The sequence below is a fragment of the Polypterus senegalus genome, chromosome 14 (genome assembly GCF_016835505.1).
Source record: "Polypterus senegalus isolate Bchr_013 chromosome 14, ASM1683550v1, whole genome shotgun sequence".
NCBI classification, from domain to species: Eukaryota; Metazoa; Chordata; class Cladistia; order Polypteriformes; family Polypteridae; genus Polypterus; species Polypterus senegalus.
The window spans coordinates 119071102-119143190 of NC_053167.1; the positions used below are offsets into that span (position 1 = coordinate 119071102).

Here is a 72089-nt window from a genome sequence, read left to right on the forward strand (position 1 = left end):
GCGAAGACGATTCTTCATGTCGTCAGTTCGCACACTTCTCGATGGTACAGGATTTTTCGGGTAATTTTATATGTAATAAACTAAATAAGTTATAGCATGATGAAAATTGCATAATTAGATCTGGACCGGCCTATATATTAGTATTCAGACACTTTGCTGTAGCAATCCACACTGTGCTCAGGTGCATCCTGTTTGTTGAATTCTCCTGGAGACGTGTCAAGTAACTTGATTGGAGACCACCTATGCCAAAAATGAACTGCTTGAACTTCGTTTAGAAAGACACACACCTATGTGTATGAGGTCCTGCGATTCACACTTGACGTCAGGGCAAAAACTATGGGATATTAAATGTAAATTGATGGGCAAAAATGGCAAATGTATCCATTAAAATGAAATCTACAACACACTTAAGTGTCCAGAAAGTGAGGGGGCCTGAATACTTTCTGAATCCATTGTATAGAATACATAGAAATCTAAATACAATAAATAGAATATATTGAAATTTTATTAAAGCAACACAAAATGTAAATTACATAAATGAATCTTATAGCAATAAATGTTTAATTCTAATTAAAATCTCAACAAAAACACTATTTTATGAGTTGTACAAATGCAATATAATGACTGCACTTATTTAACTATTACAAATACGGATGACTAAAGTCACAGACACCTGTAGTTTTGCGATCTTCTCATTCTTTAGAACATCTGCACTCATACTGTGTGTAAAAATAAATGCCATTATAAAAATGAAAATCAGTGGGAAACAAACCCATTCAGTAACTAGACCAGGGTGCAAGGGCAGTGAGTTGCCAGTTCTGTCCCCGCAAGCAGGGAGTCTTAATGGAAATCTAAAAAGATCAGCCTGTCTGAATGGCCATTGTGGTGCATTTCACAAAGAGGCTGGAGTTTTCAGGGTAAGTATCAAACACATTTGGCTGTAGTGGAATTTGCAACAACATTAGTAACCTTGACTATGGAAAGATTTTGGTGGGGAGGTACATGGGAGTCTAGTGATCAAACTGGAAGACATTTGGAGTGTTGTGAGGAAATGAATGAAGCATTGGTAGAAAATATAGAAAATAGAACATCATTAGTTAAGGAGACATTTATGAAGTAGTTCATCAAGAACTCATTTGGTGTCTGCTTGTCAACTTAATGTACTGTATTTATTTGATTTAGATACAAAGAGATACAATTGAAGATCATATTAAACTGTTTGTGTTAGCCAATACCAAAACAAGAAACTGGTTATTGACTTCTGACACCCTAAAGGGCTTCTGTGTCCAGTCACAAATCAGGGAGTGGATGTTCGGGTGGTCCTCTCCTACAGGTACTTAGGGATCTTCATTAATGACAGGTTGGAGTGGTCTGGTAACACAGATGAACTATATAAGAAAAGGCAGAGCAGGCTTCGACAACTCTGTGATGGCCAATGAGATTGTCTATGCTGTGGTGTGGTGGGCTGGTATCATCACTTCAAGAGAGGCCCACCAAATCAACAAGATAATTTAGAAGACAGGTTCAATTATGGGAGACTGTCTGGACCCCGTGAAGGTTGAAGTGGTGGACTTGCTATGGACTTGAAACTATATATACCAAGTCATGGAGTTGAGGTGGAAACCTTGATAACAGCGTCTGTGAGAGCAAATGGTCCAGCTTAACAATTAGCAGACAAGCACTGAATGGTGTCTTCTGGTGTGCATTGAAGTTACTGTATTGAAAAAAGGTTAAAAGGAAAGTGGGTCATATGCAAATCAAGACAGTGTAGAACAGAATTCATGAGAGATTATACATAAAATACTATGTATAAAGCGGTTAGGGAAGCTGGGCTTTGGAGTCTCAGGAAACCATGTTTGTCTAATTTTTGCTATTTTTTATATTATTATTATTATTATTATTATTATTATTTGCTTTGGTATGGTCATCACCATTTAGTGTAAATTGTTCACAGCCTCAGCCATTTTATTAGGAATAATGTATGCAGTTTATGGACTCTCAGGAAGCCATTTTCATTAAATTTTATCCATCTCATTACAAATTACAAAGTTTCCCTTTTAAGGAAATGCATTTCAACCATTGGTGGAGGTTCAATTAGCAATTGCTTAGTCAAATATTTCATCTCACCTTCTAGTTTACAAACAGTTGTGCATTTTTATAGCACATCAACTGTTATAGTATTGTCATGCATCTTTAAATAGGAGACACCTTTACGGCTACGGACAGGTGAGCCTTACCACCGCTGAGAGGAGGAGAGGCGCTGTTGTTGTTGCTACAGTACTTTTCTTCACAATTCAAAGGGATGTCGGTTGGACGATTAATGACCTGACTTTTGGTGTTCTGTCATCAAACTCCACCTCTTATAGGAACCAATGTCCTAAAAACATCCGGTACGGGAAGGAGAGAGTCAGTCTTGGACTAAAGAGAGACTGAGTCGGTTACACGCTGAGCGTACCTTTCTTTTTTGTTTTACCACCTGCATGTGCTATTTATTTTCTTTCTTTTGTGAAATACCAACTCCTGGCATTACATTTATTTGACTCATGTCTTTGACTGAATTTCAATCTGATTATTTAGGTGGTTACCTACCAGGCAATGCTTGTGGCTGGTCAGCCAGTCGGCAAACATTCATCACATTCTCTCAGCTGTGAGAAGCAACTCATAGTTATGTCATACTGTATCTGCCAAGCAATGCAAAGAGTATGCGACACGTATTTCACCCTTTGTGTGACCCTTAGTAGAGAAAGACTGCTTAACCAAAAGCATGTAGTTTGATTCCTTATCATTGATTTAGTTATACACAACATAAGCAGGCTTTGTTCTAAAAATGGTGTAAATGCTATAGTGGATGGACTGGCATCACTACTGGGATTGAAGGTGGCTCTTTTCCTGGTTTGGAGGCCATTACTGAAGGACAGCTTGGATGGATATGCATTCTGACCAGGATGGCGTCCATGTTTTTTTTCCCCAGTCAGGGTAAGGAAATAACGGATGGACTGGAAGGCACGTCATATAAAGAACAGTTGGTCCCCCTGGATGGCAGTGTTCTCCTGGGGTACCGCTACTTTGGACTCCCACATGGGTTTCATGGGTTGTGTATTTGAGGAAAACAGCCCTGTCCGAGTCCTGGGGGGAGCAGTGGGAGTCCCCAAACTTCACTGTTCTATGGAGCTTCAACTTGGCCCAGAATTACTTTCCAGTAGTAATTCTATGACACCAGATGATTTCCTGGGTCAATCATAAAAGACGCCACCTTACCTCACTTGAGGAGCTGAACCCGGGAGGAGGTGGACAAGGCTTTACCAAGAAGGGGTGGAAGGAGAGAAAAATGATTAAAGAATTTGTTTGATTTTTGCTTTACTGTGCTGTGCTGAGTTAAAAAGAAGCCACTCTGTTAAATAAAAATACTTTATTTGAACCCAAGACTTGTCTTTGGTAGTTGTGTCTGGTGTTTGGGACTCTGCTACACCCCCTTGTGGCCAAAATAGAAATAAGTAATCAATTGTACTATTTGGTGTACTTTATATTTGTGAATCACTTTGAAGAAAAACTGTAGCTAAATAAGGACAGAAGACAGAAGCACCAGGACTCTAAAGACTTGGACCTTGGTCCTTTTGCAGAGACATCGGGAGCGCCACACACCCCTTTCCAGCGATCTCATGACCCCCCATGCTCTCCCAATCCATCTACTGACTTCATAGGAAGAGTCACCAGAGACATAAATGTCCCAGCCGAGGTAAGTAAACCTCTCGACGAGGTTGACACTCTCTCCTCAAACAGACACACTGCTGATGGCTGTGCCCAAGATGTCATGAAAGGACTCTGCAATGTGCTGATAAAATACCTTTGAGAATATTAAGATTAATGTTAGAGTTCAGTTAATTGCAGAACTGTACACAGATGATCTCGCCTTCATGTCTTTGTGATCCGGAAAAGTGGATTGTCTGGAGGAAACTGGACCAGGACAGTGCCAGCTAGCTGATTCAGCCTCATCACGACAGAACTTTCAAGGTACGGTTGTTTGGCTCTGGAGTGTGAGACCATGATCCATGTTAGTTTTACTGTATTTGTATAACTGACAATAGTGACTCTGTATACCTGTAATGTTATCTATCTCGAGCAGTGTGTGATGTCATCTAGTGTTTTATTATTAATTGTTAATTCTATTGTAGTTTGTTTATTATTATTTTTCATTAATTGATTTACAAAGCAGAACAGAATAGTAGTAACATTGCTTCTTCTAGTAATGTTCACTTCCTTTACACCAACATATAAATGGTTGCAAATGTATTTGAACATTATAGTATGAAAGAAACAATGAAAAATAAAACAAATAAAGACACCAGTTATTGTTTAGTGGATGTTTATTAAAATTACAATGTACAAAAAAATCAAGCAGGAGAAATCAATCTTGGTTACTTTTATATATAGTCCAAAAAGAGAAATAGCAAAGTGTTAACATTCAGTTTTTCACAGTGCCGTTCTTAATAGGCTGCATTAGAACCCCTCACAGACAAGCACAAAAAAGTGTCAGTGAACACAGAAACAGTCATTATCAGTAATCCATCCATTATCCAGCTTATTTAATCTGGTGCAAATTGTGGACGAAGCCCCAGTATAATATTCAGACATACAGACCGATCGTCCTTGGCTGAGGTGCTACTCCAGCGCTCACACACACAGACCCATATTAACTTACACTGGGCTACGGTTACCATATTTATGAAACCAAAAAAGAGAAGACAGATACAAAAAAAATATTTTTGGAGGGTCCCCCTCAGAGATTTCCTCCATGTAATGGGGGGGTTTGAAGTTTTTCTCCCTGTAATGCCTTGGGGGGTCATCAGGATGAAGGTATTTACTTATTTACTTCCCTAATGCGTGCTGCTGCTCACCCTTGCAGGTTCATCTGATGTTTGTTAAGAATTAAACAATGGATAAAAATGGATAAAAAAAAAAAACAGCACATGAATTGAGAAAAAAATAAACTTGGTTGGGAACAAAAAGGCCACAGTGTGAAAAACCGGAACAAACTGATAGTTTTGTAAAAAAAAAAAAAACCCAGACGCTCATATAGGCACCTAAAAAGAGGACATTTCTGGAGAAACCCAATTGTATGGTAACTCAATAGTTGGCCATATTAGAAACAGTTAAGCTACATGTTTTTGAGATATGGAGGGACACCTGAGTGCATGAACCAGGGAATCAAACCTGGTCGCTGCACCATCATGGTACGTGCCTATATAATATCAGTCGCTTTATGGTCTGTCTGGCAACTAGAATTAGAGGAAGATTGTCTCCACATGTAAACAGTTTTGTATCAATTAGAGTAAGCTTAGCTGATGCTTCTGCAGTTTGAACTAAATGCTCGACCAATAGTAAATAGTTATTTTTGGACAGAGACCACTAGTGATAGGATGTGATGTAATTACCCACCATACCAGGCGTAGGCGCTGTGTTCTAATGCCTTCTCTTTGCCTCACTCTGCAGAACAGAAGATTGATAGTAAATTCCACCACGGACATCACTTCTGTTGTCTGCCCTCCTGGACCAGCCTCTTCCTACCTGAAACCCATATGACCAGAAGTTCGGCCATTTTGAAATTAGTTCTGTTTTGAGCTGTCATCTGAAAAGACTCATTTGCAACTTGTTGAGTGTATTTTGTGCTTTCTGCTACTCTCTATAAGGGGTCACCAGGGTGGTGTCCCAACCTTTTAATGTTGTCTCCCCTTTCCATATGAAAATAAAAAAATAGCATCTCCTAAAATATAATTAAATAAAATCCATTAAAATAATTTACAAATACAAATATAATTCATAGAAAAGCTTTTCTGTAACAAATAAAGAAGTAATGTAACTGAAATATGTCTCTAACTTTCTTTTTCTTTTTCCAGTGTCTATGTAACTTTAAGTTTGTTGTTTGTTTTGGAGACACATGCTAACATAACCATTTGCTTTCTCCAAATGAGTACATTCTTTTATACTTTACTCTCTTCAGTGTAATGTGGAACTTTATTGTTTTTTTTCTTTAAGGAGGAACCTCCAAGACCACTGCATAGTAAATGTGCTCTTTTTAACCATTGTGACAGGCGCCTGGCGTCCATGCCCAATCGGGACGCCCCTGCACACTGTATTCAGGGGGAGCAGCCCTGGACAGTGCAATACCTCCCCCTGGACGATAGATGGCCGCCCCCCTGGCCTGGTGAAGTGCCTCAGTTTCCCACAGGGCTCTCTGGGAATTGGAGTTGGGGGCAGCCCTGTTGGGTCCCGCACGTACCGTCAGGGGGTGCTGTGTTTGGGACTCCTGAGCCCATATGGACAGCAGCTTCATCACACCTGGAAGTGCCGTCAGATCTTGGTGATCAAACACCTGGAGCACTTCCAAGTGACCTATAAAAGGAGCCAGTGACCACCACTCATCGGCCAGAGTCGGGTGGAGGAAGACAAGGTTGTGAGGGAGGAGTGGTGGTGCCAAGGAGGAGTGTTTGTGATTGTGCTGCACTGGTGGTTACTGGTGCTTGGGACTGTGTTGTGGCTGGGGGGATTACGGGGAAAGACGTGCCCTCCAGCTGAAGAAGAATAAAAAAGCATTTTATTTTACATGTGCCTCCAGTGTCCAATCTGTGTCGGGTCAGGCGCTATATAGTGCCGTTTACACCATATAAATGGAAAACCTATAAAATGAGTGCTAAAATTATATTAAACACACAGTATCCACCTCACCCTTATATACAGCGCTTATAAAACATATTCACCATCTTGAAGGTTATCTCATTTAATTGTTATATAAGATTGAATTGCAATGGATTTAGTTGTGCATTTTTGACTCTAATCAGCAGAAAAAGACCCTTAAACCCTTCAAGTTGACCTCATCTGGAGTACTGTGTGCAGTTTTGGTCTTCAGGCTACAGAAAGGACATAGCAGCACTAGCAAAAGACCAAAGAAGAGTGACTAGGCTGATTCCAGGGCTACAGGGATGAATTATAAAGAAAGATTAAAAGAGCTGAGCCTTTACAGTTTAAGCAAAAGAAGATTAAGAGGTGACATGATTGAACTGTTTAAAATTACAAAGGGAATTCATCCAGTTAATCAAGACTGTTCATCAAGAACAAGTAGACACAGTTTGAAACTTGTTAAGGGTTAATTTCGCAAAAACATTAGGAATGTTTTCTTCACACTGAGGACTACAGACACATGGAATAAGTGGGACTGGCAAACTTTGTGGGATGAATGGTCTATTCTCATCTAGATTGTTCTAATGTTCTAATGTTTTAATGTCAAAGTGTTGGTCAGTGTCGATCTGTTTTCACTCTGACATTAAAGAGCCTCTTTTCCGTTGATCTGTGTCAACAAAGCCAAATGAAATCCACTGTGATTCAATGTTGTGTAATAATAAAATGTTAAAACATTTGCTTTTATAAACACTGTATATTGATTTATTGACTTTGTGCCTTTTGCAGTTTTATAATCTGATTCTCTTAAAAGTCTCCATTGTAGTTTATGCAGTATGAAAATTTTCCACTCATCATTCCAACTTTTCTAAACTGCAGAATCTTTTTTTTGTAAATTACATCAAAGTACAATCTATTTTATTTACATGTCCTTTGTCTTTCAAAAGATTATGATTCCAGACTTTGTTTCAGATCCACTTTGAACAATAAAGCTAATTGTATTAAAAATGAATTGCTTACATAAACAGCTGGAGTTTTACACACTAACATGCAGTATAAACAGTACATGTATACAAAGTCATAAGAAAGAACGTCCCCAAGCATCTCTTTAAGCCAGATTTCAAAAAACATGGAGCAATAAATAAAAAGACAATACAAAACACAGAAAAAAAACAAAGAGAAAATCTTGCAGTCCCATTGGGCCTACCTTCTTAAGCTTCATGTAACCCATTTGCTGGGTAGGAGGCCATCCTGACCCATCGACTTCCCAAGTCCCGCATACAGTAAGTCATCTCACAGCTTTTTGTTAATTATATGATATTGTGTAGTTGGTTATGATCTTTAACCAGTATGATTTTCAAATTCAATATATATTTAAACTGTCTATTTTTGCACTTGGAGTCCAGGCAGTTGAAGTGACTTGATTGGGGTCACATGGTGAGCTTCTTGTGTCCTATGCCTTAGTCAAAGCACCACTATAACTTTGTTCTAAATCATTTCCTCCTTAGACTGAGATTTGCACTGACTACAATTTGCCATCTGGCATCCATTTCTAGAGCAACCCACAGCGTAACGTCTGGGTAATAGGCTTGCCAGTAATAGATAAAGGGTCCTGGGGTGAGCGAATCCTGGTCTCCTTTAAACCGTGACCCACCCTTATAGATACAGATGTCCAATGCAGTGTCTGCTGTCTGGTCATGGTAGAAGAAAGCCACCAAACTAAACAGAAAGTTCTGGTGGACTGCTATAACCCACCTCACTCTCTCTCTCTCTCTTTTCTTTTCCATTCTAATGGTCTTGATGAATTTTTTGCTGTGGTACTATTCACCAGAATAACACATGGTACCATCTAGCGACTCTATCAAGCGACTCTCCAGGTGGGTTATTCTCTGAGCCTCACAACTAAAATAAGTCTTCTCCCTATCCATTGCTCAATCTAATCTCTTTCCTCATCAACTTTTTCTCCACCAGAAAACACTTTACAACACTTTACTCCTCTAAGTCTCACTTATGAAGATTTACAGTGGACCATTTCTTCATGGGACTGTCAAGGAGGCCCAATGGCACATCTGATTTGCCACAAAGATGCTTGTTTAAATGATGAGGGGTTTAAGAGTAAGAAAAAACAATAACAAGAAATTTAATAAACCGGGAGGCAGTGGGTATTGAGACCCTATGTAGGAGATGAGAGTGGATGGTAGGAAGGAAGATTACTTGATTATAAGGACAAGCCTTCAGAATTGTTTTTCTGTTTTGTACGGTGATACAGAAACAACAGTTAACAAAAATGACACAAACCTCAAGCATCAAAGAAAGATTGCAGAAGAAAAATATAGAATTTCCAAAGTTCTTGTCATCATATTTAAAGAGTTTAGTTTTGGACAACAGGCATTGTGTATAATAAACATTTACACCATAGTCATTGCAGCAGAAAAAATTCATAATGGTGACTTATTTTCGTGATTAGACTATGAGGGATGTTCAAAATGTTTCTGCACTTTTTTTTTTAACTCTGTTTATTAAGAATTTCAACAATAAATGACATCTTTTCTACATCGTCACCTTCCTTGGCAATACAATTTTCCCAGTGTTATACCAACTTTTTAATGCAATCAGCAAAATATGTTTTTGGTTGAGCATATAGCGACTGATGCACTGCTGCTTTCATTCCTTGTTGTTGTGGCTATAGCTGGACATCCAGAGCGTTCTGCATCTGTCACACTAGACCAGCTATTTTCAAACTTTTCAATCCACACATAGACGACTCTACAAGAGAGAACTTTATCCCCATACTGAGCACACATGTAGAGATGAATTTGTGCTCCTGGCACACCTTCTGCCAATAAAAGACATATGACAGAATGCTGCTCCTCTTTGGTGCAATTTATAAGTTTCGCAGTCATCTTCACCACAGGGTGACAACTCTTATACTAAACTGCAAGGGCAGCCTGCTTGCCAGACAGAGCAAGTCACATGCCACATGACCAGTTACTACTCCTCAAACCTTCACTGTTTCAAACATAAATATAAAAGTGCTGAAAGTTTTTGATCGTCCCTCGTACATTGCTTGATACAGACTACTGTGCATATTGATGTTTTTAGATTTAGACTGTGACACTTTATAAGAAAATGTTGGAAGAGAACCAGCTATCCTGCCCAATATATCATTTAATTTTGATGCATTTCCAACAAAATATTGATCCATGTCAATGCCACTGCCCCAAAGAGGACTTTGTAGACTAAACACGGTTGCAGTTTGCAGTGTGGGATTGATGAAAGGACTGGGAACTCTGTGCTGGCCCACCAGATTATTCCTATTTGCCTTTCATGCCCACCACCCTTTAGCCATCTGTCAATATTAAGGATTTTTTCAACTGAACGGCAGCGCCTTTCCAATCAAACTTTAAAGAAGTACTGTTAGGGGAGAACGTATAAATGATTATAAGACTGTAATAAAAAATGGAGAGCCAAGGTCTAAATCATACAAAACATTGACATGAAAACACAGTATCTGCAGCACCACCAAGAGTCCAAAATACAGGGAATTCTGGGAAAATTACAACTCCACAGTCAGCTATTTCTCACTGCATATCGGTTTTACATTTAATTACTTGCACTATACAGCAAATTTGACAAACTTTTAACAAAAAAAAGACAACTCATCTCTCCTTGTTTCTGCTTTGTGACTTTTTGAGAAGTGCCTTGTAGAGGTCTGACCTTAGGAATCGGGGGTAACAGTCCTTTGCCATCAGACTATAGATAATTTTCTGAGCGTTGTCAAAAGAATTAATGTTTGGTGATGAAATGCTTTTGGTTATGCTGTCTCGGGTTCCACAGTCAATATTTATCTGTAAAGCATGAAATATAGTTTGGTTATTGAAAGTTAATATAGCTAATTGTAATTTACTGATAACAATGGGGTAGAGAGAGGAAGTGTTCAGACCCGCTTACATTCTGCCCACTTTATTGTGTTGTAGATTTAATTTTAATGGGATACATTTTCCATTATTGCCCCACAATCTACACTCAAAAATCCATAATAATGAAGTGAAAACATATCTTTGGAAAGGTTTGCAAAATTATTGAGAATCAAACATTGAAATCTCCCATTCATATAAGTATTCAGACCTTTTGCTCTGGCACTCCAAATTACATTCAAGTGCATCCTGTTTGCTTTAATTCTCCTTGAGATGTATTTAGATCTTGATTGGAGTCTATCTGTGGAAAACTGAATTGATTGGACATCATTTAGAAAGGCACATAGAAAGTCCTACAATTCATACTGCGTGTCGGGACAAAAACCAAGCCATGAAGACCAAGAAACTCTGTACAGACCTCCGTGGTCAGGGAAAGGAGATCAAGCCATCTCTAAAGCTTTGGGATTTCTCAGGAGCATAGGGTCCTCAATAAGTGTAAAATGGAGATGTTTGTAGTCACCAGGACTCTTCCTAGATTTGGCCGTCTGGTCTAACTGAGTAACTGAGAGAAGCCTTGGTCTAGGAGGTAACCAAAAACTCATCGGTCACTCTAACAGAGCTTCAGAAGTCCTCCTTTCAGTTGGAAGAACCTGTCAGAAGGATGGCCATCTCAGTAGCAGTCCATCAATCAGGCACATATGACAGACCTCTTGGACATTTATAGGACTCTGAGAGCAGGAGGTAAAAGGATTCCAAGGCCCGATGAAACAAAGATGGAACTCTTTGTGGTAGAACTATGTCTAACAAAGACCAGGCGCTGCTCATCACCTGAATAATACTATCATTATGATCAGTTATGGTGGTGTTACCATCACACTGTGGGATGCTTCTCTGCAGCAGTGACAGGGAGACTGGTTAGAATCAATGGATGGATGAATGCAGAGAAGTCCTAAAAGAAAGCCTTCTTCAGAGATCCCACCACCTCAGGCTTGGGTGATGGTTCACATTTCAGCACAACAATGACACAAAGCATATAGCCAAGACAATGCTGGAGTGGCTTTGACTCAAGTCCCAGACAACACCCACACTTAGACCTCATAGAAGAGCTGTAGAGAGACCTGTAAATGGTAGTTTACAGACATTTCAGATTCAATCTAATGGAGCTTGAGAGGGTCTTCCAGGAAGAATAGGGTAAACTGCCCAAATCTAGGAGCTTGTTGGGTCATATCCAAAAATAGTCAAAGCTATTACTGATGCCAAAGGGGCTCCTACAAAGTAAGGATCTGGATACTTACATGAATGAAAGATTTCAATTTATCATTTTCAATACATTTGCAAGCCCTCCTGAAAACATCTTTTCACTTTATCATTATAAATTAAATGTAAATTGATGGGCAAAAATTGTAGACTTATCCATTCAAATTTAAATCAACAACACAATTAAGTGGGCATAAAGTGAAGGAGTTTGAATACTTTATGAATACACGGCACTGTACTTACAGTATGTCTTGGTGTTCAAAGAATTACTAAAATAGACTAAGTATTTAACCAATGTTTGTTCACTTGCAAGGTCAATGGTCCTCCCTATTCATTGGGGTTGTAACAACATCACCATGCTCTGTGTCAGAGGTCATTGACAGCCTGGAAAACTCTACCTTACATTGATCCTGTGCTCGGTGTCTTTGTCTCACTTTTGCCAGTGCACCTTTTGTATCTTCTAACTACCTTTTATCAGTATAGCTCCTCTTGTTACTTTCAAAATGCACCTGGCGTCTCATGGTATGTAGATTAGATTAGATTATTTTAGATTGGATTACATTAGGTCAGGTAAAATCAGATTAGCTAAAATTACATTAATGGATTAAATTAGATTAACATTTTAGATTATACTAGATTAGATTAGCATTTTAGATTAGCATAGACTAGATTAGAATAGATTAGATCAGGATTTTAGATTATATTACATTTGATTAGATTATATTAGATTTGATTAGTTCAGATTAGATTAATTAAAATTAGACCAGTGAATTAGATTAGATTAGCATTACTGCATTAGATTAGAATTCTAGATTAGAGTGTATTAGATTGCTATATTAGATTAGCATCTTCGATAAAATTAGATTAGTAGATTAGATTATTTTATATTGGACTACATTAGATCAGATTAGATTATATTATCTACAATTAGATTAGTGGATTAGTTTAGGTTAGGCTATCAATTTAGATTAGTAGATTAGATTGACATTTTAGACTAGATTAGATCTGATCAGTATTTCAGATTAAATTAGCTAAATCAGATCAACGGATTAGATAAAATTAAATTAGCATTTTATATTAAAATAGATTAGATTAGACTATTAGATTAGATTATTGACCAGAATGGCATTTTATATTAGATTACATCAGTATTTTTATTCTATTCTATTCTATTAGATTAGATCAGATTACTTTAGTAATCCCCAAATGGGAATTCATTTGTGTGTCTTTTTTGATCACATTATTTGCACCTATAATTTTGACACTGTGAAATACATTGAAATTTCAATCAATTAAAATAAATTACCTCTCTGGGAGCTTGCACTTTGACAAATTCTGAGTAGATCTTGTTTGCCATGGCGTTCATTTTACTGGTGGATTTCACTTTCTTGTACTCTTCACAGGCTAACCAGAACAAAATGTTCTCTTCACTGAATTCACTTTTCAAAAACTCTCTGAATGCAGCTTGGCCAGCTGTATCAAAGAAAATCAAATTAGTACACATTTAAAGGTGATATTCTTAAATTCATAAGAGGTATATAGAAAAGTGTAATGTTACTTTATTAGGTTGTTCTGTGTAAAGGGGAAACAGCGTTTTGTTTTTTCGAGCCATCGTTATATTTACTTGAATAAACACCTGGTTTACCCCCGATTGGGCTAAGTTCTCTTTGGCATTGGCTTGCTTTTCCAGTGATTATAACTCAGATCCAAAGTTTCAAGATGTCTGAAGTGAAAGAGAGTGCGATGTGTTCATCACGGTGCCAGTGTGGTCCTTTCCCACTATTCTGTATAAGTAAAGCAGTATGAAGTAGGCTTCAAAAATGTACAGATACATTTAAACTCCACACTAGCTATTTAATTAACCACAGACACAGTACAACATATACAATATTAAACACTGTTTGTCTTTAATCATCCATTTTTTGTATGCTTTGATTAATGAATCTTGAGTTTGCATACTTTTGTACGACATATTTATTTCACTATTTATTAAAGCATAACGTAGCATGGAGGTGGATCTGAATCCTGGCCTGAAAGGAAGCAACAAAGCGAAAACAACATTCAATAACTCACAGTGTTTCCTCACTCACACGTTCATTTATAATTTTTTTTGCAACTCCTTCAAACAATCTGAAAGGCTCCAGGATGATGTTAATGCTTACAAAGAAGTAGAATATTATTACTCACAGACCACACAAGTGGGTAGTGTAGAATCTGCAAAGTGAGTATCAGACAAAACAACTGGCATTGCGTGGTGGGGTCCGTGGCAATGGGCAGATTTTAAAATAAAAGCTGTGCCCCCAGGCTCATGGCAGACATGAGTGGATGAGTGTTCCTGCGGTGTTGATGGAGGGATTAGCAGGGCACACATTCCCATGAAGATGGGTGCAGTTTGGCCGATTCTGTCATTGGCGCTCTGGGGTGTGTGATTAGGTACCTGCACTCTCTATAAGTATAAAAGGAGCCTGAGTGGGGGATATTGAGAAAAAAAAAACAGACCGATCAAGAAGACCAGAGGTTAATAAATGAAAATGAAAGTAGAGACAGGAAGAGTGTCAGGGTCATGTGAAAGCTGATGCTGTTGTAGAGAGGAGGTAGACGTTTGGAAATGTGGCACCGAGATAAGCGAGCAGACGTCACTCGCTGGGCTGGGCCATTCCTGCTGAGCAGCCTAGTGGGATGAGTGGGCTCTCGAATTGGCCAAGGGAAAGCAGTGGGAGAAAGGAACAGGGCTTGCAGGGCCCCCACAAATAGTGAGGGATGGCAGTAAAGGACACAAATCAGTCTGAGGGGTGACTGCACCTATCAGAGATCGTCTCATCTCGTTGAGAGGACCGACAAGGCTGAGCAAAGGAGACATCAATCTTAAAAGGAAGTGCCATGGCTCGTGTTTTATTTTTTTAAACTGAAGGTCCTGACTGTGTTTTAACGCTTAGATCTTAACTGTCTCAATTACTTTTAACCTCCCCTTTAACGCTAGTTTTTATTATGGATTATTTATTTAATTACGAAAGACTTTGAACTACACATTGTTGTTTTAAACAATGTGAATAAAAACACTTTTGCAAATTTACACTTTACTCTTGCTTGTTTGTGTCCTCATTTCCCGGCACATTTCAGTCATGACTATTGATGGTCCCGGTTCCTTGTTATAGCCAACCATCACACATTATTAGATTAGTTAAGGAGATCAAGGAGACAATGCACCACATACTGAGGATAAACCTAAACTGTAAGATATATTAACATACTTAGCGATAGTCACTCGGGCTGTAAAAAGATTGCTATAAGCGTTAGTCATGAGAGTCACTTGAGCAACGGTATAGACGCGTCTCTCGTAAGTGATAGGTCCAAGCGTTACCTGGGCAACGGTATAGACGCATCTTGTGTAAGACCCAAGGCTTACTCGGGTTGTAAAAGTGCCAACAGTGTTAGTGGTGGGCATTACTCAGGCAATGGTATAAGTGGGTCTTGCTTAAGGGATACCTGAGTGTTACCTCATCAACAGTGTAGACGCGTCTTCTCCCAGCCTCATAATGGCATCTCGTAAGAGGCGCGTCTCATCAGCAGTGGTGACAAAGTGAATCTGTGTTCAGGCAGTGAAACTGAAACGGCCAGTGAAACCGAATGTGTTTCTGATGAATTTGAAGTGAAGCAAACATCTCTCGCACATGTGCAGTGTGCTGTTCATATTATTATCATTATTGTTATTTGTATCATTAAAATTATACTTTCTACACTTCTGACTTTGTACGCTTAGTGTTTTGCATGTTTTACTGTAGAAATATGAGATTTTATAAAAATGTCGTTTTCAAGCCAAAAACTGCAACAATTTTTGCATGCTTTTTTCAGAAAAATGTAATGCTAAGGAGGTTAAAACAAATGTTTATTAAGCTTTAAGAAGAATATGACACACAAACTCCTTCATAAACACAAGGGAATATGTGGCATATAAACTTTAAAGAAAAGTGTTATTATACACAGATGGCAAGTACCATCAGGGCAGAAATAAATAATTTCTCAGGTACGGCTAATGGTCCGAAGAGACCCTAGGCAATTTTTTTACACAGCATTTCACGAAACATAAGATTCAAGATTCTTTATTTGTCACATGCATAGTTATACAGGACGACACACAGTGAAATTCATCCTGATCCATTTATCAAAACTGTGCAAAGTTAGAAGAATATCAGTGAGATTAACAAAAAGTCCTAGATTGAAAGATAACAGTATAATAGAACATAATAAATAAGTAAAATTAAGTGAATAAAGTAGAATTAAGTGTTAAGGTGCAATAGTGCAGTGATTATTGTGCATAATTAAATGACAGACCAAAACAAGGTAAGGGTAGATGGCATAGTACAACTTACAGTCCAGTCTAAGTATGTGGAGAGTCATGGATGAGATGGCATGTTCTGATTTAACAGTCTTATGGCTTGAGGATAGAAACTCCTTCTGAGTCTCTCTGTCCTGGCCAGGATGCTGCAAAACCTTTTGCTTGATTTTAACAGATGAAACAGGCTATTGCTGGGATGAGAGGAGTCCTTGATAATCCTGAGAGCTCTGGTCCTGCGTCTTCTGGTGTAAATGTCCTGCATAGATGGTAGAGCTGACCTGCAGCAGCTCTGTAGGGTTTTATGGTCCTGAACACAGCAGTTTCCCAACCAGGATGTAATGTTCTGTGTCACAGCGCCAGAGTAGAAAGTCTTTAGAATCCCTGAAGAGACCCCAAACTTCCTAAGCTGTCTGAGATGGTAGAGTCTCCGCTTTGCCCTTTTGGTCTGAACTTGGATGTGTTCAGACCATGTCAGGTCCTCAGAGATGTGAACCCCCAGGTATTTAAAACTGTTCAACCTTTCCACTGGAGTCCCGTTAATGATGATGGGCTTATAGTCCTGCTGCTGTCTCCTGCTGAAGTCCACTACCAGCTCCTTGGTTTTGCTTACGTTGAGCTGGAGGCAGTTTCCTGACACCATAATGTTAGGTTCGCAACTTCATCCATGTAGGCTGTCTCATCGTTGCTCATGATGAAGCCCAGTACCACCGTGTCATCTGCAAACTTCACGATAGTGATGGAGGAATAGGTAGCCGTGCAGTCATGTGTGTAGAGGGAGTACAGCAGGGGGCTAAGAACACACCCTTGTGGAGCTCCTGTGTTGATGGTGATGATGTTGGAAACACTGTTACCAACCCTCACTGTCTGTGTTCTGCCTGTGAGGAAGTCCAGTACCCACGTAGATAATGTGTTTGTGCTATGGTATGTCATCATTGCCATTCACACTGGTAGTTCTTTTTGTCTGCTTCATCCTTTTCTAGCTTTTCTGTTTAAATCTTATAGGGATTGAGCGCCTCTTTTTAAGTGACAATGTCGGTCTTATTCATGACAGATGCACTAAACAGTTGTTTGGTAAAAAATGGTACACATAACGGTCTATCTAGACTGTGACAGTTCAATTTGTCACTTGTTTTCTTTCTGCTGTCATTACATAGCAGTAGAGTCTTGTACCGTGTTAGCCACAGATTGTTACAGGAGAAAGTAGAGTGAAATGACACCTTTTATTGGCTGACTAAATAGATTACAAATGCAAGCTTTCGATCCAGCTAAGGCCCCTTCATTACACCTTGCCTGATGAAGGGGCTTTAGCTGTCTCGAAAGCTTGCATTTGTAATCTATTTAGTTAGCAGATAAAAGGTGTCATTTCACCCTACTTTCTCCTGCTGTCATTACAGAAAGCCTGTTTTATTAATTTTAAGGTTGTTACGTGCATATGTAATGTATTATGTTATGTCATGTGTTATGTACATATTAGGTCCTGTTATGTACAGTATGTATGTATGTATGTGTGATATAGTGGGTCTACGGCCCATGCAATGAGGCTGCATTTCTGCAAACAGAGTTAGTGATTTGATCAAACTTGATGGAGCCCTCACTGTGGAGAAGTACAGGCAGATTTGTTTCCATCATGCAATATTATCAGCTGCATAGTCCCAAATTCAAACTATCTGATGCTAAATGAGGATCAGGGAATAACACAACAGAGCCCTGACCTCAACATCATCAAGTCGCTCTGGGTTTACAAGTAAGATAACCAATGTCTGCAGTGGAACTGGGGCAAGGAAACAAGAAGCTTGGACCAAACGACCATGTGAGGAGCTGCAGAAACTGCATAACAGTGAACCTAAGAGAAGGTAAAGGGTGGCCAAACCACATATTAATATTTTTTCTGTTTACTGCACTCTCCAGGAAATCCATCCATTATCCAACCTGCTAAATCCTAACCACAGGGTCACACTGGAGCCAATTCCAGCCAACAAACCACAGGGCGGGCACACACACACACTAGGGACAATTTAGAATCGCCAATGCACCTAACCTGCATGCCTTTCGACTGTGGGAGGAAGCTGGAGCACCCGGAGGAAACCCACACAGACATGGGGAGAACATGCAAACTCCACACAGGGAGGACCTGGGAAGCGAACCCTGGTCTCCTTACTACGAGGCAGCAGCGCTACCACTGCGCCACCATGCCACCCTCGCTAGGAAATGTTTTAGTTAATAACAAACAGTTTCTGACAGTATTTCAGCTACATTCCCACTTTACAGTCCCCTTTTTTACTTTCTCGTATACAAAGTGTCGGGAAAGTACTGTAATTGTCCAAAAATTCAACCTTGAGATTTTAACAAATGTCAACGTTTTAGACCTCCCTAAGTCCCAAAATACAATTTTTGGAATTATGTCTGTGTGTGTGTTTGTGTGTGTGTGTGTGTATGTAAACATGATAACTTGAGCCCGCTTTCGGTTTGGTCAAACAGATTTTGAATACAAGTATAGAGATAGTATTATTATTATTTATTTGTCTGTTGAACAAAAAGGTATTGCTAGCTAAGTGGAGGCAAGGTACACTCCAACATGTGGTGAGAGGCAGACTGACTCGAACAGAGGCTGACACATGAGTGTGGAGAGCCCCGCCCCCCTCCCATCAGCCCTCGGCCTCTCTTTCGGATTCACACAAATTAATCAGCACTGCAAGCAATGAGAGAAGTTGCAAAGTCACAAATGTTCGAACAAATTATAGAAAAAGCCTTATCTAAATCAAGATCAAGTAGTTCTCTCGTGAAAAGTGGAAAGACATACATTGGATTTTATATAAATACTAGCAAAATACCCGCGCTTCGCAGCGGAGAAATAGTGTGTTACAGAAGCAATGAAAAAGAAAAGGAAACATTTTGAAAATAACGTAACATGATTGTCAATGTAATTGTTTTGTCACTGTTGTGAGTGATGAGTGTTGTTGTCATATATATATATATATATATATATTTATTTACACACACACACAAACATATATATATACATATCTATACATATACACATATATACACATATATACATACATATATATCTACATATATACACACACAAATACATATATATACATACATACACACACACATATATAAACATATATATACATATACATACATATCTACATATATACACACACAGCTATTTCGTATCAGTGCAATAAGCTGCTTGTTAAAACGGATAACTCCCGCTCTTACGTGCAAGTCTGCGTGGATATTATGAACTATCGTATTTGTTCAAGTTCTACTTAACTTTTAAATAGAAGGAATTTTTATTTAGTCGACAGAAATATGTTTGGTAGGAATGGTAAAAACAGACAGGAATATTATTCGTGAATAAATCAACTCAAACCTTAAACAACTTATAATATTTTGCTCTCCATAAAAATTTATCCTGTCTAAATTATACAAGTTAGAAATAAAGTAAACGTTAAAAGAACAAACATTCACATTTCTTTACTCTTACGTAATTTTATATAAAAAATAAACTTAGATTTTAAATATCCCAAAAGATTTTGCTCTCCATAAAAATATATCCTGTCAAAATGATACAAATTCAAATATGAACATGCTGCATAACAAAACCTAGAAATATAAATAAAATGTGTTCTTTTCAGCAATAACAAATCAAATCATTCAGTTGTCTTTGCTCATATGTCATTTTAGAGCTGGACGCCTGGCATCTTTTTTTGGCCACAGGTTCGTTTATGTTTGGTGTGAGGTTCTGTGTTGTGGAGGTTCTCAGGATGGATTGCAGGTGTTCATCAGTGAAGCGACTCCTGTGTGCTGTTTTGTTAGTCTTTATCACGGAGAAGAGCTTCTCACACAGATATGTGCTACCAAACATGCATAAGGTTCGAGCCGCATGTAGACGGACTTTTTTTGTTCTTCGAAGTCACCAAAGCGCCGTGCAAACTCAGTGCACTCAGTTTATCAGCAAAGTGCGTATTTGGGAACACCGTAGTGACGACTTGGTTTAACATTACTTGGCAACAGGGAAAGTGAGGCAAGGTGCACTGGTGCATTTGTGTCTCCCATAAAAGCAGCTTCACTTGAAATCACTTTGTGATTGTGCACGGGTTAAAACGTCCGCTGAAGTGTCAGATTCTTATTTAATTATGCTGCTTTCTGTATCTTCTGCATTGCATTCAGGTTAACCTGATGTTTTGTCTCATAGTGCCGTCTTAGATTAAATTCTGTAATTACAGCCACATTAGCTCCACAAATGAGACACACGGGTTTAGTAAACATATACTCAGCCTCCCATCGGTTTTTAAAGGCTCTATTTTCAGAATCAACTTTTCTCTTCAGCATCGTGTGAGCTAGCTTCGCAATAACTTGATTAACTCGGTAAGTGTTCGGCAAGGCAGCTGAAGCGCTGCATTATGGGATCTGTAGTTTATTGTGTTACCAGCGCTTCATATACCCGGGCTTTAATAACAATAATACAGTATATAAAATGATCTCGGGCCGGATATAATTACACGCCGGGTCGGATGTGGCCCGGCCCTTGAGTTTGACACATATGGACTAAATAGAACTTGAAAAGATATATTTTTGAAATGTGATCGCGCAATTCAGATAGAGTTGACGCGCACTACAGCCTGCATGCCTCAATAAGTCATCCTTCCCTCGCTCTTACTTTTTTACCGTTCATCTAATGAATACACTGAGTATGGCTTTACCAAAACAATCATTGATGGCGAATAAAGTATCCATTATTTGAGTATGTAGATCGGGTTATATATATACATATATATATATATTGTAACAACCCGGCAGCAAGCGCTGGCGGAGTGACGCCTCATGGGTAATTTATGTAAATAGTTTGCGGGGAAATTATGGGTAATTTATAAAAAGCTTATTGTATGTCGGAATTTACGTATTGTCATTTGTGTTGTAAATAATGGTGTGTTTGTATTTAATTGGTTGGGTGGGTTTGGGTTATCGCCGTCCGGGGGTTATTTATTTTGTAAAAAGTACCAATTTATTGAAATGTGTCTTCGTGCTTGACCTTGGCAATGGGCGCAATAATGTTGAGCTTTTGTTTCTGACTATCTTCTGTAATAAAAGATACAACAGGACAGAGCTGTTTATTTGCTAAGATGTTATCTAAGCAAACTACCGAGACACTCGGAGTCGTGCGGTGTATGGGGCACGAGTGTTCTCTTTCTTAAAGAGCTGGGTGCAGTTGCGTGCATGACGCTGGCAAGCCGCTAGCCGACAGCTTCGGAGAGGTGCACGGCAGAGTTCGGCTCGAAATCTTAAAAGACTCCTCCACGGGTCGCTACATTGGTGTCAGAAGTGGGAGACCAGGCTGTTAAGAAGACGCCGTCATGGAACAGAGTCTTGAAGAAATAGAGCGTGCCATCTCGGAAAATAGCGTTATGTTGGAGCGCCTGATCAGCAGAACTGCACGGAGAATAAGGACAAACTGGCCTGAGGGTGCCAGTATTCCCCGGACAGTGTTGCGATCTTCTAGGCACGGCGGAATGAACCTGTAGCTGCCGCAACGACACCCCAAATCACCAGTCGGCCGGTCCTCCCCACACGGTCACCCGCTAAGCTGCCACGATACAGCGGGTTGCCGCCCCTAGAGCCATACCTTGCACAAGTGGATCTGGCTGCTCTTCACAATGGTTGGAGCTGCGAGGAAGCTGCAACACACTTGGCCCTTGCCTTGGAGGGTCCCGCACTTCAGGTACTCATCGACCTGCCGCCTGAGGAGTGTCGTGATCTTCAGGCCCTCACCGATGCTCTCACCCGTCGTTTTGGACAGAGAACCTCAGCGGAACACAACAGGGAGGAGCTGACAAACCGACATCGGCGTGAAGGTGAGAGTGTGGGAGCATTTGCAGCTGACATCAGGGTCTATGTACGGAAAGGTTACCCTACTTTCGACAGCAGCAAGGGAAGAACTCAGTGTTCATGCTTTCCTGCGGGCCTTACACCAGAGCGTCTCCGTCAGCACGTCTGTCTGCTGTCGCCCAGACATTTGAGTGAGGCACTACGGGAGGCTGAACGGGCTGAAGAGGTACTACAGCTTGGGTCTCCGGCACGTCAATCATCACGCCCAAGCCGCTAACGAGCAGTTGAGCGAGTGGTAGAAAGGGACCAACCTGAGGGTGTGGAGGTCAGTCGCCCAGCCATCATCATCCCTCCGCAATGACTGCCCTAAAGTGGGGCTGTGGGTTTTCAGGTGGACTGTACCTAGACTGCATTATAGACGGACGGCCATGCAGTGCCTTAGTGGACACGGGGTCCACTATTTGTCTATTACAGAGAGGAGTGTTGCCCGAAACAGCTGGTCCTCTTCCAAAAGACTGGACTCCTTCTAACATCGAACTGCGCGTTACGGGTGAACGGACAAAAATGCCGGAAAGAAACTATTGACTGTAGTAGTAGGGACGAGCCAGACCAGCCACGAATTCTGGCTCATGGACATTAAAGACAAATGCATAATTGGGTTAGACTTGCTGGCCCACTGGGGAGCATGTGTTGATGTGTCCAGGGCCATCCTCGCGTAGGTAATGAGACTGTGTCGCTCCAATCGGGCTGGAATCATCCTGGAAGGGCTGTTAGCTTGGATTTGCCTGGACACCACGGCTCACCGGCTCCCGACCGTTGTTCGGAAGATGCAGGGACTGAAGAAGACCCCCAGGAGAGTATTGCAGCTCAGACCAGTGCTCCCCAACGGTTTTCCTCACACGACCACCCATCCACTGAGGCGGTTGCTGCTGTGGAAGAATTGGGCCATCGAAGTGGTGAACAGCTGAGCACGCCACAGCAGGAGCAACTCCAGAAAGTATTGAACGACTTTGTGGACATTTTGCGGCTCGAGAAGAGGACTGCACCAGAACCTCGTTAGTCAAACACCACATTGACACTGGCCACGCCGCCCCATTCGGTGCGCCCCACAGATTGCCTCTTGCAAAACGCCAAGCTGCGAAGAATTGATTCGCGAGATGGTAACCAACGACATCATTGAGCCTTCTGACAGTCCTGGGCCGCACCCATGGTCATGGTGCGGAAGAAAACGGGGTTGGCGCCTTGTGTGGACTTTCGTAAATTAAATGCAGTCACTCGAAAAGACTCTTACCCATTGCCTCGCATCGATGATGCATTGGACTATGTGGCTGGATACCGTTGGGTCAGCACTTTGGACTTCGCAGTGGATATTGGCAGGTAGAACTGGCAGCAGAGGACCGACCCAAAACTGCATTCACCATCGGACAAGGGCTGTGGCAGTTTAAGGTAATGCCGTTTGGACTTTGTAATGCGCCGGCCACGTTTGAAAGACTAATGGAGCGGGTCCTAAAGACATTCCCCGAACCCGTTGTGTGGTCTATTTAGATGACCTGCTGATTCATGCCAGAGACTTTGACCAGGCGGTGCACAATTTAAGGGAGGTCCTGACCGCCATTAGTAGCGCCGGGTTGCGGTTAAACCCTGAGAAATGCAATCTTCTCGCCCGACAGACTCAGTTTCTAGGGCACGTAATCAGCGAGTGGGGTGGCTACAGACCCGCGAAGGTGACTGCCGTGAGCAACTGGCCCCACCAGCCAATATCACTGAACTGCGGAGCTTTTTGGGTTTAGCCTCCTACTACCGAAGATTCGTAAAAAACTTTGCGACCATTGCCAGCCCTTTGCACCGACTAACGAGTAAGGGCCAACAGTTTGGGTGGACGGAGGATTGCACAGCCGCCTTCCAACAGTTAAAGGCTGCCCTCGTCAGCGCGCCGTCCTGGCGTACCCTGACCCCAACCAACCTTTTGTGGTGGACACTGACGCTAGCAATGTGGGGATTGGGGCCGTGCTCTCACAGAAGGGGGAGGCTGGAGAAAGAGTGATAGCTTATTAAAGCTGCAGCCTCAGTCGACGGAGAGGAATTACTGTGTCACTCGGCGGGAACTGTTGGCAGTGATCCTAGCGGTGCGGCACTTTCGGCCCTACCTATTGGGCACTAGGTTCACACTGCGGACTGACCATGCTAGCCTCACCTGGATGTTGAATTTCAGGCAACCAGAGGGCCAGGTGGCAAGGTGGATGGAGATTCTACAAGAATATGACTTTGAGATACAGCACCGACCGGGACGGCAGCATGCCAACGCTGATGCCCTCTCCAGGCGTCCATGCCTCAGCAATGAATGTCGATATTGCCGCCGACAGGAAGAAAGGGGGCTGGGGCCATCGTCCGCATCCGCAAGGATAGATGACACTGTTGGAGTAGGGGAGCCGTACACTATTGACCAATTGAGGCAGTTACAGGCGAACGATCAAGCACTAGAAAAGGTAAAGGGCTGGTTGGAGACACAAGAACGTCCCGACTGGCAAACCGTGTCGTCACAGGGGCCTGAACTCAAAATACTCCACTCTCAGTTGGGCAACTTGGAGTTGCACGATGGCGTAATCTACAGGCGGTGGCACGCACCGGGAGGAATTGACCGGCTACAACTACTGGTTCCCCAGGCTTTGCGCCGAGGTCCTCCGATGGGTCCACGGAGCGGCTGGATCCGGACATTACGGAACGCTAAGACAGTCGTCGACTACGGCAGCGGTTTTATTGGCCGGTGTCGGCAAGACGCAGAGCTACACGTCCACTGCTGTGACGTCTGCACTGCACAAAAGGACCTGGTCAAGCGTTCTCACGCGCCATTGCAACGATACCTGGTCGGGCACCCATGGAGAGAATTGGCGTGGACATACTGGGTCCTTTTCCTGTAACGGAAGCCGGAAATCGCTACGTTTTGGTAGCAATGGACTACTTTACCAAATGGCCAGAGGCGTATGCAGTTCCGGATCAGAGTGCCCCCACAGCTGCCCAAAACTCGTGGATGAAATGTTCACTCGATTTGGAGTTCGGACGAGCTCCACAGCGATCAGGGCGGAACTTTGAGAGCCGTTTGTTCAGAGAGGTGTGTCAGCGACTGGGGGTGAAAAAGACCCGGACCACCCCTTCACCCACAAAGTGATGGATTGGTCGAGCGATTTAATCGCACCCTGGCCACTCAACTGGCAATTCTGACCAGTCAACACCAGCGGGACTGGGACCAACATCTGCCTTTGGTCCTATGGGCATATCGGACAGCAGTGCAGGAGTCGAGCCAATGCACGCCAGCGGGGCTGATGTTTGGAAGGGAACTTCGCACGCCGGTGGATTTAGTGTTTGGCTCACCCCCTGAGCCTGAGATTATTGGTGGGCCCGAAATGGATTATTTTAGACGGCTAAAAGAGCGGCTGGACACCGTTCATCGACTGGCCAGGGAGGCCCTGGAGGGAGCTGGAGCACGCCAAAACGGGCTTATGACTCGCGGGCTCATGGCCCGACGCTGAAGCCAGGGGACAAAGTGTGGGTATTTTGCCCAAGCGGAAACGGGATTGTCCCCAAAACTAGCCCACCATTGGCAAGGACCGGGAGAAATATTGGACAAAATATCGGAGGTAGTTTTCCGAGTCGAATGCCTGGGCGAGGCAGGCGGGTGGTGCTGCACAAGGACCGTTTAGCACCATACCACCCACTGGCCCCAGAGCAACAACAACTCGAAAATATAAGCGGTTCTCCAACCTCCACCCCCGGCACCGAGTCAGACAGTGACAGGACTGAGCCCGACACCAGTGATGGCACCTCCGGCAGGACAAAGCGTGTCCGTGATTTTATCTGTGATGAGTAGGGTTGTGGGGACACTAACCCTCTTAGGAGGGGGCTGTGTAACAACCCGGCAGCAAGCGCTGGCGGAGTGACGCCTCATGGGTAATTTATGTAAATAGTTTGCGGGGGAAATTATGGGTAATTTATAAAAAGCTTATTGTATGTCGAATTTACGTATTGTCATTTGTGTTGTAAATAATGGTGTGTTTGTATTTAATTGGTTGGGTGGGTTTGGGTTATCGCCGTCCGGGGGTTATTTATTTTGTAAAAGTACCAATTTATTGAAATGTGTCTTCGTGCTTGACCTTGGCAATGGCGCAATAATGTTGAGCTTTTGTTTCTGACTATCTTCTGTAATAAAAGATACAACAGGACAGAGCTGTTTATTTGCTAAGATGTTATCTAAGCAAACTACCGAGACACTCGGAGTCGTGCGGTGTATGGGGCACGAGTGTTCTCTTTCTTAAAGAGCTGGGTGCAGTTGCGTGCATGACGCTGGCAAGCCGCTAGCCGACTTCGGAGAGGTGCACGGCAGAGTTCGCTCGAAATCTTAAAAGACTCCTCCACGGTCGCTACATATATATATATATATATATATATATATATATATATATATATATATATATATATATATATATATATATATATATATATATATATATATATATATATATATATATATATATATATACCTGCGTATCGCAGCGGAGAAGTAGTGTGTTAAAAAAGCTATGAAAAAGAAAAGGGAACATTTAAAAATAACGTAACATGACTGTCAATATACAGTATTTGTTTTGTGAGTGTTACTGAGTGTTGCTGTCATCAAGGATTTGATTATCATTATTTCTTTCAAACAGGTTCGTATTTGTAGGATGTGTTGTATTCAAGTTACATTCCGTGTTTGTCAATCGTTGTAAAGATGACAGGTTTCATTCATCGATTTGTTTCTTACTGCATCAATAAACAGCTCGTCTTCTTCTTTATCTGAGACCTGACACACTGCATGCACGTTTTTTTACACTGTCTTCCTTTAGCGGACATTGACTTTTCCAACGTGTGCTTTGTTTTGGATTTATGAATATGCTTGTATGTATCAAACGCTTCATATTTTTTGCTGCCTTTTCAATTGTGTAATTCGGTTTTGTTCAGCTCTTTGGAACTGTTGCTTTTATCTGTGCACTGCGCCAGTTCACGTGAGCAGCTCGGTGTACATGCATCGAAGGTTGCCAGCTGTGCTGGTGCCATCTCGTGCTATGTCCATGGCTGTATTTAATGTTACCTTAGTCCTGGCACTTAAAACTTTCTCTCGCAGTTTCGCTGAGTTTGTGTCAAACACCACCCTGACCATCTCATCTTCCTCTGCATAAGCACAGTCCTTAACCCGTGAATATTTAGTGGGAGTTTGCTATTGGATTGCCGCTGACGGACGGCCTTATATGGGCAGGCACTAAATTACAAACGCCAGCGCAGCCTGTCTATGAACTTAATTTAAAGTGTAGGTTTACATCGTGCTTTGTTTCCGAAGTAGCAGAACTCATGAATATGGTTGTATATGTCACTCGCTCGCTTCTTATTGTTTCACTGCCTTCTCAATTATATAATGCATGTTTTCTTCAGCGCTTTTTTTAGGTCTTCCTGGTTTTCTATGTACTGCGTGATTACGTGGGAGGCGAGATGATGTCACACGAAACTCCCCCCACGGCGTTGAAGCTCATCTCCATTACAGTAAATGGAGAAAAACTGCTTCCAGTTATGACCATTACGCGTAGAATTTCGATATAAAACCTGCCCAACTTTTGTAAGGAAGCTGTAAGGAATAAGCCTGCCAAATTTCAGCCTTCCACCCACACGGGAAGTTGGAGAATTAGTGATGAGTGAGTGAGTGAGTGAGTGAGTGAGGGCTTTGCCTTTTATTAGTATAGATATATAGATTTGATTTGATTTGTTGTTGAAGGTTCTTTAATGTACATAAAATAAAAATATAATCATTGTCTTCTGGTTTACTCCTCAAATATCCATCACCAAATCTGAACATATGAGAAAGTCTAGGGGAGACCACTAATGATTTTTTTTTTACAAATGCCTACATACCCAACAATACGTGGACACCCCTCCGTATTATTGAGTTCAGGCGTTTACTGACAGGTACAATCAAACACAAAGCCATGCAAACTCCACTAAGAAACAATGGTAGTAGAATGGGTCATATTGAAGATGTCAGTGACTTTAAAACAAAGCACTCTGTAAGGATGCCACCTTTGCCACAAGTCAGTATGTGAAATTTCTGCTCTGCTAGATGTGCTATCCTTTTAAGTGGAAGCATCTACAACTAACAACAACAGCTCAGTCATGAAGTGGTTGACCACATAAACTCACAGAGCAGGCCCACCGAGTTCTGAAACTGCAAAGCACATAAAAGTCTCCTCTTAATCACTGTTTTAAGATGGCGCCGACTGGTGGGGCTGGACGTCTGCTCGTCTCGCTAATCTATGAACTTCCTACTGTTAATCATGGCATTGTCTTGGAATCATTTGATCTTGTCTCACTTTCACAGTTACAAAGTACCATTGACACCCTTAAACCAGCTCTCAGTCCTCTTGATATTGTACCGTCACGTCTTGTAGTGGAAGCCTTTGATGTTTTGGGTCCACCTTTACTAGCCATCATCAATGTTTCTATTAGTGAGGGAGTTGTGCCCTCATTTTTAAAACATGCTGCAGTGCGTCCCTGTCTAAAAAAGGCAGAATTAGATCCTGGAGTTTTAGCCAATTTTCACCCGATTTCCCAATTGCCATTTCTTGCTAAAATATTAGAAAGAATTATTTATAATCTATTGTTTGATCACCTTAACTCCAATAATTTATTTGAGATCTACCAATCTGGCTTTAGGCGTCATCATGGTGTTTAGACGGCCCTCCTTAAAATATTCAATGACATCTCTATTATTACTGACTCGGGCGGCGCTGCAGTCCTTGTCCTTGTCCTTCTTCACCTGACTGCTGCCTTTGACACTATTGACCATGAGATATTGCTGATGCGGTTTGTACATCTTGTTGGGCTTAAAGGGGCTGCTCTTAACTGGTTCAGGTCATATCTAACTGGTAGACACTTTTCATTGACTTTAAATTCCTCTTTTTTGTCTTAAATGTGATGTTCCTCAGGGATCCATTTTGCGTCCTATTTTATTCTCTATATACCTTCACCCTATTGGAACTGTTTTTAGGAAATTTAACATTTCTTTTCACTGCTATGCTGATGATACTCAGGTTTATATTCCTGTCTGCAACTCTGCAATTAATCAACTGCACAACTGTCTTTCTGAACTAAGATCCTGGATGGCTAATAATTTTCTTGATCTGAATCAAAATAAAATGGAGGTGCTTATAGTGGGTCCATCAGCTACAAGCCCAAATTGGTCTTGGACTTCTTGGCTCTTTCTCTGTCTTTTGCAAACCTCAAGTCTGCAATCTTGGTGTTATCTTTGACAGTAACCGCTCTTTTGAGAAACAGATTAATTCTGTAGTCAAGAGTTGCTTTTTCCAGCTTCAACTTTTAGGGAAGATCAAGCCTTTTTTATCTTCTAGGGATCTTGAGAAAGCTACTCATGCTTTTATCTTTTCTCACCTTGATTACTGCAACTCGCTATATTCTGGGATTAGCAAATCTCTGATACGCAGGTTACAGTTGGTTCAGAATGCTGCCGCTCGCTTTCTGGTTGGGGCAAGAAAATCTGACTCTGTTTCTCCAATATTAGCTTCTTTACACTGGCTGCCTGTCAGTTTTCGAATTGATTTTACAATCTTGTTGCTAGTTTTTAAATCTTTACATGGGCTTGCTCCTGCCTGTTTGTCTGAATTGTGTGCTTTACACCAGCCATCTAGAGTACTTAGATCTTCTGGTCAGTTGTCTCTTGTTGTCCCTCGTACTAAGTGTAAAACTAAGGGGGACAGGGCCTTTGCAGCTGCTGCTCCTCACCTGTGGAACTCTTTACCTCATCGCATAAAGGAGTCCTCTACAATTGAACTGTTCAAAACAAGATTAAAAACTCACTTCTTTCGCTTGCATTCAGTGACCTTCAGTGATACTGATGGTTTCCTCATTGTGGTTATGTAATCTGACTTCTATTTATTATTTATTTTATTTCTCTTTATGTAATTTATGTTAATTGTATGTGTTTTCTTCTTTTATTGTAAAGCACTTTGGCCACAGCATTCCTATGTTGTTTTAAATGTGCTATATAAATAGAGTACATTGACATTCTTTGGTGCGTTACTCACAACAGACTTCCAAACTGCTTCTGAAGCAACCTCAGCGCAAGAACTGTGTGCAGTGAGCTTCATGAAATGAGTTTCAATGACTGAGCAGCAGCGCACAAGCCTAAGATCGCTATGTGCAGTGCCAAGTGTACAGCCATAGTGCTGTAAAGCCTGCTGCCATTGGACTCTGGAGTAGTGGAAACGTGTTCTCTGGAGTGATGGATCACACGTTACTATCTTGCAGCCTAATGGACGAATCTGGGTTTGGTGGATTCCAAAAGATCACTACCTTCTGGACTGCACAGTGTAAAGTTTGGTGGAGGAGGGATGATGATCTGGGGCTGTTTTCCAGGGTTTAGGCTAGGCCTCTTGCTACATCACACAAAGACATTTCAGGCAAATGTTAGCTTCCAGCTTTGTAGCAACAGTTTGTGGAAGGCCCTTTGGTGATTCCTTGATACCTTGACATTCATGTATGTATGCTCATCCACACTTTGGGCAATGATCTTTGTTATTAATCATATAAACAACACCAGGAAAACCTGCAATTTCTATTATTGCAACTAACTTTAACAATACATCATCCAGAACGGTGGGGAAATGTACAAATCTGTATTTTACCTCACATGTTGTAATGACGTTCAAAATCTGGTGCAAAATTTGAGAAATGGTTGGTTGTGGCATACCCGGATTATTAATATACATTTATATATATTAAATATACATATATATATACATGGGAGGCATGGTAGCGCTGCTGCCTCTCAGTAAGTAGACCTGTGGGTTCGCTTCCCGGGTCCTCCCTGCGTGGAGTTTGCATGTTCTCCCCGTGTCTGTCTGGGTTTCCTCCGAGTGCACTGGTTTCCTCCCACAGTCCAAACACATGCAGGTTACGTGAACTGGCGATTCTAAATTGTCCCTAGTGTGTGCTTGGTGCGTGTGTGTGTGCCCTTGCTCAAGGGCCTAGCAGAGTAGGATTCCCTTTGGCAGTAACAGGGATTCAAATCGGCCAATCTTCCAGATGCCAGCGCAGTTCCTTAGCCTTAGAGCCACCACTCCACCCGTATTCTTCTTCCAGCTCACAAACTCTCTTAAATTTTGTTAACGTTAGGAGTATTTTCCTAAATTAGAAAAACTGATTAGGTGCCTTCACTCCCACCCCTAAGAGTAGGAGTACATTTATGTCAATCTGAGATCTTTGAGCCAGTTAAGGTTGTTTTCCTAGGCTGAGATGTTTGATAAATATGGGCACAGACTTCTTGAAGGTCTCCTTCAGGATATTTCAGGTGCTCTAAAATGGAGAATCTTCTGCCTTAGGCTTACAATAAGTCATGTGAAGGTACTCCCATTCATTTCTCATTTTGATGAAAAACCGTATGCCTGGGGAATTTATAAGGTGACATTGTACCACGGGACTCTAGCGGGGATTCAGTAAGTGATGAGTACTATGAAAGAGTGGCCAGATAAAGTGAGGGATAAGACAAGAACAAGCATTTATCTGCAGTCAGTGATCATTGGCCCACTGGCTACTAATGGCAAACACCACCAACACCATTAAGTGACCTCTGAGCACAGAAGTGAGCTGTCAAGGCGATCCTACTCAAAAACACTAAACAAAGTTCTAGTTCAGGTGACTAGGATTTACACGAACAAGATGGTGGAAAATGAATCCACACATGTTGGGCTTTTATAGAGGTGGCTAGCAGTGTTTTCATTCTTTTTAAATAAAAGCAAAAATGACTGAGAATAAAATGGACACAGAACAGTAAATAGACAAGTTGGAAATGAAGATAGAATTGAATTTTCCTTACTTTTGCACTCCAGGAGTTTGTCCACAGACTCGGACCATAACGCCGCATCATCAAATGCAGGCCTACGGAAACAACAACATCTACCCTTGAAAATAGCATCGCAATCTTTAACAGGCATAGTCCTTACTAAAATGTCTCATTAAAGACTAAGCTTCTGATACATCTGTCCAAAGATGACTGATTAGATACGTACATTTTAACTGAAGTAGACACAAGCTCACTGCAAATGTTTCATTTAGATGTAAAAGTTGATTTTTTATTTCCACCCAGTGGTCTCTGCTTAGAAAAGCATTGAGAAGCTAAATCATCTACACTGCGTTCAATAAAAAATTAATGCTAGACAGCAGATATGATCAATCTATAATGATATCCTTCATAAATCTCTAATAGCTGTTTAATATTAGAAAAGTGTGTCACATCACGGGCTTTAGCCCAGACCAGATTGCCTCTGTGTTCCTATTAAACCGTTGATTAAAGCTTTTAATTAACATCAGGATAGTGCAACCAATGGGGGGAAAAATATACACTTGGAGCAGTAAAAGGATTTTCATTTCAAGTTTCCAGCTGCAATCCAATCATTGGATCTTAAAATATTAATAAACTATGAATTGCTATTTTAAATGGTTGCAGGAAAGGTGCAATCCTAATTGCGAAATACCCCATCTCATTAGAAACAGTGGCTTCTCTTCTAAATAGAGGAACGTACTGAAGAAGTTCAGTAGAAATCTCATGTCCTGCTTCGACCGACACTTTAACACAAGGTAGATGGGCTTACGTATTATATACATACAGTCGTGAAAAAGTAAGTACACCCCACGAAATGTAATGTAATTTTTTAGACATAAGTGAGCATATCAAGATTTATTCTTCATTGAACAGTATCTAGAGACAAAGGTGATATAATATAACAAACATCACGCCATGTTTATATTTTGTTGCTCATTGTATAATTTAAATAAACACAAATGCAAATTTCGCATGTGAAAAAAGTAAGTGCACCCCAGATAATCATCACTACCTTAAATACCTTCAAATACAATTAGGGGCCAATTATTAGATAAATAGAATTTTTTATTGTCATTATGCATACACATAATGAAATTTTTTGTTGGTAGGACTCGGCTTCAAGGCAGAATACCATATTTACTCGTGTACCACGCGCCCTCGTGTAAGACGTGCACACTAATTTTTACAAAGAAAATTGGGAAAATCATTTTGCCCCGTGTACGACGTGCGTTGTGATTGTATAGGAAGCGTTTAGAGTGAGAGAGAGAATACACGAACAAGCGAGTGAGAGAGAGCGCCAGTGTTCGAGCGAAAGAGAGAGAGAGCGAGCGAGCCCAAGCAGAAGAAGTAAACATTACAGAATTACATTTCCTCGTGTATGACGCGCACCTGATTTTCTAAAGCTAATTTTCGGGAAAAAATGTGCGCGTGGTACACACGTAAATACAGTACTTAAAATACACAATACACTATAAATAATAAAATAAACATAATAAGTATAAAAGACATTAGCAATAAAACATCATCGAGTCCAGACTTTTTGAGGTAGTACACCTGCAGAGACCAGTGATCTGTGTGCGTGGGTCTGCAGGAATACAACAACAACATTTATTTATATAGCACATTTTCATACAAACAGTAGCTCAAAGTGCTTTACATAATAAAGAATAGAAAAATAAAAGACACAATAAGAAAACAAAATAAATCAACATTAATTAACATCGAATAAGAGTAAGGCTCAATTGCCAGGGGGGACAGAAAAAACAAAAAAACTCCAAACGGCTGGAGAAAAAATAAGATCTGTAGGGATTCCAGACCATGAGACCGCCCAGTCCCCTCTGGGCATCCTACCTAAGATAAATCAAACAGTCCTCTTTGGATTTAGGGTTCTCACGGAAGGGCAATACGAATACAAGTGTCTGAGTTTGATTACGAGGGAAAGTGCGTGTGCATGTCTACAGTGGGGCAGGTTAGGGGTAGATGTAGATGTATGTGCGTGTATCAGCAGGGGCAGATGGGCTTCACAACTCTGGGGAAAAAGCTGTCTTTCAGTCTGCTTGTGTGTGTTTTTATGTTTCTGTTCCGCTTTCCTGAAGGAAGTGGTACAACAGTTCATTTCCCGGATGGGTGAGATCTGCAGCTATACATTTGGCCCACTTCTGCACCCTTCCAGCATATACAGAGTCCAGGTCTAGAAGAGGAGTTCCCACGATCCCCTGTGCTGTTCTCATCACCCATGCCTTCCTGTCCTGTCCTGTGCAGCTGCCGTACCACACTGTCATACTGTGACAGAGAATGCTTTCTATAGCGGATTTGTAGAAGTTTGTGAGTAGCAGAGAGGAGAATCCAGCACGTTTCATCTTTTGAGGAAGAAGAGTCTTTGTTGGGCCTTCCTTACCAGGTGAGATGTGTTCAAAGAGCAGGTCAGATCCAATATGACGTGGATACCCAAGAACTTGAAATTGTCCACACACATTACAGTCTTCTCTTGTATGAATATAGGAACATGTTCTGTTCTTCTGGACCTCCTATTGTCCATAATTACCTCTTTGGTCTTGCTGGTGTTCAAGATGAGGTTGTTGGCTGAGCACCATAGTGCTAGGTGTTGTATCTCCTCTCTGTAGTAAGTCTCATCATTGTCTGATATGAGACCCACCACGGTCGTATCATCCGCAAACTTCACAACCATATTTGTGGCATGGATGGCAGAGCAATTATGTGTAAATTACATGAAGAGTGCTGGGCTGAGCACACAACCCTGTGGCGTGCCCGAGTTCAGAACCAGTATGGCTGATGTACGATCTCCAATTCTTACCACCTGAGGCCAGTTGGTGAGAAATTCCTTGATCCAAAGACACAACAATGAGGACAGACCCAGATTATGAAGCTTTTGTACCGGCTTGTCTGGGATTACAATGTTAAATGCTGAACTAAAATCGACGAATAGCATCCTAACATAAGTGTTAGGGCACTGCAGATGAGTCAGGGCTCTGTGAAGTAATATTGAGATGGCATCCTCTGTCGATCTGTTCCTCCTTTAGGCGAACTGATGGTTGTCAAATCCAGCAGGGATGGCATCCTTAATGTACTTTAGGAGGATTCTCTCAAAGCACTTCAGTATCACTGGGGTCAGAGCCACAGGGCGGTAATCATTAAGGCAGGTGACCGCTGATTTTTTAGGCACTGGCTCAATAGTGGAGGATTTGAGGCAGACAGGGACCATTGTAAGGTTGAAAATGTCCAGAAAGACCCCTGCCAATTGATTAGCACATATTTTCAGTGTCTTACCCTACACCCAGTCCAGTCCTGCAGCTTTGTTGGTGTTGATCCTCCTCAGGGTGGACCTCACTTGGTGTAGTTCTACAGTCTCCCTGCTGCTAGATGCATCAAAGTGTGCAAAGAAACTGTTCAAGGTGTCAGGGAGACTAGGGTCATAGCTGACCTGCTGATCTATGTGCTTATAATGCCTTATGGTCTTTAAGCCTCTCCACATGTTCTGTGGGTCGTTGTCATCAAAATACTCCTCGATATACTGTTTGTATCTGTATTTTGCCAGGTTTATTCCTTTTTTTTAGTTCTTTTTGGGCTTTGTTATATGCCAGCCTGTCGCCTGACCTAAATGCAGCGTCCCGAGCTTTAAGCAGGGACCTCACTGTACTGTCCAGCCACGGTTTATGATTTGGAAACACCCTAAAGGTCTTTGAGGGCAGGACAGCATCAGTACAGAACTGCACATAGGATAGGACAGATGATGTATATCCCTCTAGATCTGAGCCCTCTGAACACTCCCCAGTCAATATCCTCAAAACAGTCCTGTGATGCTGAAGATGCCTCCTCAGTCCATACCTGTACTATTCTGGTAGTCAGTTTCAACTTGCAGATCATGGGAGTATAGGCTGGGATCAGCTCCACTGCGATGTGGTCCGACGGGCCCAGCTGCTACCGCCTTGTACGCTCCTGGGATGTTGCAATAAACTTGATCCAAAATGCTATTGTCTCTAGTTGGAAAGTTTATAAAAGCTTGAAATTTGTGAAGCACTGTTATAAATTCAACATGATTAAAGTCATCAGCCACAATCACAGCCGCGTCTGGATTGGCATTCATTTGTCTGCTAATCAGGCAGTACAACTCTTCCAATGCTAATTTAGCGTTAGCTCGCGGTGGGCTATAAACAGCCACTATCAGGATAGAGGACAACTCTCTTACCGTCTTGAATGGTCTACATTTCACTTCCAGATATTCCAAGTCGGGGGAGCTGTATGTTCCAATAATGTTTGTAGCTGTATACCAGGATTTATTAATGTATAGCGCCAGTCCTCCACCTTTACATTTAGCAGAAGCTGCAGTCCTGTCTGCCCGGAACAAAGTGCACCCCTCTAGCTTCACCACGGTGTCTGGGATGTTATTATCCACCCAGGTCTTGGTAATAATTGCCATACAACTGTCCACCCTACGTGAGGCGATCCTCAGCCGAATCTTGTCCATCTTATTGGCAAGAGACCTGGCGTTAGCGAGGAAGAGACTGAGAAGAGCTGGTCTGTATGTGTTAGCATGTAGCCTAGTGCTAGTCTGCTCCTTCTGCCCTGCTTTTGTTTACGTTGTCTCCTCCTCCGTCTCGGCCACAGAGGGGGGATGGTAAAAGCCTCAGTAGTCCACCGTACTTCTGGTTGAATAAAGTCCAGCCGTGGGGATGCGTGGAGCTCATACCACTTCCCTATATTAATTAAATCAGCCCTTTTATACTGGATTAACACTTTGAGTGGTTTAACTAACAGTAAAAACTTAATTGAAAATAAAACAAAGCCATAAGCAGAGAGCCACCGCGCCGCTGCTTGTCCGTGCCACCATTGCATCTGATAAAATGATAGAGGATCTTGTCAGAGTCTGTTCTCTTAGACAATCAGACAACCTGAAATATTTAGTCTGGTTTGTTGTTGACGTGTGTGTTATCATCATGTCTCGATTGAATGGGCCGTTTGAGTTATTCACATAGAACGATATGAATGCCTGTTCATCTGGGATGGGTTTTAAAAAATATCTCCAAATAATTACGGTTAGGATTAGGGTTTCAACCATTCCACTGTCTGGGAGATCATCAATTTTTCAAACAACTGCCAACTTGTCCAGGCCAGGCCACCCCAGCAAGTTCAGTCTGAGAGCAGAGTGCAAGATGTCTCTGAGGATCCCAGAATTTTATCATTGAACCTCCAGGTGGCTCTTCTTGCTGTTGATGTCAAAGTGCATGAGTTTACCATTAAAAGAAGCTGCACACATTACATCTTCATTAGCAGTGTATCCGACTGCATCGAGAAGTTTACTTACCTCGGCAGTGACATTCATGTCTCTGGTGACTCTTCCTATGAAGTCAGTAGACAGATTGGGAGAGCATGGGAGGTCATGAGGTCGCTGGAAAGGGGTGTGTGATGCTCCCGATATCTATGCAAAAGGATGAAGACCCAAGTCTTTAGAGTCCTGGTGCTTCCTGTCTTGCTATATGGTTTGTGAGACATGGACGCTATCCAGTGACCTGAGATGAAGACTGGGCTCCATTGGTATTGTGTCTCTTCGGAGAATCCTTGGGAACCGCTGGTTTGACTTTGTGTCAAATGAGTGGTGCTCATGGAGTCCTGAATGAGGCACATTACCTGCATTGTGATGGAGCGTCAGTTATGGCACTATGGCCATGTGGCGCAATTCCCCGAGGGTGATCCAGCTTGTAGGATCTTTATTTTTGAGGACCCAAGTGGCTGGGCCAGGCCAAGGGGTCACCCACGTAACACTTGCCTGCAGCAGATAGAGGGTCATTTTTGGAGGGTGGGCCTGGACCGTGTGTCTGCCTGTTGCCAGCTGCGATCCTAAGCTGTTTTGTTGTGTGGTCTGACAATGTATCAATGCATGCTCCCCAGCCTGACCTGTTATTGAAGTGAGTGATATCATCATGTCTCATGTCTTGAAAGAGCCATCTAAAGTACTCACATAGAAAGTTATTGACATTTTTTTGTCTGGGAAGGGTTTTTAAAAAGATCTCCAGACAATTGGAAATCAACCATTCCACTGTCTGGAAGATTATCTACAAGTGGAGAAGATTTCAAGCACTTGCGAACATGTCCAGGCCAGGCCACTTCAACAAGTTCAGTCTGAGAGCAGAGTGCAAGATGCTGAAAAATGTCTCTGAGAACTCCAGAATTTTATCACTGGACCTCGAGGGAGCTCTTGTCACTGCCGATGTCAAAGTGCATGAGTCTACCATCAGAAAGAGGCTGCACAAATAAGATCTACATGGGAGGTGTGCCGAGAAGAAATCTTTGCTGTTCAGAAAGAATATGAGAACAAGATTAAAGTTTACCCACAAACACCTAGGCAAAGACCAGGAACAATGTGCCATGTGACAGACGAGGCAAAATAATGTGATTTGGCCACAGTCTCAAAAAACATGTTTGTCAAAAACCAAAACTAGAATTTGACCAGAAGAACCTAATACCCACTGCAAAACATAGTGGTGGAAATGTAATGGTTTAGTGTTGAATTGCTCACTGTCATAGAATCCACTTTGAATTCTTCATTATATCAGAGGAGGATAATGTGAGACCATCTGTCAGAAGACTGAAGCTCAACCGCAAACAGACCATGCACCATGACAATGACCCTAAATATGCCAGTAAAGCCACCAAGGATTGGCTGAAAAGAAAGAAATGAAGGGTTCTCGAATGGATAAGTTTTGGCCCAAATCTGAATCCCATCAAGATGCTTTGGTGGGATTTGAAATGGGATGTGCACATAAGATACCCCTCAAACATCACATAGTTGAAAGAATTCTGCATGAAGGAGTTGGAAAAACTTTTTCTCATTGAAAGTCTGAGACTGCTAAACAGTTATAGAAAACAGTGGCAATATACCAGCTATTAGAGCCAAGGTGGGGGCTTACTTTTACCACACACAGAAATGGCATATCTGCTCATTTTTCATTGAATAAATTATTACAAAGTCACATTTTCATCAGCCGTAACTAACAGACACTGCAAATCTTGATATGTTCACTATGTTTAAAAAAGGAGAAGACAAATCATGGGGCGTACTTACTTTTCCACGTTCTCCATTACAAACTGTCCTTACCTGTAGGGCTGTCAGACAGTACAGCAGGGCCAAAGCTGAGCAGGTTTAGAAGAAGCCATGAGGTGTGGGGGCAACCTGATTGTCTGTCCACTCTCCATTAACACCACACAGACAGCATACAATTAATTTATATTCCTTTTATATTCTGCTGGTTTACACATTGCATGATTTTAATCTTAATTTAAATTTATGCTATTTCCTTTTCTATTCGTATTGCCATTGGTAAAACAAATGGTAATATGGATTCTAGTGTACTTTTTACATAGGGCACATAAGGGCTTAACGTCTATTCTAAAGGTATTTTAGTTTAGATAGATAGATAGATAGATACTTTATTAATCCCAAGGGGAAATTCATATAATCTAGCAGCAGTATATTGATACAAAGAAACAATATTAAATTAAATAGTAATAAAATTTCACATAAAAGAAAGTGGTAGAAGTGATCAGTGAAATAGAGAAAAATAGAGATAAAAAGGTAAAAAGGTAAAAAGATAAAGTCGTATACGGAGCTGCTGGGAAATATAACACAAATACAGTAGCAGTACATAATTCTATAAAGACACCAAGTATTTCACAAAATGATTATAGCATAAATATAAAATTACTGAATAATAGCATGAAAACTATTCATTATTACAGGGCACTTACAGTATAACGGAGTTATAGTTTTATAATGACTATGAAGGAACAGGAACACTGCAAATTGGAACTGAATGTGCTGTAAAGTGCAGTGCGGAGAACTTCTAAGTGAGTAATTATAAGTTAAAATGTTTTTATAGTGGCGTTTCAGACTCCAACCCTATTATGGGACTTTCAAATGTAATATAATATACTTTAAAAAAGCACTGCATTGTGTATCCATTCATTTTCCAAACCTGCTTGTTCATGGTAGAGTTTGTTGGGAAGCTGGAGCATATCCTAGAAACCAAAGGGTGCAAGACAGGAGCAAAACCTGGAGAGGGTGCCAGTCCATCACTGGACCAACTGTTTAGCAACACCAGTTAACCTAAGCAACTTGGCTTTACACTGGAGGAGGAAACCGGAGCACCCATTGGAAACCCACATTACCAGCACATCCACACCAAGCAATGTCAGAGTAGGGCAAAGAAAATTATCTGTGACACCAGAAATCCCAACAACGTCCGTTTCTCTCTGCTGCAGTCGGCTACTGAAAGTCCAGTTCAGAGAGACTGCGGAGGAGTTTCTGTTCACTGTCCTTCTGCATCTTGAATAAGGAAAGTGTCTAGAACTACAATTGTTAACTCACTAACATTAAGTTATTAAGTTATTTATTTAGTCATTGTTTAATCACTTATTTACAATTCTATTTTATTATAAGGTCATGCATTATTGCTGTAATGCCTTTTAATTCTTCTTAAAGGCCCAGTCATTGGAGTTGACTACATATTACACTAATTTTATAATTAGTATGTGACAAATAAAATTTGATTGGGACATGGGGAGAACATGCAAACAACACGCAGAGAGCACCTGGGATGTAAATCCTGGTTTCCTTACAGCGAGATAGCAGTGTTAGCACTGCCACACTATGTCATCATATTGTACAGGATGAGCCAAAATGAAGTACCACATTTCACAAGGTCATTGCCCGAGGTAGAGAGAGCGCAGTGGTTTGGGGTGGGGGTCATTTAATAGGCGATCCCTTGTAGTTTTCAGTTGGCAACATACCTTGGTCCGGTGTGCACCGTGCTTTCGCTCTCTAAGCATTCCTCAAAAACAACAAATTAATCATCACTACAGAACGTGCCTTCTGAACGCACTTTAGCATTCCTCCATCCATCCATCCATCCATTCTCTTCCGCTTATCTGAGGTCGGGTCGCGGGGGTAGCAGCTTAAGCAGAGAGGCCCAGACTTCCCTCCCCGGCCACTTCTTCCAGCTCTTCGGGAGAATCCCAAAGGCGTTCCCAGGCCAGCCGGGAGACATAGTCCCTCCAGCGTGTCCTGGGTCTTCCCCGGGGCCTCCTCCCGGTTGGACATGCCCGGAACACCTCACCAGGGAGGCGTCCAGGAGGCATCCTGATCAGATGCCCGAGCCACCTCATCTGACTCCTCTCGATGCGGAGGAGCAGCGGCTCTACTCTGAGCCCCTCCCGGATGACTGAGCTTCTTACCCTATCTTTAAGGGAAAGCCCAGACACCCTGCGGAGGAAACTCATTTCAGCCGCTTGTATTCGCGATCTTGTTCTTTCGGTCACTACCCATAGCTCATGACCATAGGTGAGGGTAGGAGCGTAGATCGACTGGTAAATTGAGAGCTTTGCCTTACGGCTCAGCTCCTTTTCACCACGACAGACCGATGCAGAGCCCGCATCACTGCGGATGCCGCACCGATCCGCCTGTCGATCTCACGCCCATTCTTCCCTCACTCGTGAACAAGACCCGAGATACTTGAACTCCTCCACTTGGGGCAGGATCTCTCCTCCAACCCTGAGAGGGCACTCCACCCTTTTCCGGCTGAGGACCATGCTCTCGGATTTGGAGGTGCTGATTCTCATCCCAGCCGCTTCACACTCAGCTGCGAACCGATCCAGAGAGCTGAAGATCACGGCCTGATGAAGCAAACAGGACAACATCATCTGCAAAAAGCAGTGACCCAATCCTGAGTCCACCAAACCGGACCCCTTCAACACCCTGGCTGCGCTAGAAATTCTGTCCATAAAAGTTATGAACAGAATCGGTGACAAAGGGCAGCCCTGGCGGAGTCCAACTCTCACTGGAAGCGGGCTCGACTTACTGCCGCAATGCGGACCAAGCTCTGACACCGGTTGTACAGAGACCGAACAGCTCTTATCAGGGGTCCGGTACCCCATACTCCCGAGCACCCCCACAGGATTCCCGAGGGACACGGTCGAATGCCTTTTCCAAGTCCACAAAACACATGTAGACCGGTCGGGCAAACTCCCATGCACCCTCCAGGACTCTGCTAAGGGTGAAGAGCTGGTCCACTGTTCCGCGACCAGGACGAAAACCACACTGTTCCTCCTGAATCCGAGGTTGACTATCCGACGGACCCTCCTCTCCAGAACCCCGAATAGACTTTTCCAGGGAGGCTGAGGAGTGTGATCCCTCTATAGTTGGAACACACCCTCCGGTCCCCTTTTAAAGAGGGGACCACCACCCCGGTCTGCCAATCCAGAGGCACTGTCCCGATGTCCATGCGATGTTGCAGAGGCGTGTCAACCAAGACAGTCCTACAACATCCAGAGCCTTAAGGAACTCGGTATCTCATCCACCCCGGGGCCCTGCCACCAAGGAGTTTTTTGACCACCTCGGTGACTTCAGTCCCAGAGATGGGAGAGCCCACCTCAGAGTCCCCAGGCTCTGCTTCCTCATTGGAAGGCATGTTAGTGGGATTGAGGAGGTCTTCAAGTACTCCTCCCACCGACCCATAACGCCCGAAGTCGAGGTCAGCAGCGCACCATCCCCACCATATACGGTGTTGACACTGCACTGCTTCCCCCTCCTGAGACGCCGGACGGTGGACCAGAATCTCCTCGAAGCCGTCCAAAGTCGTTCTCCATGGCCTCCAAACTCCTCCCATGCCCGAGTTTTGCCTCAGCAACAACCGCGTTCCGCTTGGCCCTGCCGGTACCTATCAGCTGCCTCCAGAGACCCACAGGACAAAAAAGTCCTATAGGACTCCTTCTTCAGCTTGACGGCATCCCTCACGCGGTGTCCACCAACGGGTTCGGGATTGCCGCCACGACAGGCACCGACCACCTTGCGGCCACAGCTCCGGTCAGCCGCCTCAACAATAGAGGCACGGAACATGGCCCATTCGACTCAATGTCCCCACCTCCCTCGGGACGTGGTTGAAGTTCTGCGGAGGTGGGAGTTGAAGCTACTTCTGACAGGGGACTCTGCCAGCCGTTCCCAGCAGACCCTCACAACACGTTTGGGCCTACCAGGTCTGACCGGCATCTTCCCCACCATGAAGCCAACTCACCACCAGGTGGTGATCAGTTGACAGCTCCGCCCCTCTCTTCACCCGAGTGTCCAAGACATATGGCGCAAGTCCAACGACACGACCACAAAGTCGATCATCGACCTGAGGCCTAGGGTGTCCTGGTGCCAAGTGCACATATGAACACCCTTATGCTTGAACATGGTGTTCGTTATGGACAATCCATGACGAGCACAGAAGTCCAATAACAAAACACCGCTCGGGTTCAGATCGGGGGGGCCATTCCTCCCAATCACGCCCTTCCAGGTCTCACTGTCATTGCCCACGTGAGCATTGAAGTCTCCCAGCAAAACGAGGGAATCCCAGAAGGTATGCCCTCTAGCAACCCTCCAGAGACTCCAAAAGGGTGGATACTCCAAACTGCTGTTGGCATACGCACAAACAACAGTCAGGACCCTTCCCCACCCGGCGGAGGGAGGCCACCCTCTCGTCCACGGGGTAAACCCCAATGCACAGGCTCCAGTGGGGGCAATAAGTATGCCCACACCTGCTCGGCGCCTCACCGGGGCAACTCCAGAGTGGTAGAGAGTCCAGCCCTCTCAAGGAGATTGGTTCCAGAGTCCAAGCTGTGCGCCGAGGTGAGTCCGACTATATCTAGCGGAACCTCTCGACCTCGCGCACTAGCTCAGGCTCCTTCCCCTTCAGAGAGGTGACATTCCACGCCCCAAGAGCCAGTTTCTGTAGCCGAGGATCAGACCGCCAAGGTCCCGCCCGCCACCACCCAACTCACACTGCACCCAACCTCCTTGGCCCCTCCCATAGGTGGTGAGCCCATGGGGAGGAGGACCCACGTTACCTCTTCGGGCTGTGCCCGGCCGAGCCCCATGGGTGCAGGCCCGGCCACCAGGCGCCGCCATCGAGCCCCACCTCCAGGCCTGGCTCCAGAGGGGGCCCGTGACCCGTCCGGGCAAGGGAAAGCGTCGTCCAAAGTTTTACTCATCATTGGAGGTTTGTTGAACCGCTCTTTGTCTCATCCCTCACCTAGGACCAGTTTGCCTTGGGTGGCCCTACTAGGGGCATAAAGCCCCGGACAACATAGCTCCTAGGATCATTGGGACACGCAAACCCCTCCACCACGATAAGGTGACGGTTCAAGGAGGAGACTTTAGCATTCCTCCAAATCGGAAAACAATTCTTCAGCGGGTGGCAAAATTTAGACAGACGGGTACAACATTGAACAGAAAATCTCCAGGCTCTCCTTGGACTGTACGAACACCTGAAAACATCCAAGCTGTAAGGGCACCAATTTTGAAGTCTCCTGGATGTTCAGTACACAAACATGCCTCTGTTTTAGGCATTTCCAATACGTCTTTGAGGAGGATTTTGCATGAACACCTTAATTTCTATCCATACAAAATGATGATAGTGCAGGAACTCACTGAGGGAGACTGGGAGAGCCATAAAGAGTTGTGTGCAAACATTCTGCAAAGCGTTCATCGAGATGCCATCGTAATGTGCAGCGATGAGGCATATTTCCATTTGAAGTGTTGGGTAAATAAGCAAAACTTTCGCTATTGAGCTGAAACCAACCTTTGTGAACTTCATCAGAGACCCCTGCACAGTGAGCGGGTTACAGTTTGGTGCGCCGTTGCAGGATTTGTCATTGTAGGCCCTTACTTTTTTGAGGAGTGGGGAGCAACGGTCACCGTCACTCCAGAACATTACATTGAAATGCTAGAGAACTTTTAGCAGCCCCAACTGGAAGAAATGGATACGGTGGATGCCTGGTTCCAACAGTGTGGAGTAACAGCTCATATGGCATGGAGATCCATGCAAAATTTACGGGGGAAGCTGATCACCCTGATCGGCGATGTCGGGTAGCCTTCACTTAAAGTTGAAGGAATACACACACCGACCTCTAAACCTTGAAGCCCTCAAGGACTCTATTCGCCTTGAAATTGGCTGAACGAGTCATGTGCGTGTTCAGAAATTGTCTCGAAGAATGTATTGCTAATGATGATCACCATCTTGAAGCAATCTGTTTTGTATTCCCTTTCTTGTGTCATCATGAAATTTATTTTATCTTGTAGTGTTTTTGTAGAACAAACATTTGAAATGTGGTATTTCTTTTTGGCTCACCCTGTATAACAATACAATTTGTAAAATTCCATGAGGTGACCACCGACACATACATAGAGACTCTTTAGGACCAGGTTAGCAACACCAATTCACCTAACCCGTTTGTCTTTGGACTGCAGGCGGAAACTAAAGCGCCTGAAGGAAACTCAAATGGACACGAGGAGAACATGCAAAACATCTAGGATGCAAACGCCGGCCTCCTTACTGAGAGGTAGCAATGGCACCACTATGCTGCCATATTGTATAACAATACAACGTCAAAAATTCTGTGGGGTGACCTCACACACACCCCTTAACTCTCTAGGGTCACTTTAGTAACACCAGTTCACCTAACTTACATGTCTATGGATTGTTGGAGGAAACTGGAGCACCCTGAGGAAATTCAAGTGGGCCTTGGGAGAACATGAAAACTCCACACAGGGACCTCCAGTCTCTGAATCTCCCTAGTCTTCAACAATGTGCTTTGTAGTGGTATTAACAAGTATTTGATGAAGAGTGCTTAGACTGAACTTAAATGACCATAAAATGGCAACGCAATCAAGTTCTTTATTACATATGGCACATATGTTTCTGTACTTCTTCTTCTTCTCATCTTTTCCCATTTCTGTGTGGTGTCAATGTGCTTGACCAACCTTCTCCAAACAGTTCAGTCCTGCACCTCCTCACCAGTCAGGCCCTTTTTCACCTCTGCTTTGACCTCGTCTTCCAAAGCCCTTCTCCATTCTTCCAACGTCCTCTCCACTTCCTTTTCTTCTGGTGTTACACAACACAATGTCATCAGAAAAATGAATTCCAATCAGCTTTAAGAAAAATTTCCTCTTTGGTACTTATAATTTTATAATAATTCATAGCCCACTGGCTCCTTGATGTTCAGAATCTTCATGTCTTCCTACAGAGCAGTCAATGGATCAGTCGCCTTGCATATGGAGGCCCTTATGAGGTCCAAGGCTCCTTCTTACCCATTCAGGTCATTAATGAATGTTATATGGTGATGGCACCTCTGCGTGACATCAATTCTCAATCCAAACTCTTTTCATGTGAAGCTCCCTGCTGGTGGAATGAATTTCCAACCTTCATCCAAACTGTGTTTAAGAAGCGTCTAGTTGATAATGGCTTTAATGACAGGTTCTTGTAACTAAGAAAAGAGTGACTAGTTTTGCGTTCGTTACTCTTTTGGTTTAGATCTCTTCACTTAAGATAATCAATTTTGTAACCTTGTACTCTTAACACTTGTTCCTAAACGGTATGCAGGCTGACATTACTCAATTATGTTTGACTCCTTTTGTAAGTCATTTTGGATAAGGTGAATAAATGTTCATATTAAATGTGAAGAATGTACAGGGAAATTCACTTGAAAGAGGCCCAAAATATTCTGTAATAACTCTCGCTAGGACGAAGCAATCTGAACAAAACAACATGCAATGTGCTCTTCAGTATATGGAGCTTCGAACAAGCCAGGATGCTCCTGCGTTGGAGCGATGAGGTAGGTGTCAGACAGCCGTCACAATGTTTAACATCCATTTGCAACTTGTGGGTGCATACCACTCATATCCCTTCACTCAGTCACTCGACTTCTCATAATGATGATGTTGTATAATATTGAGCAGGGTGTCTTCATGATGCAAACCTATTGGGTCACCAATTCATCTAAGCGATGTCAGAATCAGCTGGACGATTGAGAGTTAATGGAAGGTTACTTCCAGTAAGATGGAGCAACGTGTCACACATTGGCAAGGAGCATGGCAGAAACTGAGTCCTTCTTCGGCAATAGGGTAATTTCAAAGGGGTTTTGGCCACCACAACCACCAGATCTGACACCACCAGACTTTTTCCTTTGGGGTATGCTCTATCGCAGTGTAAGGCAACCTTTTTCGAGTTGTGGCGCACTAAGTCCAAAAATTTTCTTTTGCGGCGCACCTGAGGGACTGCCCATAAATAAAGTTGTGACGACACAATCTATGGACAATCGCCAATAAAAACAGTTCATTTTACAAGTTTGAAAGATTTTATTAATAAAGGAATCAAAGGATAAATCTTAAATTTAATTAATCTGAACGTTGAGATTGTTTTTCAGCACATATGAGATTGATGCGAGGATCAATTTTCGAAAGACAGACGCACATTTCCTTGTCGATCATTTGAAGTCCCTCGTGTTTCTTAGACTTCATTTCCGTATCCGTACAGTGAGGGAGATCTTCTAATAACGAGACTTTTTAATTCTCGCGAGATGTGTTTTTGACACCGCTGGTGTTGATATTATAATGAATGGTGAACAGAGAAAATTTTAACTTGCATTCAAAATAAATACATTAGTTTATTCAACAATCTGATTAACCGTTATCTATTTTTCCAACATAAAATATTTTTTTTAAACACTATCTTTTTAATCAACCAAAAGTTAAAAAACACTAGCAATTTTAAATATTTTACAAAAGTTTTCGCGGTGCCCCAAGAAAATTCCATGGCGCACCGTTGCCCGACAATGATCTATCGGAACATGCCTGGCATTGTAGAAAATTTGAAGGAACACATCTTGCCCGAAGAAGGGGCCTGAGTTGCCTCAAAAGCTTGCATATTGTAATCTTTTTAGTTAGCCAATAAAAGGTGTCATTTTGCTTGACTTTTCACTACACTCATAATGGCTAACACGGTACAACACCCTAGTACTAAGGAAAACATCCATCCATCCATCCATTTTCTAACCCGCTGAATCCGAATAGGGTCACGGGGGTCTGCTGGAGCCAATCCCAGCCTACACAGGGCACAAGGCAGGAACCATCCAAAGTGAAATTGCCGCTATTGCCCCCAAGATGCTTGCTGATACGTTCAGGAACATGGAGCACCTCATCAAATTGTGTCTGGCAGAAAACGGAAACCACTTCCAGCGTCGCATGTAATGTAATCAATTACACATACGTCAAGGTATATAGTGTATTTTTTTGGTTCAGATTGCTTCATCCTAACGGCATTTACAACAGAATATTCCGGGCCTCTTTCGAGTGAATCTCCCTGTAGCATATGTTAAGTGACTGATTAAACAATTCATTCATTTCCTCAACAAACTTGACTTCTTGACTTGAATTGCTTGACTTCTCATTTCCTCAATGAACAAATTCCAGTTAGCAGTGCTATGCATGCAGTGTACTCCATAGCAGAAAAAAAGGTAACGCCTTCTTGGGTGGAGAGCTTGGTGCCCACATTTATATAACAAGACCTCAACAAACACTTTGTCTCGTTGCAGACTTACAAATCTCTAGTGATACCATATTGGAATGACATCTACTTATAGCGCATTAGTTTGTCATTTCCTCCTATGGAACTGTTTGTGTTCCATAGCAAGCAAGCCCTCAAGACCCCTGTTCCAAAGTTCACAAAGAAAGCAGATATATGACACGCTGGAGTTCGAGGAGACTTGCTGTCAATCCCGGTCTGCTCACTGTCTAAATGGCCTTGGCACATCCTCTCCTATAAAGAGACTTCTCTGATTTTCTTCTCACATACCAATGGCCTGCATGCTAAATGAATTAGTGGATCCCGATTGGTCAAGAATCCTGGTGTCCACCTTATTTATATTCCAGGTGCTTCCTGTGACTTTTATTTCAAAAACGGCGTAAGGTTAATTAATGTCTTTTAATTGTCAGGTTCTGTTTGTGATAAATCCCGGTCTCTAGTGCTGTTGGGGAAGGGTCTGGAGCCCTTGATCTTGAAACGGATTAATCAGATTTAACAATGGATTGAGGCTGGAGGTATAAAGTGTGTGAATTTAAGGATTGCTGCTTTTCTGGCTATGGTCATGTAGAGATTTTATATACTCTCCCCTCTTTAGAACAGAGCATAATATCTAATCTAATATAACCTTATTTTTGAGCTCATACCTTGCAGGTAATTGCATCCACAAGTTATTTAATTTGTGAGTATAATGCAATTATAGTACAATTAATGTTTAAGTATCTTTAATTGCATTATATTAGAACAGGTTGATTTATATATAATTAATGAACAGTTACAAATACGAGTTTCTGGTATTCTTATAATTGCATCACATTAATAATGGCAGTATGATATAACTGCATGCAGCTAATTTAAAGATAACATGAATTTTGATGTTAATGAATGTAAATGATACAGAAGTTCACACAAGTTTAAAACAATACCACAGTTTCAGCAGACATTTCTGAAGTACCACTACACAACCCAGCATGTCTGAAACTGTAAAGACACAAATTCTAGGTTAAAACAAATTAAAGAAAAGACAGAAGAAGCCCGTCTTAGCTGCTCTGTGCTAATTTCAGTGTTAACATAACAAGTTCAATTAGTTATAAGACGACAGCATATCAATAATCTGCGTTAAGCTTTGAGTACCATGCGTGAATGGCTCGCTCCTTAACACTGCTGCCTGTCATCAAGTCCTTATGGAAATCAACCACGGGCTCCTTTAAAAACACTTTGACCTACTTGTTTCTAGTGTATATTTTTTCTAGTACAAATATAAATTAAACTCACTTTACTGGCATTTTTGTTTCCTTATGCTCCTCTGCAGGAATATTGATTCCGGTCTGCTAAGGCCAAAATCACAGACTGAACTGGAAAGTATCTGGACTGCAAAAGGAAAAATATTAAAATTGCTATGCAAATACACTTGATTTGTTAACCACAGAAGCGTCTTTAATCCTTTCTGTTTTCATGTGTCTTTGCTTGCTCTTGTTTAATTCTCTTCCATGATTATGACAATTAAAAGGGCTTTCACAAGTGCTTAAATGATATAAATCTTTAATGATTTATTAGAAGCACATAATAACTGAGGCTTAAAAAGACCACACTGCAAAGGATGGATCTGACACTTGTTAGGATATCAGGACAAGTACAACTGGTAATTATTGTGGTCGACACATTTAAAAAGAATGCATTTCATATCTCTGGATGATGTAAAATAGATACTCTAACCAGAAAAAGAACGTGAAGCTGCCTGATAGTGCACAGTGGATTCAGAAAGTATCAGGACCCCTTCATGTTCTGCACACTTTGTTGTGTTGTAGATTTACAGTTTTTTTAAGTTTGCCATTTTTTCCCAACATTATGAACACATCACCCAATAGCAAAGCAAAAGAATATTTTCCAAAAGGTTTACAAACTAGTTAAGAAGGAAAAAGCAAAATCTCTCAATTATTTTTAGTATTTTGACTCTGTGGAAGAAAACCCCTCGAGGAAGACAGGAATAGTTCAATCAGTTAGCATTTTATTCAGTACCTGGATTCTACACTGCAAGGCAGAGGAGCAAAGTTCCATTTTTCGATTGGCTTTTTATATTTTCTTCATCCTCCCCCTTCCACTTATTTATCAAAAAAACACCATACTATCATTTACTTAAGCATGTTATTTTATTACACTAATGGGCCATCTGTTCTTATTTTTCTTTACATGTCAGATAGACCCTAAAGAAGGAACAGATGTGTTCCTAAAGAGGAAGTTGTCTGAGGTCAGCTCACTGCACCCCGTCTTATGACAGACGCCTGTATGAATAACTTGCCATTACATGAAAACAGCTTTGTCAGCTTTTACCCCTTAGTAGCTTGAAAGCAGTTAATTTTTCTTTCACAACCCTTTGCTCCGACTCTCCAAATTGTGCTCAGCTGCATCTTGTTTACTTTAATTCTCCTTGAGATGCGTCCACAACTGGATTGAAGTCCACCTGTGCCAACTTAATTCGACTGGACCTCACTTAGAAAGACAGGTTGTGGGTTCAAATTCCGCTATTGACACCATTGTGTGACCCTGAGCAAGTCATTTCACCTGCCTATACTCCAAACGGAAAATCAAAAGAAATGGAACCAATTGAATCAAGTCGCCTTGGATAAAGGGGTCAGCCAAATAAGTAAATGCAAATGTAATGTACGTGTATAGAAGATCCACAATTCACTCCGTAAGTCAGAACAAAAACTAAGCCATGAAGTCCAAGGAACTCTCTGCAGACCTCCAAAATCAAATTGCAGTAAGGCACATATGAAGGTAACGGGACAGAACTGTTTCTGAAGCTTTGAGTATTCCCAGGGGTACGGTGACCTGAATAAATGTGAAATGGAAGACGTTTGTAACCACCAGGACTCTAACTAGAGATGGCTGTCTAAACAAAATTTTGCTCAGTGTAACAGAGCTTCAGAAGTCCTCCACGAAGATGGGAGAACCTGTTGGAAGGATGGCCATCTCAGCATCAGTCCATTATTCAGTGGCCACTCTTGAGTGAAAGGCATATGACAGGACTCTGAGAGCATGAAGAAAATGATTCTCTGGTCTAATGAGACAAAAGTGAAAATCTTTTGACAGAAGCACCATGAGCACAATAGTCTGGAGAAGATGAGACACTGCAAATCACCTGCCTAATAAAATCCCTACGTTGAAGAATGATGGTGTCAGCAATTTGCTCTGGGGGGTACTTCTCATCAGCAAGGACAAAGAGACTGGTCAGATTTCTGCCAAGGATGATTGCAGGCAACAACAGAGAGAGAGGTCCTTGATGAAAACCTGCTCCAGAGTACATGTGACCTCAGACTGGAGTGATGGTTCACATTTCAGTGCAGCAGTGATCTGAAGCATACAGCCAAGACAATGCTGGAGTGGATTTGGGATAACACTCCCACTGTCCCTGAGATGGCCCAGCCAAAGCCCAGACTTAAACCTCTTTGGACGGACAAGAAGATGGCAGTTTACAGATGCTCCCCATCCAGTCTAACAGATCTTGAGAAGATCTGTCAAATTCCGCTGTGAATAGCTTGTAGAGCCTTACCTGACCAGAGCTTAAACCACAATCACTGCCAAAAGAGCTTCAGCTGAAGGACAGGGTCTGAAACAGGGATCTCACATTCCAGTCCTGGAGGGCCGCAGTGGCTGTAGGTTTTCATTCTAACCCTTTACTTAATTAGTGACCTGTTTGTATAGCTAATTAACTTCTTTTAAATTATTTTTAATTGACTTGTTTTTTAAGGTTTGTTCTCTGGAATTTCTTCATCATTCCTCTGAATTGCTTCATTTCTTTCCTTAAACAGAAATGAAATGTGAAGTGAAGCCAACAGAAGACCAAATAAGTCAGGGCCTCAAACTCCAACCAGTTGCCTTGTTGTTAATTAAACTTGTTCTATTCTTTAATTCTATGGCTCGTTATTGCTTTCATTGTGCAATAGCAGACATTTCTGATATTGTTGATTTTCTCTTTTCTAAGAGCACTGCTAAAATGTTTTGTGGACCTGAGCGGATCAACAATCCTGAGGCCTTCATCTTTCTTTATTTTCAGGTATTGTATGATGAACACAGTGTGTTGGTCATGTTTTGGGTCATTTTGTATCTCATTATTGTTTGTCTGCTAATTAAAGAAAAAGAAACAAGAGGTCTGAGTCTTAAAGATCAAGTCAAATAAAATTAATTCAAAAGAAGTGAATTAGCAGAAAAAACAGGTCACTAATTTAGAAAAGGGTTAGAATGAAAACCTGCAGCCACTGCGACCCTCAAGGATTGGAGTTTGAGATCCCTGCTCTAAAATATTATATTCCATTAATTCTTACTGTATTTTATCTTATACACAATGTTTGATTATAGTTCAGCTTTTCTCATTACACAACACCATTTTGAATTTACTTGATCTGCTTGAGCTGCTGCTTTGCAGTAAGGAGACTGTGGAAGATTGTGGGTTCGCTTGCCGGTTCCTCCCTGTGTGGATAGCACTTTAAGTACTGAGAAAAGCGCTATATAAATGTAATGAATTATTATTATTATCATTCCCTCTTTGTCCCAGGGTTAGCCGTGTTGTTGTCTGCTGCTGTGGTGGTTTCCAGTCACTTAACCTGCATCTGCATGGCGTCTGATATCACATCACCACCAGTCTGGTTGATAACTAAGGCTTCAGATGAATTCTAATTGTGATTTCTCTCCATTTTGTGCTACTTTATTTTAAACCACTGGTTTTGACTTTTGGTTTCTAGAAACTTGTGCTATCTTTACCTTTCTTTTGTTTTTTTAAGGTTATCTCTTGCTCATGTGGAGTTTACATACTCTTTGCCTCTTTGGGTTTTCTCCAAGTACCCCCATTTTTTCTCAGAGATGTGCAGATTTGATTGATTTCACATGCCAAAGGCCCAGTCGCGAACCTGTCACACATGTGCGAGTTACAGGGAGCTGTATGGACCAAGTGAAGGTAATTCCACACCTGGCCAAGGGGGTCGCGGTGTACACTAAACCCTCTTCTATTGTCTCTACATACCAACAATGGTAAAACCTGCCTGATTCAACCGTAAAGACATCACTTCCGGTCCCGGCACCCAGAAGAACATCACTTCCAGTCCTGGTGCTCAGAAGAACATCACTTCCAGTTCTGCCGACCATAGAAACGTCACTTCTGGTTCCTCCATGTCACTTCCGGCTATAGCTTTTAACAGGGTCCTCAATCATGGTCCTGGAGGGCCGCATTTGCTGCAGGTTTTTATTCCAACTAGTTTCCTAATTAGAAAGCAGTCCATGTTGATAATGAAACATGGTATTGAAGTGTTTGGCTTGTTAATGCTTACATTCATCCAAGAACAATTTTAACTGCACTGTAGAGTTTCCTTCTGTGAGAACATCATCCAAGTGCTTTGTGGACCAGAAGGGATTTAAACTTAATGGCCCTTCCAATTCCCCTCTCATTCATTTCTAAACATTTTTTATCACAGGTACTTTATGGTAAGCACGTCAGCTGGAGAACTGCTGGTTTATTGGTTAACTGCATCTCATTATTAACTAATTCCTGGTTAAGAAAACAGGCAGCAATTAAAACTTAAATGCAGCTGCTAAAATCTAAAATAGGCAAGAGAACTAAAATTAAGCCCAAAAAGCGTATTGCTTTAGTAGTAAATTAAAAGGTTCTAATTAAGAAATCAGGTGGCGCAGTGGTAGTGCTGCTGCCTTGCAGTAAGGAGACACGTGTTCACATCCCATGTCCTCCCTGCGTGGAGTTTGCATGTTCTCTCCGTGTCTGCGTGGGTCTCCTCTGGGTGGTCTGGTTTCCTCCCACAGTCTAAAGACATGAAGGTTAGGTGCATTGGTGATCCTAAATTGTGCTTGGTGTGTGTGTGTGTGCACTGCAGTGGGCTGGCACGCTGCCTGGGATTTATTCCTGCCTTGCGCACTGTGTTGGCTGGGATTGGCTCCAGCAGACCCCCCGTGACCCTGTGTTAAGATATAGCGTGTTGGATAATGACTGACTAGCTAATTAAGAAATCGGTTAAAGTGAAAACCTTCAGACGTCCAGGACTGTAATTTAGGACCTCTGATCTACAAAGTAACTAAACTTTGTATTTGATGAATGAAAGCAACTAACAAGGCTTAGAGTTAAACACCAACTATCATTACCAGCAAGGACTGAGTTCTAATTAGGAGACTGGCTGGAATGAAAACCCGTAGCCACTGCGGCCCTCCCGGACCGTGATTGAGGACCACTGGCCTTTAACATTAATTCAGTTCAGTCTTGGACTCCAATCTGTGCACATCAGTGCTATTTAACAAAAAAATCCTTTTGCAGCCTGGGAAATGATACGGGTTGCTACCCTGAACCTTTTTCCTGTGTTGAGGCTGATTATTTCACACCCGATGCCGGCTCCAAGCTGTGTTTCCACCTTTGTGCCTGCTGCTTAAGGGGCAGGCTGTGTTTGAAAGAGCAAGTTTAGAAAATTAATGGATGGTAACTTCATCAGAACGAGAAACAAAAAAACAAAAACAGGATCCTTCTGTAATAAAAACAAATTCAATGCAGTCTTAATTTCCACAGAACACACAGCAGCATAAAAGTAAGACAAATCTTTATAGTGTTTCTTCATCCGATTTCTCTTGAAGTTCACAATATTAAACAGAATACAATAAATACGGACATATTACTCTTCAGCTTGCAATCATATTTAAATATTAATGGTGGGGTTGCTTCTTTATGCAAGCAGACATCCATAGAGTCCAGGATTAAAGAGTGCTTGCTTTATTACTTGTCCTACAAATACTCTTCTCACTTAAGCTGTACATTTTGCATAAATCTGTGTGCGGCTTTATTACCCAGGATTGTAAATCCCTCTCTTAATTCTACATCAAAACAGCATTAATAAGTAAAACCGAGTCAAAAAGCTTGCTGGTCTTAAAGTTTTAAGACAATGCATTTAAATAATCTTATCTTGCCTAATAGTGTTGAACTTCTTTAGAGAGGCAGAAAAAGAAGAATAAAAGATCAAAACTGAGAAGTTTAATAAACTGGTAGATGTTTTGATGAGGGAAAGTGAACATTCTGAAGGCAGGAGATAAGGAAACAAGGCCCATTTTGAAAAGGAGCTGATGAGGAGATGAGGGGTCAATAGCACCTCAAAGTAGAGAAGGCAGACTTGTTGGAGGGTATTGGGGTCTTGGCAGGGGTCTACATAATTAGGAGAAAATGTAATTGGAATTCCATTTGTGAGATGAGGACAGAAGGGAACAATGTTGGGTGCTTTGGTATTCTTTAAGTGCTGTAAAGTCTAGAGCAGTGTTTCTTTAAAGAAATGGGCATGTGATGGGTCACCACATGATCATGTTGTAAAGTTTGTCCAAACTATAAATTCACTGCCCTCTGTTTAGCGTAGTATTTATTGTGGTAGTATGAGAAACAACGGCAGTAATGCATTAAAGATTTCTATGACATGAAATTGTAACAAATGTTCCCCACAACACCACTATCCCGACACAACATGGGAAGTAACTAAACTGAGATGAGTTAAATGCAAAGATATGTATAAGAAAGGGGGCAAGAGGAGAGAACAACATCACAACATTAGAACAATCTGGATGAGAACAGGCCATCAGCCCATCAAAGCTCACCAGTCCTATCCACTTGATTTTTTCTGAAATAACATCGAGTCGAATTTTGAAAGTCCGTAACGTCTTACTGTCTACCACACTACTTGGTGGCTTATTCCAATTGTCTATCGTTCTTTGTGTAAAGAAAAACTTCCTAATGTTTGTGTGAAATTTCCCCTTAACAAGTTTCTTACTGTGTCCTCGTGTTCTTGATGAACTCATTTTAAAATAACAGTCTTGATCCACTGGAGTAATCCATCCATTGTCCAACCTACTATATCCTAACTACAGGGTCATGGGGGTCTGCTGGAGCCAATCCCAGCCAACACAGGGCGCAAGACAAGAAACAAACCCTGGGCAGGGTGCTAGCCCACCACAGGGCACACACTAGGGACAATTTGGGATTGCCAGTTCACCTAACCTACATGTCTTTGGACTGTGGGAGGAAACCCACACAGACACGGTGAGAACAAGCAAACTCCACGCAAGGAGGACCCGGGAAGTGAACCTGGGTCTCCTAACTGCGAGGCATCAGCGCTACCCACTGCGCCACCATGCTGCCCACACTGGACTAATTCCATTCATAATTTTAAACACTTCAGGCAGGTCTCCTCTTAATTGTCTTTTGCTTAAACTGTAAAGACTCAGCTCTTTTAATCTTTCCTGATAACTCATCCCCTTTAGCCTTGTAGTCAGCCTAGCTGCTCTTCTCTGGACCTCTTCTAGTGCTGCTATGTTCTGCACCCAGTACTCCAGATGAGGCCTCACCAGTGTGTTATAAACTTGTGGCCACCAGATGAGTACCTGGATTCTACTTTACAAAGTTACATTTTTTGATTGGCTTTTTATATTTCTTCTTCCTCCCCTTCCCCTTACTTAATCAAAAAGCATAATATCGTTTACTTAAGCATTTTATTTTAATACACTAATGGGCCATCTGTTCTTATTTTTTTTTTACTTGTCAGATAGGCCCTAAAGAAGGAAAGGTCATCTTTTCTGTGTTAAATAGATGCATTCCTAAAGAAACTGGAAATTGTCTTTGGTCAGCTTACTGCACCCGTTTTATGACAGACACCTGTATGAATAACCTGCCGTTAGAGCAAAACAGCTTTTTCAGCTATTGACCCTAAGTAGCTTGCAAGCAGTTAATTTTTCTTTCATCATAACCTCCTTGGACTTGTACCTCACTGTAATAAGTGTATATGTTTAATATGTCACTGTACTCTGTACAGAAATATTTTATAAATCTATTTTCTTTCTGCTCACATGTACGGCTAACACAAAGCCAGATTTAGCACAGGGGTTCACCATATAAGAACTGCTAGGCAAGCATTTTCAGATAAGGCAAGTTAGGAACAACTGCGAAATGGGCAGTCAGACTGATGACCATTGTATACTAGTTCTGTGTGTCAAACTCAGCATGAAACTGTATCCTCCTTGCCTTGTTTGGAATGGCATGATTCACTGAAGTAGGGCCCTGCACGTGAAAAAAAGAGTATTAAGCCTTGGAACATTGCCCGGCACACCTTTGAAGCCGACAGACAGATGGGAGATAACGCTATCCGATCCTGACAATCCTTGCACTGCATGGCGAAAATAGCAAACTCTACTTATCGGGCCTCCACTCCCAAAGATCTTGTCATGGCTTCCTTTGTCTGTTATGCAGCGTAAGAGGTCATTAAAGAAAGCTAAGTTATTTCTCCTATGTGATTTCTTACCACTGTATCACTAAGGGAGGTGTATTGCCTTTTTATATTATACAGTGATACCTTGAGATACGAGTTTAATTCTTTCCGTGACCAAGCTTATAAGTTAAAATGCTTGTATCTCAAATCAATTTTCTCAATTGAAATGAATTGAAATGAGATTAATTTGTGCCAGCCCCCAAAAAACCACCCTAATTTTTTGTTAAATGTCTTCAACATAAGAAAAATGTATTTATAATGAACAAATATTGTATATAAACAAAATAAAACCTAATACATAAAATAGAATCTAAAAAAGAAACATGTTGGAGATTAGCATATTGTATTGTTTTTACTTTTACTTCACTTTTGCTTAACTTAATTTTCTTCTTCACTAGTTTTTTTCTTTTTTGCCACGCTTTCATCACTTTCATTCGCAGGGCGTTTCAATAGAAACCTGTCCAAGGAGCTTTATTTAGTCCTCCCCTTTAGAATGTTTCTGAAAGGAGTAAGGCAAGTGTCATTAAATAGCGCCGCTGCATGATCAGTTTCTTTTCAATGAAGTCAGGCTTTAGGCAAGTGTCATTAAATAGTGCCACTGCATGATTCTTTTTAATAAAGTCAATTGTTAGGCAAGTGTCATTAAATAGCGCCGTTGCATGATCAGTTTCTTTTTAATAAAGTCAATTGTTAGGCAAATGTCATTAAATAGCGCCGCTGCATGATTAGTTTCTTTTTAATAAAGTCAATTGTTAGGCAAGTGTCATTAAATAGCGCCGCTGCATGATCAGTTACTTTTCAATAAAGTCAAGCGTTATGCAAGTGTCATTAAATAGTGCCGCTGCATGATCAGTTACTTTTCAATAAAGTCAATTGTTAGGCAACTGTCATTAAATAGTGCCGCTGCATGATCAGTTTCTTTTCAATAAAGTCAGGCGTTAGGCAAGTGTCATTAAATAGCGCCGCTGTACAATCAGTTATAACTTTTTCAGGGTGTTTTTTTTTTAAAGTTTGAAACTTTTTCCCAACATTGCAAACACTTCCTTTATCTCTCTTTAAGAGATAACCTCCTCCGTGATACCGATCTCCTGCAGAACCTCCGTATGTTGCTGTAGATCCGTCAACTCCTCTGTCGTCAGTTCCTTGAAATGTGTGGGGACAAGCTCTTTGATGGCTCGTATTTCGAATTTTGCCTCGTAACTCAAGATAAAAAATCGCCCTAGTGACGGCTTGTGTCTCAAAAAACTCGTACGTTGGGGCACTCGTATCTCAAGGTACCACTGTATCTATATAGTTTTGGGTTATGTAACATGCCGCAATTACAAAAGAAGTCATTCCAACAAGAGAGCTAGCACCCCCTGCTGGATACACCCACACATAAGGGCGCTATATAACCTGACATTCTGTTAGCCTTATGAATGGCTTCTAAACAATGACAAGCTTGTGAGATGAAGCAGTCGTGGCTCTACTTTGAAATGTAGAAATGAAAATAATGAATGTGGTACAAGACTGTGACAGTTTTCTTGGTGTTATGAAGGCCAAGTGAATAGAGTAGGGGTGTACACAGTGCCATGGCCAGTATTGTATACCAAATGCAGTTCTGGTGGCCATGGATAACTGGTCACAGCTTCATTTCGTGTTCACTGTTACGGTATACTATTCTACCTCATTCTGTAAGTGTGGTTCAAAGAAGGTTTTAGTGTGTTTTGGTAAGCAACAATTCCTTCTCATGACACAAATATAAAGTGGTTTGATAAATTTCAGTCTTCTAGTAGTGTGAAGTACATGTTTGGACCACTTAGAACTGTTAGTACATCAGTAAGTGTTAAAGGGTTGAGACAAGCTGTAGGTGTTCCGAATGATGTTAGTTTGCAGCAAAGATTGGAGTGGCAGGTGCAATTATCTACTGTATCTGCTCCACAAAAATTATTCTCTCCTGGCCAAATCTGGCAGCACTGTGGGGATTATGTTTTCTGATCTCTCCTGTGCCTTCAACATCATCAAGCTATCACTGTTAAAGGGTAAATTTAGAAACATGCAAGTGGATGAGTCTATGGTGTCCTGGATAATGAACTGTCGGACAGACCGCAGTTTGTGACACTCAAGGATTGCGTCTCTGATATGGAGATTAGCAATACTGGAGCACTACACGGAACAGGCCTGTCTCCTTTTCTCTTCAGATTGTATGCCTCAGGCTATAAATAAAACACCACATCATAATACATGCAGAAATTCTCAGATGATTCTGCCTAAAGGGGTGTTTTGATAAAGGGGATGAGGCAGAGGAGAGGAGTCAGATGGAGGACTTTGTTTCTTGATGCAAAGAGAATTGTCTGCATCTTAACTGCAAAACCAAGGAACTGCTTATAGAGTTTCACCGCACCAAAGAGCCTCAGTGTCTGGTAAGTATTCACATAGTGGATGAGGTGGTCCACTCCTAAAAGTACTTGGGGATCTACATTAATGACTAGTTTGACTGGTCTTGTAACACAGGGAAACTATACAACAAAGGGCAGAGCAGGCTCTTCTTCCTTAGGAAACTGAGTTCCTTTAATGTGGAAAGTGAGATCCTTCACATCTTGTGTTGTCTGTGATGGCCAGTGTGGATTTTCTATGCTGTGGTGTGCTGGGCTGGTAACATCACATCAAGTGAAGCCCACTGAAACTCCAAGCCACTTAAAATGGCAAGCTCAGTTATGGGACACAATCTGGATCCCCTGGAGGTCGTAGCAAAGGAGAGAATTAAAACAAAACGGTGTGCCATTATGAACAATGCTGCACATCCTCTCTCTGACACACCAACACTAAGGACTATTAGGCAATGAAGTATTCGTCAGATGTGCGTCAAGAAATGCAATACATATGTATAATGCTTCACTGAGACTGTCAGAAGTTGTCTTTCTTTTTAGATTTTCTTCCTTTTTTGTCATTCTGGTGTGTGTTCAGACTGTAGTCTGTGTGTATACAGTATATAAGGGCCATCTTAACAGCAGTATAGGTCCCCGGGTATAGGCCCTTACCTACACAACTACTCAGCAAGTCACCTCATACATAGATTTGCATGGGTCCCCTTTGCTCGTGGGGCCCCTGGGCAACTGCCCAGCGTGCCCATGTGTTAAGACGGCCTTGTATATATATTTATTTATCTATCTATTTATGTATCATTTATTTAAACAGCTCCTGTAAAAAGTCAGATTTCCCCAGGAGACAGATAAAGTTCTAGCTAACTTTCAGATTGGACCGTTTGCCAAATTCTTCACAGAGATTTCTCTTATCACCAATATATACAATTGTGCAGTCATTAAATTCAACAAAAGTGAATTTCATGTCTATCTGAACTCCTACATAATAGGATCAATATGAAATTATATTTGACCTGTAGGAGAAGAATGGGCATCCCGGGTGAGACAGGAAAATACACATTACCCAAAGTGACGACAAAACCATATTGGGTGGTGGTCCGGAGAAATAATTTTGTGTCTGTCTGGCAGGAAATAATGGACTGACAAGCAATAGCTGGGATTTGGGAGCTGTTTCATTCTCTGTATCCTAGGTGGCAGTAGCCCTCTTATGGGAACCCAGTCGGGACACCCACTGGGATGATTGGGAATTGGAGGACAGAAGTGCGGCCCTGTTGGGGGTCCCTACGTATTGATAGAGGGTGTTTTAGGGGGATGACCTACCTACTTTTCTTATTATTCAGAAGTGTTTCCCGGATGATATGACGCAGCACCGGAAACACTCCCAGGTCTGGCATAAAAGGGTGTCCTCTGCCACACATTAACAAGTCAGAGTCGGGAGGCAGTGGGCAACATTCAACTGGAGGGGAGAAGGAGAAAGAATTGTCAATTTATTGTATGATTTACCATATTTGTGTCTTACATGTGGAGAGGATTGTGGAAAATACCTTGTGAGAGATTAAAAAGCATTTATTTTATTCTAATAATTTGTGGCATATTGCTGGGTCTGTGGTTTTTGGCCTCTCTGGTGCCCACTTGTAGTCACAATGCCTAGATTAAACTTGTTTATGATAATTATTTGGAAGCAAAAACTTTTGAAAAAACATGGTTGTTGTGTTATTGATATATCATCATTACATCCTGCATGTTTGAATATGTGCACACATAGGTACATCGCACACCAGAAAGGCGAAATTACTGACACAAAAATATTACAGAAAAACTTAAAGGAAAAATAACAAAAATGTTAGCCTAATAGTGAGAGTGGAGCCAAAAATTTACAAATACCAACAATAAGAACCCCCTGCACTGAACTAATTTTTTCCCTGTTGGTATGTTAGACAGGAAAACTGACTGGAAAATAGGACTTGTTGTCCCTATCTGGAAAGGGAAGGGTGATCGCCTGGATTGCAGCAGCTACAGGGGGATAACACTGCTCTCAGTGCCGAGTAAGGTCCTTGCTCGGGTCATCCTCAATGTAGTCTGGTTTTATGCCTAAGGAGTCTGCCATTGACTGTGTCCTGGCACTGAGGGTTCTCATGGAGCGCCAACGCGAATATCGGTAGAGTTTCTTTGCAGCCTTTGTTGATTTTCATAAAGAGTTTGACTCAGTTAATCGAGCTGCCCTGTGGGACATCCTCAAACTTTGTGGGATCCCCTCGAGGTTGCTGGATACCATGGCTGGCCTGTACACTGGTACCCTGAGTGCTGTGCAAAGTGGAGGCAGAACCTCTGTGTTTTTTCCAGTTGATTCTGGGTTTCATCAGTGGTCGTTCTTGCTCCTACTCTGTTCAATACTTGCATGGACTGGGTGTTGGGTAAAAACGTTGGGTCCGGCAGCTGTGGGGCATCAGAAGGTGAAGAAAGATTCACTGATCTTGACTTTGCTGACAATGCTGTGATCTTCACAGAGTCAATGGAGGCTCTGATTGGGGCTCTCGAGAGACTGAATGAGGAGTCTGAGTGTCTGGGCTTATAAAAACCAAGATCCAGCCCTTTAATGACCTCTTGGGCACAGCCATCAGCAGTGTGTCTGTCTACGGAGAGAGTGTCAACGTTGTCAAGAGGTTTACTTACCTCGGCAGTGATATTGACATCTCTGGTGACTTTTCCTATGAAGTCAGTAGACGGATTGGGAGAGCATGGTTGGTCATAAGGTCGCTGAAAAGGTGTGGCACTCCTGATGTCTATGCAAAAGGCCGAAGGTCCAAGTCTTTAGAGTCCTGTGCTTCCTGTCTTGCTATATGGTTGCGAGACATGGACGCTATCCAGTGACCTGAGACGAAGGCTGGACTTTTTTGGTACTGTGTCTCTTCAGAGAATCCATGGGTACCGCTGGTTTGACTTTGTGTTGAATAAGCGGTTGCTCATGGAGTCCCGAATGAGGCACACTACCTGTATTGTGAGGGAACATCAGTTATGGCACTATGGCCATGTAGTGTGATTCCCTGGGGGTGATTCTTCTTGTAGGATCCTCATTGTTGAGTGAATGGGCCAGGCCAAGGGGATGCCCACGTAACACCTGTCTACAGCAGATAGGTGGTCATTTCCAGAAGGTGGGACTGGATCTCGTGTCTGCCTGGGGAGTTGCCAACCAGGATTCCGAGCTGTTTCGTTGTGTGGCGGGTGCAGCAACCCCCCATACCAGTGCATGCTCCTCAACCTGACCTGACCTGACCTGTATGTTTGGTAATAGCTCTCTCCTACTTAATGCTTAAAACAAAACACAGCACCCAGTCCGAGTTAAATTATCCAGTCACAGTGTAGCGGGGCTACATAATAATAGGTATTTTGTGTCTGTGCTGAGTTGCGTTTTGTTTTCGTTGTTCCATTTATTATCATGTATGTGTGTGTAAGTAAATGCTGTCCCCGTAAGTCAAATGGTGAAAGACGATGAAGGGAGACCGCAACCCCAAGATTACATCTGGGACATTTAGTTTTTACACGAGAGGAGTGGAAAAGAAGAGAGAAGCGAGGAGAGAGAAAGGAGATAGAGAGAAGAAAGGAGCTACTTTACACATTCATTTTCCAACTCATCACTTCCGTTCGTTGCGCAATTCCACTGCTTGCTTTTTCAGTATTCGGATCATCATCACGACCAACAGTGCAGAGAAACCCCAGGGTTTGGATTCTTATCAGCCATTGCTGAGGACTTACACGGTGAGCTTGTTTTGTATTTTCGGGAAGAAGCAAAATATCACTTCAGCCAATGTTCAATTATCACCGGACTTTATTAGCTTTGGACTTATTTATCACTGTGACGGATGGCCGGGGCCCATGCCCGGCCGGGGCGCCCCTTTGGCACTGAATCCAGGGAAGCTGTCATGGGATGCTCATTATGTTTCACGGATCACTTGGTGGCAGCCCCCCTGCTCATGCCTTTTGGGCTCCGTGGCCACTGCCAGGGGGAGCTGAACAACTTAACGAGCCCGTCTGGGTTGTGATGCAGCCACACCCGGAAGTGCAGCCTAATTAGCCGGGTGGGCTATAAGAGGAGCCAAAATCAGGAGGAGGGAGAAGAAGCTGCCGAGAGGAGTGGAGGAAAGGAAGAGTGTTTTTGTGGTGGCGTTTTTTTGGTGTGTCTTTTGGGACTGTGTTGTGCCTGTGGGACACGGGAAAGATGTGCCCCACAGGTGAAGAAAATATAAAGTTTATTTATTTTACGTGTGTCTCATGATGTCAGTCTGTGTTGGGTCAGCGCTCATATAGCACCCAAAAACAAACTTCATCATTGATAGCACCCAAAAACACAGTAGAGGAAAATATTGCACGGCCATCAGATCAGATAGGGATAGTGGTGGGGATTTTTTCCCATTCCTGTCTGCAGTTGCTCTTTGTGAAGAGGTGCGCCTTAGAAGATCATTCATTTTCTGCACTCTGGTGGTAGGACTGCATTAATTATGCAGTTTACAAAAGGGGATTATTCTACAACATCTTGTTTGCACTTCAGGATCCACTCCCATAACTTACAGTGAAGATTTTTTCAGGTCTGTGTATATCATCTGCAGTGGGAGAAGGAGTTGTTTGTGGTGTTCATTTTATATGTTTGTTATTACCTTTCTATGTTTGTCAATAGTTATATAAATGTTGTTTGATATAAACTGCTCAAAAACATTAAAGGAACACTTTGAAAACACATCAGATGTCAATGGGGAAAAAATCTTGCTGGATATCTCTACAGATATGGACTGATATTGTAATGTGTTAGGAATGAAAGGATGTCACATCGTTTGATGGAAATGAAAATCATCAACCTACAGAGGGCTAAATTCAAAGACACCCCGAAAATCAAAGTGAAAAAATAATGCAGCAGGCTAGTCCATTTTGCCCAAATTTCATAGTGTCCTGGGGGATCTCCTCCCAGATCTGGACCAGGGCATCACTGAGCTCCTGAACAGTCTGAGGTGCAATCTGATGGCATCGGATGGACCGAAACATAATGTCACACCCAGAGGTGTTCTATTAGGTTTAGGTCAGGTCAGCATAGGGGCCACTCAATGGTATCAATTCCTTCATCCTCCAGGAACGGCCTGCATACTTTCGACACATGAGGCCAGGTATTGTCGTGCACCAGGAGGAACCCAGGACCGACTGCACCAGGATAGGGTCTGACAATGGGTCCAAGGATTTCATCCCAATACCTAATGGCAGTAAAGGTGTACAGACAAGGTGTCTAGACTGTAGAGTTCTGTGTGTCCCTCCATGGATATGCATCCCCAAACCATCACTGACACACCACTAAACCGGACATGCTGAACGATGTTACAGGCAGCATAACATTCTCCACGGCTTCTTCAGACCCTTTCACTTCTGTCACATGTGCTCAGGGTGAACCTGTTCTCATCTGTGAAAAGCACAGGGTGCCAGTGGTGGACCTGCCAATTCTTGTATTCTATGGCAAATGCCAATCGAGCTCCATGGTGCCAGGCAGTGAGCGCAGGGCCCATTAGAGGACATCGGGCCCTCAGGCCACCCTCATGAAGTCTGTTTCTGATTGTTTGGTCAGAGCCATTCACACCAGTGGCCTGCCTGCTGGAGGTCATTTTGTAGGCTCTGGTAGTGCTCATCCTGTTCCTCCTTGCCCAAAGGAGCAGATACCAGTCCTGATGATGGGTTAAGGACCTTCTACAGCCCTGTCCAGCTCTCCTACAGTAACAGCCTGTCTCCTGGAATCTCCTCCATGCCCTTGAGACTGTGCTGGATTACACAGCAAACATTCGGCCAATGGCACGTATTGATGTGCCATCCTGTAAAAGTTGGACTACCTGTGCCAGCTCTGTAGGTTCCAGATATCGCCTCATGCTACAAGTAGTGACACTGACCATAACCAAATGCAAAATTAATGAAAAAAACAGAGGAGGAGGGAAAAATGTCAGTGGCCTCCACCTGCTAAACCATTCCTGTTTTGGGGGTCCTATCATTGTTGCCCCTCTAGTGCACCTGTTGTCAATTTCATTAACACCAAAGCAGCTGAAACTGATTAACATCAATAGCCCAGAAGTTTCATTGACTTGATGCTATACTTGGATTAAAAAGTGTTCCTTTAATTTTTTCTGAGCAGTATATTTAATGTATTTGACATTATTCTGGTGTGTGTTTCTGTGTAATCACAGAAAGTGGTTTCGGAGTAGCCACCCCATATACTTAAAGATTCTGACAAAATTCAGGCAAAAAGACAACAGTATGTGTTAACAGTACAGACTTAAGTCCAAAACAGAACTCTCTTAATGGCAGAAAGATCGTGCTTTTATAGTTGGTTGGAGGAAGTGATGTCATTGTGGCTGGAACTGGAAGTTCTTGTTGACAGGCCCAGGCTGGATTTCCCTCGGGTGGTCGGCAGGAGAAAGAGAGGAAGAGTTAGTGCACACTGCCACCACCTGGTCCGGCATTGAATTGCCATCTTTGGAGCCCTTTAGCTGCCTCCTGTGCACATGTGTGTGATGGGTGGGAAGTACTGTAAGGTGCAGGCTTTGGCCTGATGCCATCCATCCTTCATTTTACAAGTGTAGAGGCTTCATTGCTTCACAAATCTGTTTGCATCCTCCCAGAAGTCTGTCAATGTCAAGAAAATGCGATCACCATTATCATTGTCATCATTTTTTCAGGTCCTCATGTGCCATCCTGGGTTGCCTCCTGCCTTAGTCCTGAAGTTGCCATTAGATTTTCTAGCACCTTGCTGCCCAGTGTCAGAGGAAGATTTCAGAAATATTTTGTGGACGGATACTTAAGACCCTGCGATGGACTGGCACCCTGTCCAAGGGATTGTTCCTTCCTTGAACTCTATTCCTGCTTTGATAGGTTCCAGCCCCCCATAACCCCACTCAGGATTAATGGAATGGTGTATGGGTATTTAGGAGCCAAAAGAGGAGACGTCTTCATGCTTATGTCCAGAAGAATAAGGAATGGCTTTGCTTTTCTTGCATTTCGTGAGAGTAGCTGAAATTCATTCAAAAATCAATTCAACGGGGTTTTCAATATTGTTATTTAAAGATAAAAAAAAGATTTTAATTACGTTTGCAGATGGATTTTGTTAACCTTTTAAATATTCTTACCTGTGTGCCCAGCCACTGATAAATCGGATGATTTCTAATTAGCTCCAATTTATTATATACACTTGTCTAATTTATTACACAAGAGGCTGTGAGTTCTTCACGTATTGGCCTTATCGTTTGAGATGAACTGCCCAAGCTCTGTCAGTTAATTTGGTGAAAGGGCATTTTGTTATCAACGCTTACGCTCAAGAGGATAGAGGAAGGAAAGGTTAACCGTATTCATGTCAGAACCCATCTGGGACAGTTTCCTAAAAAAGGGAATAAAGCTAAGCTCAGGGTCAAGTTGGAGTCTCCAGGACTGGGCTGTACCTACAAATCAGAAATTCATGTCACTTTAGCAGGGAGAATGCAAATCTGTGGGTTGTCATTAAAGGAATGAACAAGAGGTGAGAGTTTGGAGCTTTCTGCTAAGCAGAACATGGGGCTTTGCTTTTCCAGAGACTGCATGTAAATGAGAGCAGTGAACATAACACACCAAAGCCGGCCAGATTTGCAATGCAAATCACCAAAGTGCTGGTTTAATATTTGTATTACAGACAGAATCTACATGTTAAGGATGTTGAGTCTCCGTTCCGCGTTGCTTTGCGGAAGAATAAGATGCTTTGGTTTGAAGAAGTGGTTGGAAAAAACTCAACTGAGGATGGATGGCACCCAAAAATGGTTTCCCATATGATGACATTAATTTTCAGTTGGGATGTCTGCATTTTTATATGTGGTTTCTAGGAATAATGTCTACCTTTGCTTTGTCAAGAACTACAAAAAGAGATTTTTTCAGGTCATTGGGTCTGTACAACCTGTGCGGTATCATCCAATGGACATGCAGAAGATGAAATGATGCACCAAGCCAGTCCTACGTTTGGTTTGACGTGACTGACATTATTGTTATTATGCAGATCCTAAACACTACAGTACTATCACCACACAAAAACATCAAGTGATTAATATTTTATGTAATAAAATCCACAAAGGAGGATTAACAAGTGTCACAGTATTGCACTGCATGCTGGGAGCACAAGAGAGGTCACTGTGGTGACGTTTGAGAACTCCAGACACCTTTGAGCCAATTCTGCTCTTTTCTGGATGGAACTGGAATTGTGTCAGGCAGAGAATTCCCATAAAGAAGGCCTGATGTACAAGTAGGAGTTTCCAAGCTAAGTAGGCCAATAATGGAGGAAGCGAGGCGGGAAGCCCTTCGCTCTTTAGACACCAGTGCGATCACTCAATGGCAGGGCCGGTGCCACCATTAAGGTGAATTAGGCATTCCCTTAAGGTGCAGACCATAAGGAGAGGGAACAGGTTAGCTACCAAAGAGTTGGTTGGCACATAAATAAGCTTTGCCTGGGCACAAAATAACCTGGCACTGGCACTGCTCCCTGGGCATTGTGTAGTTCATACCCATGATCAGTGGTAAACGGGCGTGAGAAACTCACACAGGATAAAAAGGGTCAAAAAAAAAAACCCATTGAAACTGTACTTACAGCACTCCAACAAAAAATAAAAAATCTAGTGTAATGCCAATCGCAGTTCAATGTATGTATGTATTTACTGATCTTTTCTATTATTAAAGGCTTCCTCTATTGGCCTATTTTGTCTTTATCATGGGTGGGGGTTGATCTGATGTGAACTTAGTTTTGTAAAATTTGACTTGCATGTATGGAATGTTATTTGCTTTTAATAAATTCAATGAAAAAAAAATAAAGAAATGGAGAGAACGTCCAAACTCCACCCAGGGAGGTCCCGGGACATGAGCCCTGGTCCCCTTACTGCAAGGCAGCAGCACCTCCACTATCACCATCCCACCTGCAAATGTATTGTGTTCCTAAATATTCCGCTTTGAAATCACCTCAGTTTTCTTTTTTTAGTGCCTCCTGACTCACACATATGATATGCTATTCGACTCAGCTTGATGTCAACTCAAGATGTCAAGCTTTTTGGGGTTCCCCCTATTTTTATCCCCGTAGACCGAAAAAAAAAGAATTATTGGAGCATATTTTCTGTGGGAAATTACACCCTTATGATAAGGAGCAAACCAATGGGTGTCTCCAGCAGAAATGATCATAAGGATGTGACGTTGTGTAGGCCACATCACCTGACCCCAGGGGTTCACCCAATAATAAGATACGAGGGGTCAAAGTTACTCCTTTTCACAAAACTTTGAAAAAAATGAAGATTACTAATATGGACATGTGGCGCGCTGTTTTATGCTATTTCGGGGTTGCTGATCATGCCTAGGCCGGCATGTTGGCACAGTGGTAGTGCTGCTGTCTCGTAGTAAGGAGACCTGGGTTCACTTTCTGGTTCCTCCCTGCGTGGAGTTTGCGTGTTCTCCCGTTGTCTGCGTGGGTTTCCTCCCACAGTCCAAAAACATGCAGGCTAGGTGCATTGGCGATCCTAAATTGTGCTTGGTGTGTGTGCGTGTGTGTGCCCTGTGGTCGGCTGGCACCCTGCCTGGGATTTGTTCCTGCCTTGCGCCCTGTACTTGTTGGGATTGGCTCCAGCAAACCCGTGTGACCCTTTAGTTAGGATATAGCAGGTTGGATAATGGATGGATGGATTATCAAGAATATGAACATAGGTATGAGGGCATCTTTTTAAAGTATTTCAAGGTCAGTGATTATGCTTATAATGTTATTTTTAAATGTTCTGGTTACGATCAAGAATATTTAGACTAAACATTTAACTTGAAGCACATTACATGCATATAGTGCTTTTCTCACTACTTAAAGCACTACCACACAGGCAGGACCCAGGGCACAAATCCATGCCACTACTGCTGCCCCACCTTTCTGATAATTGACACAACTATTGTTGTTTATTATAAACTTCTACCTCATGAAGTAAATTGTTTCATTTGTTATAAATTATTGGTGGCTTATGCTAATAATTCTTACTATTTTTTGTACATTTTATGACATACTGAGGAATAATGGAAACAAAAACCCATGTAGCTTTTACAAATTAAAATTTTATATCCTCACGTATAAGTCGGATCTTGAAACCTGATTATAAAATCAGACCCTGACTTATACGCCTGTTCAAAAATGCGACACTTAATTTTTTTTTTTTACATTATCTTGCTTCCTCCAATCTTGCATCAGTTACTCACACAAATCAAATTTTGTTGCAGCAGCGCAGTACCAATTTCTTTCGCTATTTCAACAACTTTTAATTTAAAACCAGCTTCATATTTTCTTTCGAACGCTTCATCGTAGATAAGGGATTCTCTTACGATAAAGGTGTATGAGGGTGTGAGATACAAAAAACACTAAATAGTCCAAACATCACTTCGGAATAGTTTGGGTATTACCATGTGGTCATGTAAGCACAATAGAGAGAGACTGAGAGAGAGAGAGAGAGAGAGAGAGAGAGAGAGAAAGAAGGAGAGAGAGCTTAGGATCACCCGCTGATACAGCGCATTGCCACATCCTTGTCCTTGATCCAATACCAACAAGGTTTTTCAAAGAAATATCAGGCGTACTAATTGACAATATTCTTGACATAGTTAATTCGTCATTAGATACGGGGGTCTTTCCAGACTGTCTTAAGACTGCTGTAGTTAAACCCCTGCTCAAGAAAAATAATCTTGACCCCTCTGCCTTTGAAAATTTTAGACCCATCTCCAACCTGCCCTTCTTAAGTAAAATTTTAGAGAAGGCAGTCATTATGCAGTTAAATGACCACCTCAATAAACATGCTATTCTTGATAAATTTCAGTCAGGTTTCAGAACAAATCACAGCACAGAAACTGCACTCGTTAAAGTAGTAAATGACTTGCGGGTGAATGCAGACAGAGGCCATTTATCTGTTCTCATCCTCTTAGATCTGAGTGCTGCATTTGACACCATTGATCACAATATTCTTAGAAATCGCCTTAGTCAATGGGTGGGCCTCTCTGGCAGTGTCTTAAATTGGTTTGAATCCTACCTGGCAGGGAGAAAATTCTTTGTGAGTTGTGGTAATCACATCTCAAAGACACATGATATCCGATATGGTGTTCCACAAGGCTCTATCCTGGGTCCGCTGCTCTTCTCAATCTACATGCTTCCGTTAGGTCAGATTATCTCAGGTTACAATGTGAGCTACCACAGCTATGCTGATGACACACAGCTGTACTTATCAATAGCACCTGATGACTCCGACTCTCTCGATTCACTAACACAATGTCTTACTGGTATTTCTGAATGGATGAATAGTAATTTTCTCAAACTAAATAAAGAGAAAACTGAAATTTTAGTAATTGGCAATAATGGATTCAATGAGGTTATCAGAAATAAACTTGATGCATTAGGATTGAAAGTTAAGACGGAAGTAAAAAATTTAGGGGTAACCGTTGACTGTAATCTGAATTTTAAATCACATATTCATCAGACCACTAGGACAGCATTTTTCACTTAAGAAACATAGCAAAAGTTAGATCTCTTATATCATTGAAAGATGCTGAGAAATTAATTCACGCGTTTGTTTTCAGTCGACTAGATTACTGTAACGCACTCCTCTCAGGACTACCCAAAAAAGACATAAATCATTTGCAACGAGTGCAGAATGCAGCTGCTAGAATCCTAACTGGGAAAAGAAAATCCGAACACATTTCTCCAGTTTTGATGTCACTACACTGGTTACCTGTGTCATTCAGGATTGACTTTAAAATACTGCTTATGGTTTATAAAGCCTTAAATAATCTCGCCCCATCTTATATATCGGAATGTCTGACACCTTATATTCCAAATCATAACCTTAGATCTTCAAATGAGTGTCTCCTTATAATTCCAAAAGCTAAACTTAAAAGAAGTGGTGAGGCGGCCTTCTGCTGTTATGCACCTAAAATCTGGAATAGCCTGCCAATAGGAATTCGCCAGGCTGATACAGTAGAGCACTTTAAAACACTGCTGAAAACACATTACTTTAAAATGGCCTTTTTATAACTTCACTTTAACTTAATA

General features: G+C 42.1%; 1 protein-coding gene across 1 annotated transcript; it reads right to left on the minus strand.

Annotated features, from left to right (window-relative positions):
• Positions 1-9986: 9986 nt before the first annotated feature.
• On the minus strand, positions 9987-32048 carry LOC120514346 (regulator of G-protein signaling 21-like). Its single transcript, XM_039734664.1, has 3 exons — positions 31931-32048; positions 13153-13319; positions 9987-10520 (listed from the first exon to the last, which is right to left on the minus strand). The coding sequence occupies exons 1-3, from the start codon at positions 32046-32048 to the stop codon at positions 10332-10334; spliced, it is 474 nt and encodes a 157-aa protein (XP_039590598.1). The 3' UTR covers positions 9987-10331.
• Positions 32049-72089: the final 40041 nt, after the last annotated feature.

Coding starts and splice junctions, on each gene's coding strand:
- LOC120514346 (XM_039734664.1), bottom strand. CDS start 32,048: ATGCCTGTTAAAGATTGCGATGCTATTTTCAAGGGTAGATGTTGTTGT. Junction 13,320..31,930: donor CAAACTCCTGGAGTGCAAAA/GTAAGGAAAATT, acceptor TCTTTGATACAG/CTGGCCAAGCTGCATTCAGA. Junction 10,521..13,152: donor AAGTGCAAGCTCCCAGAGAG/GTAATTTATTTT, acceptor CATGCTTTACAG/ATAAATATTGACTGTGGAAC.